The 71,769-nt window shown below is 39.3% G+C and overlaps 4 protein-coding genes and 1 gene segment (V, D, J or C); 2 read left to right on the top strand and 3 right to left on the bottom strand.

Annotated features, from left to right (window-relative positions):
- LOC102907313 (serine protease 1-like) overlaps positions 1 to 7,480 on the bottom strand; it is an 8,146-nt gene extending 666 nt beyond the window's left edge. Inside the window, exons 1-6 of the mRNA XM_006997102.4 lie at positions 7,345 to 7,480; positions 6,965 to 7,108; positions 4,190 to 4,345; positions 2,582 to 2,744; positions 1,205 to 1,458; positions 516 to 652 (exon numbers count right to left, since the gene is read on the bottom strand). Coding sequence (XP_006997164.1) covers positions 516 to 652; positions 1,205 to 1,458; positions 2,582 to 2,744; positions 4,190 to 4,229 — 594 coding nt within the window. The 5' untranslated portion in view covers positions 4,230 to 4,345; positions 6,965 to 7,108; positions 7,345 to 7,480. The remainder of the gene's footprint in view (positions 1 to 515; positions 653 to 1,204; positions 1,459 to 2,581; positions 2,745 to 4,189; positions 4,346 to 6,964; positions 7,109 to 7,344) is intronic.
- An 11,600-nt stretch (positions 7,481 to 19,080) lies between these two features.
- On the bottom strand, positions 19,081 to 23,076 carry LOC102907011 (trypsin-4-like). Its single transcript, XM_042273129.2, has 5 exons — positions 23,037 to 23,076; positions 21,133 to 21,304; positions 20,415 to 20,668; positions 19,763 to 19,899; positions 19,081 to 19,230 (listed from the first exon to the last, which is right to left on the bottom strand). The coding sequence occupies exons 1-5, from the start codon at positions 23,074 to 23,076 to the stop codon at positions 19,081 to 19,083; spliced, it is 753 nt and encodes a 250-aa protein (XP_042129063.1).
- A 7,755-nt stretch (positions 23,077 to 30,831) lies between these two features.
- Positions 30,832 to 33,227, top strand: LOC102906701 (trypsin-4). Its single transcript, XM_006997100.4, has 4 exons — positions 30,832 to 31,282; positions 31,569 to 31,819; positions 32,330 to 32,466; positions 32,997 to 33,227. Exons 1-4 carry the CDS (start codon positions 31,089 to 31,091, stop codon positions 33,144 to 33,146), a joined length of 732 nt encoding a protein of 243 aa, XP_006997162.3. The 5' UTR covers positions 30,832 to 31,088; the 3' UTR covers positions 33,147 to 33,227.
- Positions 33,228 to 45,031: 11,804 nt separating this feature from the next.
- On the bottom strand, positions 45,032 to 46,557 carry LOC102906392 (cationic trypsin-3). Its single transcript, XM_006997099.2, has 3 exons — positions 46,310 to 46,557; positions 45,791 to 45,927; positions 45,032 to 45,260 (listed from the first exon to the last, which is right to left on the bottom strand). Exons 1-3 carry the CDS (start codon positions 46,437 to 46,439, stop codon positions 45,111 to 45,113), a joined length of 417 nt encoding a protein of 138 aa, XP_006997161.2. The 5' UTR covers positions 46,440 to 46,557; the 3' UTR covers positions 45,032 to 45,110.
- A 17,101-nt stretch (positions 46,558 to 63,658) lies between these two features.
- Positions 63,659 to 64,691, top strand: LOC143272148 (T cell receptor beta variable 3-1-like). The segment is given in 2 exon segments: positions 63,659 to 64,177; positions 64,276 to 64,691. Coding segments are annotated over 2 exon segments (525 nt in total).
- Positions 64,692 to 71,769: the final 7,078 nt, after the last annotated feature.

Raw genomic sequence — 71,769 nt, 5'->3', positions numbered from 1 at the left:
TTTTAATTTTAATTTTGTATGTATATGTGGGATGTGTGTGTGTGTGTGTGTGTGTGTGTGTGTGTGTGTGTTTGTGTTTTTGTGGGGAAGGGCAAGCATATGTTGTGAGTGTCTGATGGAGGTCTGAAGTTGATACTGAACATCTTCCTTCACTGTGCTCCATTTTTGTTTCTCTAGACAGAGTCTCTCGTTGCACTTAAACTTGTGGATTCCTGGTACTCTATTCATCTTGCACTATTCATCTTGTTCCAGAGATCCCCTGTCTTTACCTCCCAAGTGTCAGCATCACAGATGGCTGCTATGCCTGTCAGCTTTTATGTGGATTCTGAGGATCCAAATTTCAGCCCTGGTCCCTGTGAAGCAAGTGCTTTATCTACTGAGCCATATGCCCGCTTCCCCCTCCCCCCCCCACCTCCGCTCTCAGATACAGAGTTATGGCCTTCTGCATTTCATCTGGAGAAATACGTTGGCGGGGCTGAGACTGACAGACTGGGAAGGGGGGGAAAGGGACGCACCTGGCAGGTGTCCTTTCCCTCTTCCACAACGCCAACACAGAACATGTTTCTTGTGATCTGATGTGGGTAGTCACTGTGGCAAACAGAGTCTGACAGGATCGGGGCATTCAGACACTGAAGATCGGAAGAGAAGCTGTCTGTGGAGTGAAGAGCAGACACAGAAAAGTATTCACGTGTTCCGTGATGTTTCTCTCCCACCCTCTCTCCTCTCTCACAACACCAATACTTTCTGCGTCTTTCGATTTGACTAGGCCTTAGAATTTTGGAGGATTCTTTTTTTTTCCTGGAAGATTTTCCAAATAGTTCTAACCAACAAGTTCTTCTTTCTTGACATAACTGTTAGTGGTGACAGATCTGAAGTCCAGAGACATTCCTTTAAGCTGTGTTCTCCAGGCTGAACTGAATCTTGTAATGTTCTATATACCATCCCAGTATCTAATGCTATGATTATCACCAATCATACTTAAATTCATTGACTTCTTTCTAATAATTAAATTTTGTTTTATCTTTATATGATCTCAGCAAAATAAACTCTTAAATTTTAAATTGCATGTTCCAAGACTGCATGTGTCCAAAATTATCTTTAGGGAAACAAGCTTTGAATGAGAATTTGGACCAGGTAATCTCTTTCATGCCTTCCATGTCTGGGGGTTCTCACATTTGGGACTTACGCTCTAGGTAACACTTACTTCCCACATTCACTGTGTCATCCCAGCCTGACACAAGGCACTCAGTATCAAAAGTTGGACAGGAGTTTGGCAGAGAGACAGTGGACACGCGAGAGTTGATGGTGGCTGGCGAGTTCAGTTTAATCAGCATGATGTCATTATCAGTGGTGTCATTGTCGTATTTGGGGTGGGGGATGATCTTGGATGCATAAACGATTTGCTCACTACCCTCAACTTTACGAATGTTTGATTCTCCCAGACGAACCTGTAGTTGGCTGTATTTATAAGGATGAAAAGTTTTCTAAGTATCCATCTTGGAGTTCTTCCCCCTCCTCCAAACTTTAACCATGAACATAAACACAAACACCTCTTATTCAAGAATCTAGTTCATTGCACTTTAGGTAGCACTGGTTACTCCTATCCTAGTCACAGAGTTCCTTATGCGTCTCTGCTAGTGCAGACTCAGAACCCACCATCTCACTAGAATTCAAGGCAGGAGATCGAGACACGTGTCCCCTACAGAACAGTCATGGGTGAAAGTGGGATTGGAGAAGATTGAATGGCACTTAATATTTTTCTTCTGGTTGCGATCACAAAATTTAAGAGAGAAGTAAGGAAGGACTCAAAGATGGAAAGTATTTAGAGCACAGAACAAATTCTCCTTTTCCATGTTATAATAAAAAATGGTATATTTTATTACTTCATATGACATTTTTATAATCACAGTTGAGATACAATTATTGAGATTATGTATATGGTCTCAGGTTTTTGAACTATGGGGGCAGCAGGAGAGGGGAGAACAAAGGAATCCATGGCTGATATGTAAAATTAAATTAAATTATAAAATAAAATTTAAAAAAAGAAGAAAAATACCTGTAAAATCCAAGGGCAATATATGTCATCACTCATAAAATTCCTATGACTACTAAGACATCTAGCTTTTGATCTTTTGTCTTTTAATCCATCAAGTGGACTGGCAAATGGCTCAGTAGGTAAAGGTGTTTGCTGTTAAGCCTGATGACATAAGTTTAATTCCTGGGACTCATATGGTGGAAGAATAAAAAACTCATGAACTTTTCGACTTACCTCCACACGTGTCTCCCATAAAGTAAGTGATAAATATAAAAATTATTTTACTCATTTAAGGATAACTCTGCCACTGGGCAGTGGTGGTGCACGACTTTCATCCCAGGACTTGAGAGGCAGTGGCAGGCAAGATCCAGGACGGGTACCAAAGCTACACAGAGAAACCCTGTCTCGAAAAACCAAAAAAAAAAAATAAAAAAATAAAAATAAAAATAAAAAAAAAGGATAACTCTACCTTTTTCTTATTTATTCTTTTGTAGGGCTAAGGGAAAAGTGACCTTAGATTTAGAAGTGTGAATATTGGATACTTACGGCTTATAACAGTGAGCAGCAGTCAGTACCCATTGGTCACTGACAAGAGAGCCCCCACACAAGTGGTAGCCAGCATTCAGGGATACCTGGTAGGGGACAGAGTTGTTCCCACATGCATAGCCTCTAATAATCTTGTCATCACTATCATTACTGGGGACAGTAGCTGTTAGGGAAGAGGCAGAAACTCTGTTACACAAATCTGTCATGGAATTCCATTCATGAAATTTATGCAGACTACACCAGGTACCAGTGTTCTCTACCATTATCAAATCAGAAAATGTTGGACTTCAGGTAGGCAGTTGTTTGTTTTCTTTTTTACATTTTATTTATTTCAATGTAGATATTTTTGTAACTTATTATGTCTTTTATATCAGCCTCCTTATATAAGAAAACATTCACCTTTAGATACTGCTTTAGGTTTGATAAACCTTGTATTCTTACATATATATTTTAACACACACACATGATGGCATTCACACACAGCAGAGACTCAGAAAATAAATGTCTTACAGCCACTTTTGTGGATATAAATGTCGTTTTAAGGTATCAGACTCAGCATCCACGCAAATACGTTAAAACCCTATACAGTAACTTGCTTGTTGTGTATGTTTATTAGTGATTGCAGAAGTGCTGATGTGGACTAGCTGTTTCTAGGAGGGAATAGAAATGGAGTTTGCAGAAACCACTTGAGAATATTCTTGCTCTTTCAGGAAGCAACTGTTTTGAATTTTTATTTCGTCAACATTTTCTTTGGATTTAGCCTAAAGTGTTTATTGAACATTTTACAGAATATCACAGTGCCCTCCCTGATCTTTCCTGTTATCCTGGTTACTTCTCTACTGTTTATCACCACATTCAACATTGGGAATTATGACCTGCACATTTGTTGAGATTTCTTGTAGCTATGAAATATTGGTTTTGCTTTTTAATATCTAAATTTTTAATTTTGGGAAAGGAGTCTTTAAGTTTGTAGATAGTTGTAGTAAATTGTACCAGTTCAATGTGGAAGAAGTTAATATAAATGTTTAGTAATACAATTTAGTAGTACTAACACTGAAATAGACAATTCCCTCTTTTTTTTCACAGTTGAATGATATGAGACTTTATACCAATGAGAATTCATTAACAGTTTTCTCAAAATTGGTTAAGGTTTTATCTATGACACATAAGATGTCTTTGCCATGTCAGATCTCTTGTTCCTAGTAAATGACCAGCCTTTTAGTCTATAGGAAACTCAGGCTCACATGGTCACAAACTCTTCAGTGAACACAGGTTAATTTTAACAATTAACTCATGAGAGATAAGGTCCAACACTTCTTTTATGTGGACTACTGTTTCCTTTTCTTCTCTAACTTAGAGAGCCTACCTGGAAGTTCAGAACACATTCTGCATCTCTTTGCCCCATATACTGGACACTTAGTTTCGATGAACTCTCTCTGATAAAAATTTAGTCTTTTATAAACACAAATGCTACACACTAATTTCTCTACATTTCTACCATCTTGCTTTCAGACCTTATATTCAACAACCATTGTTGATTTCTAAACACAAAGCCCACATTTATGTGCAATGTATATCTCCGCTGATGAATTCTTTTGAAGGACTCACCAGTAGCTTTGATGAGAACTAGGAAGAGGAAGATCTTCATGGCTGTTCACTAGTTCTCCACAGGCCAATAGGATAAAGGCTTTTTTTCCACAGCTATTTATGCCTCCAGATTTGTCATTGACACTCAGGGCCATAGGTGCCAGAAAAGAGATTTCACTGTAAAGTGAAATAAAAGAAAAGAAGAGAAAAGAAAAGAAAGATACAGAGTTCAGTCCTTGACAGATAAGAGAACGCAGGACCACATGTAAGCATTTCCCAATTTCCTAGAAATCTACAGAATGGAAGTTGCAAACCTGGTGGAAATTGTTTGTCTCCAAAGGAAGTAAGATGTATTCAGCTCACAGTACAAAGCTGCATGTTTCTGGATTCCCAGATAAAAATAAAGATTCTTGTTGTGAACTTTTGCCCACAGGACTGAGTTAAACCTTGTACCTCTGGTGTGTAACTAACAGCTCTTTCACAGTTATATACTTGGTTGATTTTCTAGGCACAGAGCACACAATTAAATGCAATGAGTGTAACCCACTGGTTCATTCATTAGAAAGACATAGGATAATTCTGATTCTTTATATTCACACTTACTTTTCGTTGTTAGGGGGACTGCATTTGAGATCATCCTGGAACTTGATAGCAAGTTCAGGGCCAGTCTGTGCAATTGTCCTGTTTTTGGTTCCTGAGTGCTGGGATTGCAGCTGTATGCCACCATGGGTCGTGTGTTATCACTTTATGGCAACATCCCCCCTTCCTCTGAACAGTTTTTTCTGAAGACATCACTGATAAAACATCCTGTGGTTTGGTTTTAATTGTCACTTATCACTGGATGGCGAAACACTTAGAGCAGCCTTGGTTCAAATTTTGAAGGAATTTTTTGCACTTGACAAAACAATACTGTTGTTTCTGCATGCAGCATTGAGGATAACAATTATGATAAAAATATTATGTCAAGACCATCAAGTTGTTCTTATTATACCTTTATAAATGCATTTAAATTTTTGCTTCAGCTTAAAAAGGGACATAATTTGTCAATAATAGGAATTTAAAACACAAACCTCGATTTCATTTTGCATTTTAAGAGATTAAAAATTATAAATAAAGTAGAATGAGCTCTATTTGTTTACAGTTATACTCTCTCAGTAACCAACTCTTTTAATTATTAGATAGTACTGCTTATAGTACACAGTGCCTGGTCATTCAGAGTTATTTTGAAGCAGTTCAGAGCACAAGAATGCAAGCCTAAACAAGGCTAGCACGACTCCCAAGTTTAGTTTGGAGTACAAAAATTTGGTAAAGTATTCTTCAAAGCTTTGCAGTTTTGAAGGCACATATACACAGAACACATAATTTCATCTAATAAGCAAGAAATCAGCAACTATCAGCGTTGCAGCTACATAGAGATACTCCATATATATTAACTTTCCTATATTTGTAGTGAAATTTAGAATCACGGGCTGTAAAAAGTTGGAGGTTGCCCACATTGACAAAAATCAAGGCCTGAAGCCTGGTTGCTGTTTGAATGTGAAATATTCCCCATAGGCTTATGTGTTTGAATGCTTGGTACCCAGGAGGTGGCGTTATTTGTAAAGGTTGTGCAACCTTCAGGAGGTGGGAGCTTGCCAGAGGAAGCACACCACTCGGGTTGGGCTTGGAGGTTTTCTCGCCTCACTCCACTTGCTCTTCTCTCTCTGCTTCCATACTCCTGCTGCCCGGGGATCAACTACCCCTGGGCTTGCATTCCTTCCCTACCAGGGTGGACTGTATCCACTCTAGAACTGTGAGCCAAAGTGAACTCATTCTGCCTTGAGCTGGCTTTGTCGGGTGTTTTTATCACAGTATCAGGAAAGTCGCTAGGACAGGCTGCTTACGAGTGTAGGCAGCGGTGTTAGTGACTGCAGAGAGGTGACTCCCTGATGTGCAGCTGTATTTCCGATTGCTATGACAGTGACAAGAGTGTCTTAGTCAAGGCACATAGTTGTAGACCAGGCTTAAATATTTTAAAAATAGGGTTTACAAAAGTCAGAATGTCAAAAACAACTTAATGGCCATTTTGTTGTACTTTGAAGGCCCACATGCAGTATGTATTGTACAAAACAGAACACACATTGCTCACTTTGCATGTTTTAAACCCATATTCCCTAAACCCTCTCCATTTTTGCAAAATATTTTAATAAAAATAAAAACATAATAGAGATTTCAGATCTGCATACATATGCTCATAGATATGTAGAAGAACTCTGCAATATTATAGTTGTTTATAAATTTATTATTTAAAAGACTTCACAGGAAAAGATGTTTTGATGAGCACTCTGTTGAGTCATTTCCTGGGCCTGAAAAGATGGCTCAGTACTTCAGAGCATTTTTGTTCTTGCAGACCACCCAGATTTGCTTCCCCGGCACACAAAGGCCTTGTCAAAGCTCCGAGGGCATCAAACATGCAGATGGTGCACAGGCATACATGCAGGCAAGTATTTACATGTGTAAAATAAAAATAAAAGATCTTCTAAAGTAAGAATTTATTTCCTAAGTAGCTACAGGCCTAGAAATTTTTCGGAAATCTTGATAAAACACAAAACCAATAATGTTATTCATACAGGGTATAAATAGCCCTAAGTGACTTAAATAACAGCCTATAAATTGGAAATGTAAAAAGTGCTTTTCAAAGTTTGTATAACTTGGGCAAACTTATATAGGGTGCATTCTCTAATAAAAATGTAGCTAGTTAGATCACCATATTTAACGTTATAGGGCTCTTATTTAAAGAGATGGCCTTGAAAATACCTGCATAGCATGATGGCTTCAGCAAAAGAGACAGGTATGAAGGGAAGATCATCTCCCTAGCAGACTTTCTGGTTGAGGAGGGCGGACTGGTAGAAGAGAGCCTACGTCCCCACACTAGTCAGCTGGGCTGATGAAAGAGACAACCTAGAAGGAGATGTGTCAACAATATAATGACGGCAGTGTATATTAGGCACCGCCCAAAGACCATTTCATCCTTCCCGGCGCTCCATGAAGCTGCTCCGGAACCCAGTGTCAGCTGGCGCCATCTTCCCAAAGTGCCACCCTACACACGGCTTGCCTGGGGAACCTGCCCTCTGATGTGACAGAAAACTCCATTAAGGAATTCTGTAGATTACTGGATATCAGTGCAGTGCGCTTACCACGTGAATCCAGCAATCCAGACCGGTTGAAAATGTTTGGTTAGGGTGAGTTTGAGGACCGGGATTCCCTGCCCCGTGCCCTGAGTCTCAGTGAAGCGTCTCTAGGTAACAGGGGAATTCCAGCAGACGTTGCAAATCAAACGCCTGGAATTGACAGTGGTGATTGTTCTTTTGGCTAAGCCAGAAATCTAGAGTCCACCAGACACAGGCTGGAGTGCCTTCCTCGTCTCGCCACACACACACACACACAGCTTTGATGATGCCCTGCCCATGAGAGGTGATTACTTTGGAGACCAGCAAGTATTGAAATCCTTGAGATTCACGGTGGGTATGGACGGGTATCGGGACTGCCCATGCCTAAACATAGATCCTTATGATGACAGAGGGCAGCAGAGATTACCACAGAGGTAGCCATGATACAGAGAAATTACTTTCTTTCAAGGATTACTTCCCCCCCGCCCTCCTCTGTCTTCTGTTTGAAATCTATTTGCAGGCTGACTCCAGGATAGGAAATGGCAGGCATTTGGTAGCAGTCGGGGTGCTGTTGGGATGATGATTGGAGAGAGATGTGAGTAGTCACCTCTGATGATGGTTGTGACGACAGGAGATTCGTCTGGAGTTCCAGAAATAGTCTCTCGTGGATTATAGGCATAATGACAGAAAACTGACAAAATTATATCTGTGTTTACCTCTGGGTTGAAACAATTTCTATATCATAAAGCAAACTTCAGGGCCTAGAACATTAGGTAAAGATGGAAAAATGGAAATAAAACAATCACTTATGACCTTGCAGGTAGGTTTTTTTTTTTAAAAAAAGATTTATTTAATAAACAGTAGAACCAGAAAAACAAACAAAATACCTAGATAATGACCACCTAGATTTATTTAATGCCTCAGATTTTCCATGAACAGTTCAGAATTGCTGAGAAGAGATAAATTTAATGAATATACACAGAAATAATATTCACAAATAAAATCCTCTACGTTTCAAATTTTTTAGTAACTTGAAGATACGGAATTACGTTAAGTAATTATATGATTTGATTCTTCTCAGAAAGTTACATTAACTGTGATCCCATAACAGGAAAGCAAAAATGGAATATAAAATAGGAGTTCAAACAAGCTATGAAAGATGAAAGCACATGAAAGAATATGTATGTTTATTATTATTATTAATATCATCATCATTATTTTAGGTGTATGTATATGTTTTTCTCTGTGTAAAGTCACACATGCATGGGTGCCCATGGAGGTCAGAAGAGTGTGTTACATGTCCTGGGGCTGGAGTTGTGAGTGCAGGGACTCCACTGAGTTCCCTGCAAGAGCAGCAAGTGCCCTTCACCACTGAGCAGTATGTCTAGCTCTATGAGTATGTTTTTGAGAATATTAAAACTTGAAGATTTTGTGTGACTGGTTGGTGAAAATTATAATTTGTAGGAACTGAACAGATTTAAAAAAAATACTTTTAAACTTTTTGTTTTCTTGTTCATTTTGGAAACAGAATCTTGAATTTGGCCCAGAGTGGCTTTGAAGTGGTACTTTCCAGTCTTATCCTCCTCAGTGCCATGATTTCTTGTGTGTACAATGATGCTGGTTCTGAAGTTAAACTTTTATCTTCTGTATTGAAATGAGAAGGTTTGCCTGATTTACTTTAATTATATTACTTTTTGTGTTTAGTTAAATTGATTAACAGTCAGAATCCTGTCACTTCTTGTGTGTCTGTCTTATGAAGAGAAATGAGTATGTTTTATGACCATTGTTCTATTTTACAGTGATCCTATTTAAATTTGTATTTCAAACCATTCATATACTTGATAAATGTGAAATTATATGTTTGGTCTAGAAGAAACTTTAGGATTTCTAGGGTGACCCAGACATTTAAAAAACACAGATCTATGTTTATAGATGCATTATTAATATATTCTCATAGATTGTTTGATATTCATATGAATCTGACATATTTTTGTGTATATTCAGCATGTTTACGTACTGTCTAGTGGTATCTACACCCATTTTCTTTGCAGTTTTCTGATAGAACTAAAGAATTTTACAAACAGGGTTTTCTTTGAGTATCTGGATATTTTTTTGTGAAAAAGTTTTACAAAATGTTTACTGATTCAAATCTAAGATAACTGAATCCTTTTTTTGATCCCGTAAGTTTAGGTTTTATTTTTCATGTAGTGCATAGTTGCAAGTCATATAAAAATATCTGTAGGATGTTAGCGTTGGGCTACAGAACAGATGAGATCAAACATAACAGTGAACTCCCCATAGTCTGAACCCAACTCCTTTTACATCTCTTGGTTGCCCAAACACAGCAGCAGAAAGGATTACAGTTTTGACTCCCAGTCTTTCATAATGCCTGGTGATGAGGGGTCAACAATAAGAACAGGTCTATCTAAGTAGCCAAGGACAAGAAAAACCCAACTACAGGATTGTTGTGCAGTGATGTCTTCATATAAATCATGCAGAGACAAAGCTAGAAAATTGTCTCCATCAAAATGGATTCACTTTTCTCATCTATATCCATATAAGATTATGGATATAGTAGAAAACCAGGAAGCCAGCCTTCCTTTGAAATTATGCTTATGGATACCTTGATCTAGGACTTAACAGCATCCATAAATATGAAACAAAGCTCTGTGTTGTTGAATACCTCCAGCCCATGGGAATTTTGTCACAGCAGTCTGAGCCGATTAATTAGTTATGTTTGCTGCACCTTACTGTACAGCCTTGTTTTTCTACTTTAAACCTGACACAGCCATTCATGGTTTTTTTGCTCAGGTGCCATTGCATCTTTTCCTTTATCTTGTGCCTGATATTCCTGGGAATATTGTGTTTAGCCTCTTCTACAAACCTTTTTCATAGTGATCTATGGAAAAAATGACACTTTGGAGGAGAGCTGCCAAGGAACCAAATCAAAGACTGTGTGCATCCCAGTAAGGGCTGAAAAGTCCAGACAACCCCTCTATAACCCAAGAACTTTTTGCCTCCCAGTATTACACCTGCATTGTGCAGACTTCTCTGCTGTGGTAGACTCACTTCCCAGGGCTTATGTTTTTGTCCTAGGCTGGGTTTGTATAGATGGCTTTGTTAACAGGTTACAGAGTCTCTCCAGAGGGCACTGAAATACAGGAGACCCTAGAAACAGATTAGGTGAGATTGGCAAATGCAAGAATCTTGTTAATCCAAACATTTCTAAATGCTGAGCTTTGATTTCCAGTATCTCCACAAAACATTGGGTGGGTAAGGACAGCCTGGACTTACCGTGTTTTTCCTAGTAACATTATAAATGAGTTTTAGCAACTGATTTTAATTCTCTGTGCTTTCTGGAAAGTCATGAGCACATGATATACTATATATATTATGACCCAATGTGTATGGTCAGAATTTTATTGCATGGCTAATCTAATATATTAATTTTATTAAAGGCAACTTTATTTTAGCCTTGCTGCTTCCTCACAGAGTCTGGAATACATCAGGTGATAATGAAATTGTTTGTCTAGGTTGCACAAATGACTGAATAACACCTAAACTTGAATTGCTCAACTTTGCTAAACTTCTCACTTTGGCATCAAGATTAAAAAGATTTAGAGCAGAGAAAAAAGTTTTTATTTTCATATGGACTGTAGAGATAGAAGGAAGGCCATCAGAGGGTGACTCCTGAAGAGCTAAAGACACTTAGTTCTCAGCAATGATCTGATGAATCCAGTCCAGGTAGTTGCAGACCTTGGTGTAGACACCACGTTTCCCTTCCCAAGCACAGCCATCACCCCAGGAAACAATACCCTGGACTTGTCCATTGCAGACCAGGGCTACCAGAGAGAGTCAAATGGAACAACAAAGATAAGATATTTAGACTTGGTTATCCTTTGAGGAATAAAGGGATTCAAGATGTTCTTCCATGTTCCCAGAATATGTGTGCAGGCCATTGACCCTCCACAAAGCACTGACTATCCTTTAAAGTCCAGTTTTCGATTCGTTCAGTATCCCTATCTGTATTACTTTGTTCGTTTTTTGTGTCCACCTCTTTCTTCTGCAGTTGTTGTATGGGAGGGTGCAGAAAAGAGTGAGGACCGCAGAGATCTAATATGACTCACAAGCTCTGTCTCTTACATATGGACTCCACCCCACAGCACAAGGCCGCTGGGGTTTACAGTTTACCCAGCATCAGCTCTTTGGCCCTTTACCCATAATATTCAGCATCACATCGAAAGAGAAAGCCAGTGTACATTTTTCTCAAAGCCCTTCTTCACCTTCCAGATTGAGACCCAGGTACAGATTTACCTTTTTCTGTTTCAGACCTAATAAAACCATGGGATGACTAAGGAGTCTCATAGGATCAGAACACTTTATCTATCAAGCATAACTCTGCCTTTGGCCAAACTGAAATTTAAGCCTAGAGGATAAAGTGATTTTAGAGCTTAAAAATGTGAATATTGGCTACTTACACATGGTGACAGTGAGCAGCAGACAATACCCATTGGTCAGCAATGAGCGATTCCCTTACATATGTGAGATCCAGCAATCAGTGACACTTGGTAGGGGACAGAATGCTTCTGACAAGTGTAGCCCCCAATGATCTTATCATCATTCTCCTCAGTGAGGAAGGAAGCTGTGAGAGAAAAGTGAGGAGCTCTCTGTTACATTGTTCTATCATATTATTTCATGCACCATGAAGTTATATTTCAAGCTAAGGACAAAAGAGATGATAATGCTCTCCTGTATCACACAGTCAAGACCTATCAATGTGATGGTTAACTTTTATTGATGACTTGTTTGTGAGGTTATTTTTATGGGGGTTTAACTGCAGAAGGAAGATTCACTCTAACCACAAGTGGTGTCATTTCATGGGGTAGGGATCCAGACTGAACAAAAGGGGGAGAGGCGAAAGCCTGATGAGCATCAGCTCTAGCACTCTGCATCCTGACTGTCGGCATCATAGAGCCCTTGGCCTTACCCTCCTACCACTATTATGAGCTATCCCAAGCACAGCTTCCCTGCCAAGGCTGGCCATACCCTCTTCAACATGAGCCAAAAGAATATTTCTTTAAGTGGCTCCTGTCTGGTTTTGTCTCAATAGTGAGAAAAGTAGCTAATATAACTGGCTTTAGGTAATCTTTTTGATTATTCATTATTCTGCACCTTGAACACAGATGATGATTCTTCTTCTTCTTCTTCTTCTTCTTCTTCTTCTTCTTCTTCTTCTTCTTCTTCTTCTTCTTCTTCTTCTTCTTTTCTTCTCCTTCTCCTCCTCCTCCTCCTCCTCCTCCTTCTTCTTCTCCTTCTTCCTCTTCTCCTCCTTCTTCTTCTCCTTCTTCTTCTTCTTCTTCTTCTTCTTCTTCTTCTTCTTCTTCTTCTTCTTCTTCTTCTTCTTCTTCTTCTTCTTCTTCTTCTTCGCCAGCCTGGTCTCCAAAGTGCCAAAGTGAGTTCCAGGAAAGGTGAAAAGCTACACAGATACACAGAGAAACCCTATCTCGAAAAACCAAAACAAAACAAAAAAAAATGTAAGGTACAAAATGACAGAAAAAGATATACAAAGTTGACCTCTGGTCATCACATCCACAGGTGAGTACTCCAGCACACACACACACACACACACACACACACATACACACACACACACACACAAAACCTTCCAGGAGTTTTCCTGGTGTATGTTTGTAATAGTTGATAAAAATGTTAAAATGGAAAAGGTACCTCCATATGTTAATAAAAAGGAAACTTTTAAAAGCCATAAGAGATTATTCTGTTCTATAAAGAAATCATAGTTTTGATTTTTTTATTTAATCAACTTCTTTCTTGGAGTCTGGAATAAGTAGCCATATCATTTGGCAATTTATGAATTCTAGAATATGAGTTCTAGACTAACAGGTCTATAGTGAGTTTCAGGATAATCTGAACAAACTATAGGTGAAATTCTTGTCTCAGTGAAACAATACCCTTTTGTCCACAAACACAAATGAGAGATAAAATCTACTTGATTTTTTAAAATTATTATCTGACTATCCTTCTAACATCAAACAAGTCACTTAGCATTTTCATGTTTCCCACTATCTTTTAAGATTTCTTACAGCCCACATACATTTAATTTAAAAATGTTAGTTCTATTATTCAACACTGATGGTTTTAGCAGTGCTCTTACCCTGCAAGGAAAAGTCCTAAAACATAACAGAATCCACTAACGAGTTTAATTAAGACAAGCAGAAAGGGATAGATGTGATCAGGCCTGCTGAAAGAACATGTGTGTGAAGGGGGAGGGGGAACATGGGGCCCATCTTTTAAGGGCCAGTTCGAGGCTGTGCACACAGGCCCACATGGCTATTCCACACATGTGCATTGATCACGTGGTCGTGCTGCATGATTATGCGACCATGCAGCTGCAGGGCCTGGGTTATGTAGGATGTATGACCCAGAAATGACTAGGCAGAAATGATTAAGTGTCCTGCAGGGCATGTGTGGCCATGGGGGCGTGGTTGGATTTCCTATCAAATACTTCAAATAATTTTCGGAAAGAAATTTCTAGACCAGGATACAAATTCATTACATTTTTACTGGTTTTACATAGGAAAGGTAAGTATTAAATTTTAGTAATAAAATTTTAGTAGCATTAAAAATTAATTCAGTAGTATTAAAAATATACTCATCTCTGTTTATCACAACTGTATGACTTGTGAGTTTATATTATAGAGATTTCACTTAAAAAGTTATCTGAAAGCACAGACCAAGATTTTTATCAATGAGAAATAAAATATTTTCATCTGTTGGGATTTCTTGGATAAATAACTGCCCCTTCAGTGTTCAGGGCACTTAGGCTTTGATGATCACAGGCCCATCCTAGAAGTCAGTGGAAGTGTGTGTGTGTGTGTACTATTCTTCCTCTTTGTTATAAATTCCTGGAATCAACATGGACGTTTAAAACACCTTTTGATTCTTTATAAGGCCTCCTTTCTGAATCAATTCTTGATGCCATGAATTTCCACCATTGTGAAGGTCTAGACTTTACAGGCTCCATCTTAGGGAAAGGGCCACCATCTTAGACCACCTGCTGTACTCAGTTCCAGGAAGGACCTCAGGAATGTGCCATGACAACTCGAACAGACACAGAGCAGTATGCTCCTGCAGACATCCTGTCTGCAGTTTATGGCCCTTGAAGATATCTAGGTAATCCTGCTGAGCAGTCCAGATAATCCTGTTCAGCAGGTTGTGGTTCCCCACCAAAAGTCTAACCCAATGGTTTCAAATGTGGTTCCTTGCCTAAAGTCTAGACCAATAGTTTCAAAAAGTCACCTTGTCTCATATCCCTTCTACTCAATCCCAAGTTGCCAACTCCCAGCTTGCAGTTTTTCACTATAAAACCTCTTTACACCTGGGCTCATGGCTGCTGCCACATTTCCTTACATCTGCTGTGTGGTGGCCCAGGTTGAACCTGAATAAAAGAACCCTTATGTGCTTGTATCAGAAACCGGCTCCTTGATGGTCTCTGGGGGTTTTGAGAAATGGGTACAACACTATCAAGTGATTTAATCTCTAATAAGCATGGGGACTGCCGGGTGGTGGTGGCACACGCCTTTAATCCCAGCACTCGGGAGGCAGAGGCAGGTGGATCTCTGTGAGTTCGAGGCCAGCCTGGGCTACCAAGTGAGTTCCAGGAAAGGCGCAAAGCTACACAGCGAAACCCTGTCTTGTAAAACCGAAAAACCGAAAACAAAACAAAACAAACAAACAAACAAAAAAAAAAAAAAAAAAAGCATGGGGCATGGGTACTATACACTCCCATCTCTGCCTTTTAAGCTTCTTGCTTTCAGCCCTTACATGCAGTGAGCATTGTTGATTTTTCCAGCACAAAATACAAACTTACAATTCTGACACTTGCAGATTAATTTGAAAGGCTCACCAATAGTTCTCAGGAGAACAAAGAGGAATATCCTCATGGTTGCTCACTGGGTCAGGACCAGGCAATAAGACTGTTTTTTTTTTTTTTTCTCCACAGCTGTTGCTGTTTGTCATGGCACAGGTGTGTGGGTTCACACGTATCTGGTGGAAAGAAGACTCAGAGGCATCTTAACAATGAATCTAGCCTTTCATGGCTGCAGGGGTGTCCAGTCTGGAAGGACTGAAGCACCTTCCCTTCACCTCAGGCATTTTTAGTTCTCTCCATTATGGTTTAGCTAGTTAATTTCCATATGCTCAAAACAACCTGAAAGGAGCTTCTTAAAATACAATGCCAATTACAAGTTCCTCAATTTCTCAGGTAGCAAGATTTCCTGGGTTTCCCCCAAACCAAGTTTTTCATAGGCTTTGTATCCTTAGGAGACTCTCAGACAAGAATCACATAGGGTGGCTAGAGAAACAAAAGGGATCTATTAAACGAAGGATGGATTAGGGCTAGGTGTAACTCTCTGGAGCCAGGCCAGGTGCAGCTCAGCAGAAATGCAGCCACACACAGCCATCAATGACACCCATGGTCTCAGGTGCCAAAAACCCGATTTCACTGGAAAGTCACAAACTAAATTTAGATTCCTATTCTATGCTGGCTGTTTGGAGCCCAATACCTATGGCGAGATACCTCACACATCCTGGAGGCAGGGGGAGAGGCTTGCACCTGCCTCTACTGAATGTACCAGGCTTTACTGACTCCCCATGGGAGACCTTACCTTCTTGTAGGAGAGAATGGGGTTTGTGCTAGGGGGGAAGGCTGGAGGGCTGGGAGGAGGGAAGAGGGAGATCTGTGATTGGTATGCAAAATGAATAAAAAGTTTCTTAATAAAAAAGAAACATTATAAGAGCAACATTGAGAGAATAAAGAAGGAATCCTTACAAAAAAAAACTATTCCATGACAAGTGGAGCATAATTCAAGACTTAATTAACATTATCCCAGAAAGTTATGGCAATGGAAATTGCAAAGCCACCTGGTGGGAACTAGTCCTCCTAAAACATATTGGTATGAGCTCACAGATAACAGCTAAAAGTTCCCAGATTCTCAGCAAATATCTTGATAGTTGTTTTACTGACATGTGAACTATTTTACAAGTGATTATCATAAGGACAGAACTCTTGGTATATCAGCTGCTTTGTCTTAGAGTAATTCTGATATGTCATGGTAATTGTCATTATTAATGGGACAGATTGTTCTCCTGGTGCAAGTTATCATTTTATTATTTAAAATATAGTAGATTAAGAGGAAAAGCAAAGTAATGATACTAAGTTTCAATTATCTAAACCTTGTCAAGTTTAAGGGATGTAGAAATCCCACTTAGATGGAGTTTCAGTGTCCCTGAAAACAGTGATCCGTTTATCTGTGGATAAGAAGGAAAATTAATGGATGTAAAATTCTAGAAAAAAAATAATTCTTAAGTTTGAAATAACTTTGGCCACTCACAGTGGCACATGTTTTTAGTCTCTGAATCTGAGAGGAGTCAGGGAGATTAAAAATTTCAGTCTGAGGAAGGAATGGGGGGTGAATTGAGGGGGGAGACTGGAAGGGCAGGAGGAGGGAGGAAAGGGGATCTGGTTGGTATGTAAAATGGATAAAAAATTTCTTAATAAAAATAATTGTTCAAAAAAAGGATTTGAGTCATCACCAGTTCAAGGCCAATTTCAGCTTTATAGAGTGACCTTGTGGCAAAACAACATGGTTACAATACATTATAGTGTTGTTCTCATTTTATCAACAGTTAGTCATGTTGCTTTTTTACTTTTAATAGCTATAAACTAAACTTTTATTTTATATATAAAAAATTAAATTCTTTGTGATATTTTTACAATTTAACTTGTCATGTATTTAGTGGAGGTCCTGAAATGCATTCTCCATGGGTAAGGCTATGAGTGCATTCTATTTCTCTGTATAAGTTTATTTTCCTGACAGCTATGTGAGAGGCTGATTAAACTCGTTAAAGAGGTGAATATGAGGGACCAAAGTAGTAGGGTGATGTACTTGCAGCACATAACAAGTACTGGTGGAATCAGTCTGTGTTCTTGTCAGATCGGTTCAGAATTGTTTCTTTATCAATGATAATAGTTATAGAGTTTCTACCATAGAAGAAATCCAATGCACCTAATGCAGCCTGAGAGACCAGCTCCCAGAATGGCTCCAGGGTTATAAAAAGAATGCGTCAGAGTAGTGAGGGCTTAGGAACAGTTCTTATCTATCTGAGGGAATAAGACTCACACATGTACTGATGGTCATCCTATTTATTTCTCCTAAGTTCTCTCCTTTCTTTGTTCTACACAGCTTATATATCCAACAGAAAGCTTTAGATAATCTAAAAGATACATTTGAGGGCCACATTACATTTCTTGAGAAAATGATAAGAAGCAGAGCTACATGAAATTAACCTGTCAGCTTTCTGATTAGTGGGGCAACTGTGGCTGTGAAGGAGGATCCAGCTGTTTTGCTATCTCCTAAGAAGAGAGCCCATAAAGGGACTTCAAATTTTAACTATTGATGAGCCTAGAAAATAGAGGATTGGGCATTGTATTTTATATTTTTTTCTTTTTCTTTTTCTTTCTTCTTCTTTTTTTGTTTTTAAAGACAGGGTTTCTCTGTGTAGCTTTGTGCCATACCTGGAACTCACTTTGCAGAGCAGGGTAGCCTCAAACTCACAGAGATCTGCCTGGCTCTGCCTCCCGAGTGCTGGGATTAAAGGCATGCGCCACCACTGCCTGGCTGTATTTTATATTTCTAAGTGTGATAAACATTCTAGGAAGGGATGGTGGATGGGAACAGGAGGGACTGAGATGGCTGAGTGGAGGGAGGGACAGAGACAGAGAACAATGAAAGAGATATCTTGGTAGAGGGACCCATTAGGGGGCTAGGGAGAAACCTGGTGTTAGGTAAATCCCCAGGAATCCATAAGGATGACACCAACTAAGACTCCTAGCAACATTCTAAAATAGCATTAAAGGTGTCAGTATCTCTCAGACTTAGATTGCTATGCTGGCTGGGACATGTGGTCTCTTTGGTTCCCAGAATCATGTCAGTCAGCTCTCAAATACCAGTACATGCAGAACAAAGATGGCTAACACCTCTTTCCTCTATAGGCACCTGGCTTATATGCATGCACATCCACATAGGCAAACACATTTTTGCAACTGGGAAAAAAAATCTTAGAATTTCTTCATCTTGAGTTTTCAATCACTAAGCACCATAGAGATTCTCAGCTTTTAAAAATTAAGAAAAAAGTAAGTAAGACACAGCACTGTGTCTTAGGGCATAAAAGACACAAGGCATCAGGACTGTTCATGCTGAATTTCAGTTTGTCAAAGAAAATACTTGGATAACTTGATAATGTGTAATAACTGCAGTTTTAGGTATCTGTCTTAAGTTATAAATATACAATCTACCATGAATCAAGTCTGAACAGGTGTGTATGGTAGCTATGTCTTAAAACAAATTGTATCTTAAATATTAATAAGGCATTAATAGTTATTTTGGAAAAAATACTGATAATTATAAGACATTCAAGACGGTATCCCCTATATTTCACACACTATAGAAGGAAGGACATAAGTAAATCCTTATTGTCAATAGAATATTTATTTACACTATTCTCAACTCTCTGACCTTGTTCTAATTTAGCAATAAGTTTTCAGAGAGCATCAAAAAATAGAATGCAAGAATAAAACATTCACAGGGACAGAGCAGGAGAAAATGTATTTATTCTAACGTCATTTCAGGAGGGGGAGGAAAGAGAAATGGATAAGGAACTGGTGATTCACATAAGGGAAGAAGCTCAGTTGGCAGCCATGGTCTCCCGAATCCAGCTCAGGTAGTTGCAGACCTTGGTATAGACACCAGGTTTGCCTCTCAGTGCACAGCCTGTACCCCAGGAGACAATGCCCTGGATCTCTCCATCGCAGATGACAGGGCCACCAGAGTCACCCTGGTCAGAAAGAAAAAACCATTATCACATGCTTATGCTGATGTGAACAAATGGACTTCAAGAGGGTTTCCCCTTATCAAGACGCTATTGTGTGGCAGGTATTGACACCCTGAGGAGCAATGCAGACTCCATGTCTATCGACTTGTCCATTTCCTTTCCTTGTTCACCATTTCTCCATAACTGTGTGCTTCCTAATTGACACACAAGGTCAGGAGAACCTGAGGGCTTTGGGTACTACTTTCTGTAATCCTTGCTGTCCTGCCAGAGTGGTCACATCCCATAAGACAGCTTCTCAGAAATTTGTTTTTATGTGATATTTACACCACACCATCTTCTGTACATATTTTACCATTGAGCTTAACCATCAATATCACAATGAGAAAACCTGTTTGATCTCTTGTTTTTCATCACAGGCTTTTGTAATCCAGCATGAAATCTTCCAGACATATGAATAGGCTTCTCAGCCAGGAAAAATATACAGAAGAGAACAGAGGGACTGCAAGTTTTGGGGAAGGACTGAAAGAACACTCACATCACAGGAGTCCTTTCCACCCTCCAGGAAGCCGAGGCAGAACATGTTGTTGGTGATCATGCCTGGGTAGGAATTTCTGCACGAACTGGCAGAAAGAACAGGGGCTTCCAGACACTGAAGGATTGATGGGTATTTGCCTGTTGTGAGCAAAAATGGAAAAACATTCTGTATCTTCCATGAAATCTATAATTCTTTCAATTTGCTAAACATTTGTCATTTAAAAGTACTTTTGATTTGTTTAGAAGGTGTTTGATTTTATTAATTTTAACTAACATGCTGTTCTTTTCATGACAATATCATCAATGGCTTAGACTTCTAATACTGAAACACGGTTTCCTCCAAGTGGTAGATACCTCAGGGAAAAACAAAAACTTGGGCATCTCTTCTACTTCTCACTTGAACTTTCACTTCCTTCACATCACTGATTACACCCACTAAATACCTCAGCATCTTGCTAATAGCTTATTCTTGTTGTGTTTTCCACATTGTCTCAGAAAAGCAGTCTTCTGGACTTTAGAGAGTATATTTCAATGTCACCCATATTGAAAACTTTTGGGAGTATGGCTCCCAGTGAGTATTTGGGCAAGTGGCCACCAGTATACCTTTCATCTTTCACATTGTGCACATGGAACTTAGAGTCATTGACACTTACCTCCAAGGTTCACAGTGTTTCCCCAGCCAGACACAAGGCACTGAGCACCTGTAGATGGGCAGGATGTAGGCAGAGAGATTGTGGACACTTGAGAGTTGAGGGTGGCAGGTGACTTCAGTTTAATCAGCAGGATGTCATTGTCTGCAGTGGTCTTGTTGTACTTTGGATGGCGGATTATCTTTTCTGGATCAATGAATTGCTCACCACCCTCAAGCACATGAATATTGTGTTCTCCGAGGCGAACCTGAAGGCTCCTGCATGAAAAGGTTAAGGATTTCTGAGTATCCCTGTTGAGCTGTTTCTCTTCCATGCTCAAAGTTCAGAGTATAAGAACACAAACACCATCTTCTTTTTTTTTTTTTTTTTTTGGTTTTTCAAGACAGGGTTTCTCTGTGTAGCTTTGCGCCTTTCCTGGAACTCACTTGGTAGCCCAGGGTGGCCTCGAACTCACAGAGATCCACCTGGCTCTGTCTCCCGAATGCTGGGTTAAAGGCATGCGCCACCACCGCCCGGCTACAAACACTATCTTCTTAAACCATTTAGTCCAACAAGGACTATGCAGTTAAGGTAGTATTATGCCCTACCACCAATGTACAGCATAGAGGATTCCCTAGGGTGTGTCCTGTAAGTACAGATTTATAAAGGGCCATCCCCTTGGAGCTGGTAAGAGAGGACTGATGGGCCTTAGGTTACAGGAATTTGAGTATTGTTCCCTTACCATCCCTTATAGCAGTGAGCTGCAGACAGTACCCATTGGTCACTGATGAGGGAGCCACCACACTGATGGCCATCGCCGTCATTCAAAGACACTTGGTAAGGAATGGAATGTTTTGGACAGGCATAGCCTCCAATGATCTTGTCATCATCATCACCACCAGCAGGGAAAGCAACTGAGGAAGGAGTTTGGATCATTAGCACAAGACTTGTCTCAAACTTAGTCTTCTACATGATGTTTGTACAGAAAAGACATGTACCTTCTTGTTGAGTAACATATGCTTGTAGTATTTTAAAGGTATCATTTCCTAACTTTAGCAGTACTCTTTTGATATCACTGCTTATAGAATCTAAACTTGAAAAGGTTATCTTCACACCATTGCAATATGTGTGTCTATATGTGTATCTCTCTCTGTTTCTCTGTCCCTCTCTGTCTCTGTCTCTCTCTGTCTCTCTCTCTGTTTCTCTCTCTGTTTCTCTCTCTCTCTCTCTGTTTCTCTCTCTGTTTCTCTCTCTCTCTCTCTCTCTCTCTCTCTCTCTCTCTCTCTCTCTCTCTCTCTCTCTCTCTCTCTCTGTAGCATAGTGCCCTTCTGGAGGATAAAAACAACTTCCAAGTGACCACTCCATCTGTTGATTGCATGGCTCCCAGTGTTTTTTCTGAGTCCTAAGACTTAGGGGCAAACACCTGTATAAGGATCAATTTTCCAGGCCAGATAATGTACTTTAATTTATTTTTTAGTCTTCTTTATACCTAACTGTAGTGGGTAACCATTCCAGCTTTGATCTGGAAATTCCAACCCTCATTGAGGCTTTAGCAACTGTCACATCTACAAGGCAGGGCCAAGGTAGGCATGGAGAGACCTGAGATCTGAATGGGCCAGCATGCTCTCCCTGTTCCTGGACCCTAGATGGTGGAGATTGAATGAGCAGACCTCCAGAGAACACTGCTGGACTTCGATACACCTTCCTCAGACCCCATGACCTACCTTTCCCTTTTTTGTAAGTTACCCACTAAATAAATCTTCATTTTAACTACGTGGAGTGGCCATAATAATTTCACCAATACCTAACACAGATGAAGATTGAATGAGTTAATTTTTTGGATACAATTTTTATACATCATTTAATCACCATCCTATGATTTTCTTCCTAGAACTTCCTTTTATTCTAATTATCTACTGGACATATATCAATACATTTAGCATTTTTAATGAAGACTGGTTTCCTAGTTTTGGAAAATAATATTTTATTATTCATACTGAATTCCATAATTTTATGTGCTTTATATTGATGATACCTGCCCCCAAATTTTGTTATAAAGACTGTAATGAATCGCTCTGGGCCATACATTCCAAGAGTTAAAATTAATGGTGAAGTTTCCAAATATAAGAAAATTTACTAAACCAAAAACCATTTGAATCCTAAGAATTTAGTTTTAAATTTAGAGATTTTGATAAAAAAAAAGAAATTTTTGTTCTTCATTATTGAATGACAGTATAATAAAAGACTGATTTCATTAGTAACAATTTTGAGAGACAGGGTCTAATGTTTTTAATCTGTGGGTAATAGCATATCTCTTGTAGTTATAATAACTCTGTGTAAATCAGCAGACCTTAATCTTCCGTGGACTCTGGATTTAATTTTCTCACCATCTTCTTGGAGCAGACAGTTATTCCAGTTATTTACACTACCCTATAGAGAGGGAAGGCACACACTTGGGTCATGTGTCCTTTCTTTTCCTGACTAAGCCATAGAACACATAAGTGTAGGAAATAGTGTTGGTGGGTCACTTGAAGGTCCTTGCACATGGAGTATGTACTCAAAATGGCCTTTACTGTTTTCCCACCCACAAATCACAAACTTGCATGTATGATAGAATCCTTGTGAAACATTCCTTTAAAGACTCACCAGCAGCTCCCAGGAAAGCAAAGAAGATGAAGATCTTCATGGCTTCTCAGTGTGTCTGGAGTAGGTACTAGGATGAAGGCTTTTCCTTCACAGCTATTTATACCTCTAGTTTTGGCTTCAACATCCAGGACCACAGTGCCAAAAAGGGTGATATCATTGAACACACAAAAACACAAATTTAGAGTTCTGTTCTATGATTGATGGAAGGTGATTCAGCATCAAGTTTCCACATCCCCTTTCCTCCCAGTTTTCCATAAAGGTAATGGGAATGGAAGTAACAACTCCAGCTGGTGGCTATGCATTCTTCTAGTAGGAAAGCACACTGTAGAAAGACCAAAGGTCAGGTTCAAGGTTTCCAGAAATCTAGACACAATTCACAGGAACCCTTTTCCCCTGGGAACTTAGAAATGTGTCTTCTTTATAAGTACAGCCTTGTGCATTTCACCTGCTTTTTTAAAGTAATATTGTGTCTTTTACAATTAAATACTTTTCCCTAAGACTTGTCTGAGATTTCAATTTGCTGTTTTCTTTCTATTGTGAGAAACAACATATTTCCTATGGATAGAGATGTTATTATTTGTTTAAATTGTGTTGGTTATAAAATAGAAACATAAAGCATGGAAAAAGCATTATCTCCTGGTATTTTATTAGCGATTATGGATACATAAACTGAGGAGTAATGATTTTACTCATGATCTTGGTTTGAGGGTATAGTCATCATAGGCCTTGGAAGCAGTTTATGGATGTTGGTTTAGGATTGTGTGTGTTCTTGTTCACATTTGGGCAGGTCAGGAATTAGTGATACAAAAGAAGTGAAACTGTGTTCATCACCTTTCTCTCACTCATCCAGGTCTTCTAGTAGTGAAGGATATGGAGCCTGGACCCAATAATTTTCTGTAACCAGGCTAGCTTCCCTGTGGTGGGAGATAGACAGCAATCCAGCTGTTGATCTAGGACCCACAACCTTGTTATGGTTCACTGCATAAAACTTAAACATTTTAAATGTCATATGCAGCAGATCTCAAAGAGGATAAAGGACCACAATTTGTTATGTACATCTAGAGTACACCTACTTGATTTCTAGTTACTTTATAGAGACTCAAGCCTGAAATCATGTACAGGAAGCTAGATGAATCCTTTTCTAGAATTAGTATTCTATATGACCATTATTATCACAACAGAAGATTTAAACATATATATATATATATATATGTATATATATACACATATATATTTGAGATAATATTTATACCTTAAAAAAGTTTTAAAGATCAAAATAAATCCAAAGTTATGATATTATTGTCATTAGAATAGACCCTGAGTTTTGTTTTTTTTTTCTGTCCCATATCAGGTGGCTGTTTTGACAGGAGACAGAGATTTTGGATTCTCTTTTAACAAGCATGGTTCTGTTGAGAAGGAGAGAGCCTTGTACCATTTCTAAAACCAGCTTTAATTTTTAATTGAGCTGGGACCACAAAAAGACCATTTGCCTTGTATGTCTGTAGAAAAGAGCAGAAGCAAACATTTGAAAGTTTTATGAAATTTTATTCTGTTAGAAATGATCCATATTATTACTCTTTTTCTTCAGAGATATTCTCAGGATGATTTGTCCTTTTTCCTCATATGTCTCATTTGTTCAGTAGTCTTTAGATTCCTTAGTTTAATATTTTTTTCTCCTGGGAAAAGGGAAACAAAACCTTGCCCCTACCCTAACTTTATGGAGTTTCCCTTTTGTCAAGTTATAGTTGATCAAGTGAAAGGTATTTGTTAGTCTTATAAGTTAGTTTAGACTGAATGGTCATGCTGTTTGATGAACTGTCATCTCTTCTAATCAAGAGGTCTCTCTTGTTCATATCTAATCTTTAGCAGTGTTGATGGTATCCATAGATTTTCTATTCCTGTGGAAACAAAAGCAAAATCTCTTTCCCAATGTAACACATATCCTGGTTTTTACTCTGATGTCAATACATCTTAAAGTATACAGGCTGATTTAATTCAGTAGTTTTTTTTTCTACTCTCCACTGTTTCTCTGCAGGTGTTGTTCCTTAACTGTTGTTCTCATTTACATTTAAAAGATTTAAAGTTAATAAAGCATTGTGCAATCTATATCTGGGGGTCTTTATTACTTCACTTTGTTTATTAAGCATATCTTCTAAGGTACAATTAGATATTTCTATAATTGCTTGACATATAGGGTTGTATGGTATATCTGTAATATGTCTTATGTTGTAATATGCAAAACTCTGTTTCATTTTACTAGAGACTTAGGCTGGAGCAATGTCAGTCTTAGTTTGTACAGGTATCCCCATGATGGTCATAACTACTAATAAATGTGTAATTACAAAAATCAGCCTTTTCAGAATTCAAAGAAGTTGCATATTGAAATACTGACTATGTATCTATGGTATGGTGTATATATTTTAATTTTCCAAACTCTGAAAAATGAAACACGCCCATCAGCCAAATTTTGTTTCTTTGAGTACCCTTTGTGTTACTTCCTGCAGGTAGTGTAGTTTGGTTACACCAAGAACAAGTAGCTCATTTCCTTATAGTTTCCTTGGCTTAATGTCATGTGATGGAAAAATCTTTTTTTCAAATCTTTGCTATTAACATAGTGTTTCTTATGAAATTCTGAGGTTTTAGCACATTATTAGCTATTCCTACCAATAGCTATCAATTTTATCATTACCTTGTGCTACAGGGCCTGGTAGACCTGTATGGGATCTGATATTTGCATTTTAATCAGCTAGTGAGATCTGATCCTTATAATGCTAAATTATAGATTGGGGAAACTGTTTACCAATTATTTCTAATGGCTGTTCTACAAAATATTGACACAAGATGGGGCTGTTTAACACCCCTGAGGAAGAACTTTCCACTGATATCTTTTAACAGGCTGGGAATTGTTACAAGTAGGCCCTGTGAAGACAAATTGTTCTCTATCTTGTTCTTGAAAAGGCATAGTAAAAAATCAGTCTTTTAAATCAATTACTGTACTAGATCATTCTTTTAGGTAATAGAAGGCAAGTGAATTTCAGACTGTAAAGAGTCCATTGGCTGAATCACCTTATTAATAGCTCTTAGGTCTATTATCATTCTCCATTTTCCAGATTTCTATTTAATGACAATGTATGAGAGTTCCTAGGACTTGTTGATTCTTCAATATTTTGAGCATTTAGCTGCTCCTGTACTAGCTATTCTAATGTCTGTAATTTTTCTGGTATCAAAGGCCATTATTCACCTTGATAGGTTTGTCAGTTAATCATTTTAATGGTAGAGCTGTTGGTACCTTTGAAAGTTCAGCATCTGTTGTGTCCTGCGTAAGTACATCCTTAATGGTTGGTGACTATTCTTGATAATACCTTTTAATAATTTTTAGGAGCATATGTTAGTTTATGGTTTGCTTCTGAGATTGGAGGAATGTTAATCTGTGTTTTCAATTGCTGTAACAAATCATGTCCCTATAAATTCATTTCTATGTAAGCCACATAGGGCTTTACTTTTCCTTTCTGTCCTTCTGACCCTATACCCATATACAATCTTGCACTCTGTTTTACTTGAGATAAAATCCCAATCCCTAGAAGCTGAATATTTACCTCCTAAAAAGGCCAATTTGGATACCAAGATTTTGGTGCAATTATTGATACATCTGAACCTGTGTCTACCAAACCCTCAATTTTAAAGAAATTTATTTCTATTTTTAACATTGGTCTGTGATCAATTATAGAAGTTTGCCAAAATACTTGTTTCATGACCTCTCCTGAAAATTGTGTTTTACGAAATGAAGCTGTTCTGTCATCCAAAGCAGTATGGTTTTTTTATGTCAGGCATTAAGTCTTTTAATTGCTCCATGGGGGAGTTTCCCCAATTCTGAAAGGGCATGATTAAAGCAAATTTGACAAAAGGGCCTGCAAGAGGCTGCTAAAATGTTTCCTGATAGCAAAGGGTTACCTTGCCTAGCCCATATTGATCTGCAGTCATTCATCCAACTTTGGCTTTTGCTATACCTTTGCATATTCCAGAAGGCTGGGACCTCTGTTCAGGTTATCTCTAGAAAAACCATTTTTTTTCTAGGAACGACTCACCTACAATTTCTTTTCAGATGACCTGGTTTACCACAATTAAAACATCTAACCTTTTGATTTTTCTTAAAATAAAAAAAATCACTTCACCTATTCAAATATCATCATAGGCATGAGATCCAATATCAGCTGTATTTCTAATCCATTCATCGATTGGTGCCCATCATCCCTTTAATGATCTAATCACCCTTTTACATTCTGAATTAGTGTTTTCAAAAGCCAAAGATTCAATTAATATTTGTCTAACTTCTTGATATGATATCAGCTTATTTATATCTGAAGTCAATCTTTGTAAAAAAAAATCAGTGAAGCCTTCTTTTTTGGCCTTGTATAATTTTAATAAATGACTCAATCATTTTTCCTGATCCTTCATCCCTGTCCAAAGAATTTAACACTGCAATATGGCATAGAGTCAAGTGGATCCTGTGGGAGTCTGTTCTTGGGTTCCTTGTGCCTTTACCCAGCAGGTCCACATAGAGGATGATTAGGACCATGGGCCTGAGTGCAGGTGTCTGAGATGGTCTGCACTTGGGTGTGCTTGGGGATGGTCTGTATGTCAAGTTGCTCTGATTGGTCAATAAATAAAACCTGATTGGCCGTGGCTAGGCAGGAAGTATAGGCGGGACTAACAGAGAGGAGAAATAAAAGAACAGGAAGTCAGAAGGAGACTGCCTGGAGCCGCCGCCAGGACAAGGAAGATGTAAAGTACCAGTAAGCCATGAGCCATGTGGCAAGGTATAGATTTATGGAAATGGGTTAATTTAAGATAAAAGAATTAGATAGCAAGAAGCCTGCCACGGCCATACAGTTTGAAGCAAAATAAGTCTCTGTGTTCACTTGGTTGGTTCTGAGCGGCTGTAGGACTGGCGGGTGAGAGAGATTTGTCCTGAATGTAAGCCAGGCAGGAAAACTCAAGCTACAGTCAAGATGTGATCATCAAATGTAATCTGTCTTTGAAAATCAGCAAACTGGGCCCAACTGAGGATCTCTTATTGGGAAATTTCCCTATCTTTAGCCCTACTTCATTGTTCTATGACCCTATCTTCTTCTTCTCTACCATGTTTTCCATTGTAACCAAAGACTAGCTTCCAATACAGCTGTACCTAAATCTTTCCAGTCTTGTGGAATAATCCTCTTCCAAATGGCCCATGAATTTAAATGTAACATCTGCTTTACAAAGGTTGAATGAATATCACAGGAATCTACTGCTTCCTTAAATCTCTTCATATCTAACATTTCTATATGATCCCAATTAATTTACAAATTGCTTTAGGGATGGCTATCATCTAGTGGTTGTTCTTGAAAGGTACATAAATTAAGGTTGCTTTTCTAATAACCTTGGGCCATCCTTCTTCAGTTTCATAATGTAATAGTGCAGTGGTTCTGCACTAAAATGCCTCTGTGTTTGAATATTTTTCTTAGTTTAATTAGTAGGTCTTTCTAAGGATTGTATCTTATCAGTGAATTTTTTGTATTTGGCACTGATATCAAACAACTTTTGTATCTCTGTAAACATCATGTTATGTGACAACTTAAGAGAAGACAACCTTATCAGGGCTTGGTGTTTGATAAGTTTGAGTCTAATGTTACTTGGCTTCATGTAGGTGGGTAGTAAACTATGGTGGTAGAAATTGCTGGCAGGGGAGATCCATGACTTTGTAACAGGGAGAAAACAAAGAATGAGAACATATTAGGACTAGATATAGAAAGTTATGGTCCTATATGCTACATCCTCCAATTGTACACCACCTCCCAAAGTAGTCCTATAAACTGTGGAAGAGTTATTTAACACACAAGACTGTGAGGTACATTTCATAGTTGACCAAAAATTTTTGAAACTGACACCCAAAAGCTCATGGATGTTTCATAGTGAGAAATGAATTTAAATCATTTCCAAAATAGCTAACAGAATACTTACAGGTGAAGCTTTTCTCAGGCTTTAAGTTTCTATTTCCTAACTAGCATAATTTACTAATAACAACACCCCTATCTATAAGAAATGTGTGGTTTCTCAAATTTTTTTCTATTTAGTAAGAAAATAAGGAATAGCTTACAATTGTTTTCAAATTTGTTCTTTTTTTTCTATTTAGTACAGGTTGTTTTTTAACAATAGGAAGATAATATCAAATTGAAATCTAAAACAAACCTTACAAAATGTATATAATCATAAAAGACATAATATTAGTTAAACACAGCAGGTGAAATGCACAAGGCTGTACTTATAAAGAAGACACATTTCTAAGTTCCCAGGGGAAAAGGGTTCCTGTGAATTGTGTCTAGATTTCTGGAAACCTTGAACCTGACCTTTGGTCTTTCTACAGTGTGCTTTCCTACTAGAAGAATGCATAGCCACCAGCTGGAGTTGTTACTTCCATTCCCATTACCTTTATGGAAAACTGGGAGGAAAGGGGATGTGGAAACTTGATGCTGAATCACCTTCCATCAATCATAGAACAGAACTCTAAATTTGTGTTTTTGTGTGTTCAATGATATCACCCTTTTTGGCACTGTGGTCCTGGATGTTGAAGCCAAAACTAGAGGTATAAATAGCTGTGAAGGAAAAGCCTTCATCCTAGTACCTACTCCAGACACACTGAGAAGCCATGAAGATCTTCATCTTCTTTGCTTTCCTGGGAGCTGCTGGTGAGTCTTTAAAGGAATGTTTCACAAGGATTCTATCATACATGCAAGTTTGTGATTTGTGGGTGGGAAAACAGTAAAGGCCATTTTGAGTACATACTCCATGTGCAAGGACCTTCAAGTGACCCACCAACACTATTTCCTACACTTATGTGTTCTATGGCTTAGTCAGGAAAAGAAAGGACACATGACCCAAGTGTGTGCCTTCCCTCTCTATAGGGTAGTGTAAATAACTGGAATAACTGTCTGCTCCAAGAAGATGGTGAGAAAATTAAATCCAGAGTCCACGGAAGATTAAGGTCTGCTGATTTACACAGAGTTATTATAACTACAAGAGATATGCTATTACCCACAGATTAAAAACATTAGACCCTGTCTCTCAAAATTGTTACTAATGAAATCAGTCTTTTATTATACTGTCATTCAATAATGAAGAACAAAAATTTCTTTTTTTTTATCAAAATCTCTAAATTTAAAACTAAATTCTTAGGATTCAAATGGCTTTTGGTTTAGTAAATTTTCTTATATTTGGAAACATCACCATTAAATTTAACTATTGGGATGTATCCCAGAGAGATTGATTACAGTCTTCATAAGAAAACTTAGGGGAAGATATCATCTATATAAAGCATATAAAATTATGGAATTCAGTATGAATAATAAAATATTATTTTCCAAAACTAGGAAACCAGTCTTCATTAAAAATGCTAAATGTATTGATATATGTCCAGTAGATAATTAGAATAAAAGTGAAGTTCTGGGAAGCAAATCAAAGGATGGTGATTAAATGGTGTATACAAATTGTATCCAAAAAATTAACTCATTCAATCTCTGTATGTATTAGGTATAAAGAAGACTAAAAAATAGATTAAAGTACATTATCTGGCCTGGAAAATTTATCCTTATATAAAGGTGCTTGCCCCTAAGTCTTAGGACCCAGGAAAGATGCTGGGAGACATGCAGTGAACAGATGGAGTGGTCACTTGGAAGTTGTTTTTGTCCTCCACAAAGGCACTATGCTACACACACAAACACACACGAACGCGCGCGCGCACACACACACACACACACACACACACACACACACACACACACACAGGAGAAAGGGAGGGAGAGAGAGAGGTACACATATAGACACACATATTGCAAATGTGTGAAGATATCCTTTTCATGTTTAGATTCTATAAGCAGTGATATCAAAAGAGTATTGCTAAAGTTAGGAAATGATACCTTTAAAATACTACAAGTATATGTTACTCAACAGGAAGATACATGTCATTTCTGTACAAACATCATGTAGAAGACTAAGTTTGAGGCAAGTCTTGTGCTAATGATCCAAACTCCTTCCTCAGTTGCTTTCCCTGCTGGTGGTGATGATGATGACAAGATCATTGGAGGCTATGCCTGTCCAAAACATTCCATTCCTTACCAAGTGTCCTTGAATGATGGCTATGGCCATCAGTGTGGTGGCTCCCTCATCAGTGACCAATGGGTACTGTCTGCAGCTCACTGCTATAAGGGAAGGTAAGGGAACAATACTCAAATTCCTGTAATCTAAGGCCCATCAGTCCTCTCTTACCAGCTCCAAGGGGATGGCCCTTTATAAATCTGTACTTACAGGACACACCCTAGGGAATCCTCTATGCTGTACATTGGTGGTAGGGCATAATACTACCTTAACTGCATAGTCCTTGTTGGACTAAATGGTTTAAGAAGATGGTGTTTGTGTTCTTCCACTCTGAACTTTGAGCATGGAAGAGAAACAGCTCAACAGGGATACTCAGAAATCCTTAACCTTTTCATGCAGGAGCCTTCAGGTTCGCCTCGGAGAACACAATATTCATGTGCTTGAGGGTGGTGAGCAATTCATTGATCCAGAAAAGATAATCCGCCATCCAAAGTACAACAAGACCACTGTTGACAATGACATCCTGCTGATTAAACTGAAGTCACCTGCCACCCTCAACTCTCAAGTGTCCACAATCTCTCTGCCTACATCCTGCCCATCTACAGGTGCTCAGTGCCTTGTGTCTGGCTGGGGAAACACTGTGAACCTTGGAGGTAAGTGTCAATGACTCTGAGTTCCATGTGCACAGTATGAAAGATGAAAGGTATATTGGTGGCCACTTGCCCAAATACTCACTGGGAGCCATACTCCCAAAAGTTTTCAATATGGGTGACATTGAAATATACTCTCTAAAGTCCAGAAAATTGCTTTTCTGAGACAATGTGGAAAACACAAGAATGAGCTATTAGCAAGATGCTGAGGTATTTTGTGGGTGTAATCAGTGATGTGAAGGAAGTGAAAGTTCAAGTGAGAAGTAGAAGTGATGCCCAAGTATTTGTTTTTCCCTGAGGTATCTACCACTTGGAGGAAACCGTGTTTCAGTATTTGAAGTCTAAGCCATTGATGATATTGTCATGAAAAGAACAGCATGTTAGTTAAAATTAATAAAATCAAACACCTTCTAAACAAAACAAAAGTATCTTTAAATGACAAATGTTTGGCAAATTGAAAATTAGAGATTTCATGGAAGATACAGAATGTTCTTCCATTTTTGCTCACAACAGGCAAATACCCAGAAATCCTTCAGTGTCTGGAAGCCCCTGTTCTTTCTGCCAGTTCGTGCAGAAATTCCTACCCAGGCAAGATCACCAACAACATGTTCTGCCTCGGCTTCCTGGAGGGTGGAAAGGACTCCTGTGATGTGAGTGTTCTTTCAGTCCTTCCCCAAAACTTGCAGTCCCTCTGTTCTCTTCTGTATATTTTTCCTGGCTGAGAAGCCTATTCATATGTCTGGAAGATTTCATGCTGGATTACAAAAGCCTGTGATGAAAAACAAGAGATCAAACAGGTTTTCTCATTGTGATATTGATGGTTAAGCTCAATGGTAAAATATGTACAGAAGATGGTGTGGTGTAAATATCACATAAAAACAAATTTCTGAGAAGCTGTCTTATGGGATGTGACCACTCTGGCAGGACAGCAAGGATTACAGAAAGTAGTACCCAAAGCCCTCAGGTTCTCCTGACCTTGTGTGTCAATTAGGAAGCATACAGTTATGGAGAAATGGTGAACAAGGAAAGGAAATGGACAAGTTGATAGACATGGAGTCTGCATTGCTTCTCAGGGTGTCAATACCTGCCACACTAGCGCCATGATAAGGGGAAACCCTCTTGAAGTCCATTTGTTCACATCAGCATAAGCATGTGATAATGGTCTTTTCTTTCTGACCAGGGTGACTCTGGTGGCCCTGTCATCTGCGATGGAGAGATCCAGGGCATTGTCTCCTGGGGTGCAGGCTGTGCCCTGAGAGGCAAACCTGGTGTCTATACCAAGGTCTGCAACTACCTGAGCTGGATTCGGGAGACCATGGCTGCCAACTGAGCTTCTTCCCTTATGTGAATCACCAGTTCCTTATCCATTTCTCTTTCCTCCCCCTCCTGAAATGAGGCCAAAATAAATACATTTTCTCCTGCTCTGTACCTGTGAGTGTTTTATTCTTGCATCCTATATTGGTGAAATTATTAAGGCTACTCCATGTAGTTAAAAGGAAGTTTATTTTGTGGGGTAACTTAAATATGAATGGATAGTTTACAGAGTCTGGGAAAGGCCTGGCACAGTCTGCCGGTGTTCTCTAGAGAACTCTGCTTGGTCTACCTCCAGCGTCCAGGGTCCAGGAACCAAGAGTGCCAATGCATCCGGATCTCAGGTCTTCGGGGTCCTCCCTTGTCCCTGCCTTATAGACGTGACAGTTACCAAAGCCTCAATGCGGGTTGGAACTTCCAGATCAAAGCTGGAATGGGTACCCACTACAATCATATTATTTGGTGCTCTCTGAGAACTTGTTGCTAAATGAGAATATGGTCAGAGAGTTGAGAACAGTGTAAACAAACAAACATTCAACTGACAATAAGGATTTACTTATGTCCTTCTATAGTGTGTGAAGTATATGGGATACAGTGTTGAATGTGCTTACAATTATCACTATTTTTTCCAAAAAAAAATGTTAATGCTTTATTAGTAGGTAGGATACAATTTATTTTAAGACATAGCTACCACACACACCTGTTCAGACTTGCTTCATGGCAGATTGTATATTTATAACTTAAGATAGATAACCTAAAACTGCAATTATTACACATTATCAAGTTATCCAAGTATTTTCTTTGACATACTGAATTTCAGCATGAACAGTCCTGATGCCTTGTGTCTTGTATGCTCTAAGACACAGTGCTGTGTCTTCCTTACTTTTTTCTTAATTTTCTAAAAGCTGAGAATCTCTATGGTACCTAATGACTGCAAACTCAAGATGAAGAAATTTTAAGATTTTTTTTTCCCAATTACAAATATATATGTGCCGGCATGGAGGTGCATACATATAAGCCAGGTGCCTGTAGAGGAAAGAGGTGTTATAGTCCATTGTTCTGCATATACTGGGATTTGAGCGCTGGCTGACATGTTTACTGGGAGCCAAACTCTGGGGTTATATAAGAATAGTATATGCTCTTTACCTCTGAGCATCTCTAAAACCATTGAAGAATTCTTTTTAAATATATTTTTCCTCTAAATTTTGGCTTGAGTCACCTCAATTCACCCAAACATTCACTCAAATACAGACTGCATATGAATTACATCCATGTCCAACAACAATTATACATTAAAAAGTTTTTCAGTATGTGTATTAACTCCACTACTGTCATGTGGCCTTTAGTATAGAGTGGTCAATTGCATTTTTAGATCAGTTATGTTTTCTCACTTGCTTTCCTCTAATCATCATTTGTTCATGGATTACCAAACTACATAATCGTTATAAAAGAGCCTACAAATGCTTTGTGGGATAATTTTAAATGATGCATGGAAATGAAGAACAAAATGGACTTGAGTAAAAACACAGTGGAATAAATGGAAGGGTTTAGAAAAGAATAACTATATTCTCAGAGGTAAGGAAAGGAAGCATATTGACTTAGGAAGCTCAGGATGCTACAAAAAATTTCTCAGGGCCCAGCTTCAAAACAGAAGTAAATATCTCATTAGTCTTCACTCTCAAAACAGTTCCAAGTGATCAAAAGCCCAAGCCCAGAATCCCCTTTGAGACACAAAGCATGTACACACTAGGCTCCTACAAATACACAAAGCTTTACATGTTTCCAAAATCAATGATCCAAGAAAGACATTTCCATGCCAAAAAGGAGGCATTGAAATAGGAAGGAAAGAATGAACCAATCAAAAAATTTGACTCTGAAGAATGAGCACTGACTCATGATACTTTTTGTGAACTACCTGGAGCACATCCTGGCATCATATATATGCTTTCCAAGAGTCTTGGACCGCCCACCTCTCTTGTCTTACCACACACGGTACACATTATCTCCCAGGCAGGCGAAACCCAAAACTACTAGCATTTTTCAGCAGATGAGCCATACTCCTGGCCCATCTAAGACTGTAGTTATTCACATCCACTTGAGCTTCAACCATAGCTTCATGCAGAGCCCACTCACAAGCTACCTTAATGCAATCTGACCCTTCTACACAGTGGCTCAAAGGCCAGGTTTTCCTACTGATATAGATACAAGCTTGCATAACTCTGTAACACTTGGATCCTTTATGCCCACAATGCCACTACCTCTTAGACAGCAAGCTCTTCTTCTACTTCAAAAAGGAAAGTTATCCTTTGGTCTATGACCTCAGTAGTTTCTAAGCAATTGAACTCATAAATGCTCATTTCTTACACTAGTCTAGTCTCCCTTTTGCTCACAATTCTCTATAAGCTGTGAGTAATAACCAGGCTGAACAGCCTTTTATACCTGAATTTCTTCTCAAGTGTCTTTCCACAAAAACTCAAGTTATTTGAGAACTATTAGTACTCTTTCTTCCCTGAGACATTAGTGTAGTCATGTGTCCATTAGATACTAATTATAGAATGAATTGAAAGCTTGCATATAAAAATTATCCTCCATAGTTTTCTAATCTTGCATTATAAACTTCTACTCTTAAATATCTGCCAAGTAGCCATATGGTACAGAGGAAGAATAAATATTTGTGGGTGATTCCATGTTAGCTTGCAACATTGTCCCAAGAACTTGAGAAACCATAAATAAGTGGTGGTTGAATTTTGTAGTTCTATGACAATTACATGCAAAGTCAAGTTAAGGAAGGAAAGAATGACCTGGGCTCTTGCTTTGAGAGGATTGAGTCTTACATTACTTGGCTTCATACACTTGTGCAGCAAATCATGGTGGCAGAAGCTGTTGGCAAAGAAGACTCAGCAGTTCATGGCAACCAGAACATAGAGTGAGAAGCTATTAGGACTTGAGATAACACACAAAGACATGGCCCTGTTAACCACTTTTCCTGACTCAACCTCGCCTCCCAAAATTGGACCATGAACTGAGGATCCAATTCAACTCATGAAACTATGGACTGTATTTCATAGTTTAGCCCACATGAACAGGGTGTTCTCTTGATCTTGGTCTACTCAAGGCTTCAAATTTCCTCTATACACACCATGTTTCTGGCATTTCCATGTTTGTTTTTTAAATTTACTTTTCTCTCATATATTCCATTCAGATTGCAGTTTACAGAGCAGGTAAACTGGAACGAGAGGAGGGCAGCCTCTCTTTCCACTCCCCTCCCTGCCCCCTGCCCCAGCCAAATACCCTCTCCCATAGTTTCACTCCTCCTTTTCCCATTGAAATGGGAAAACCTCCCGTGGATATCAACCAAACATGGCATGTCAAGTTATCATAAACTTAGGCCCCTCCCCTCATATTGTTTGGTCAAAGCAACCAGTAGGAGGAAAGGGTCCCCAGTGCAGGCAAAATAGTCAGAGACAGCCCCTTCTTCCACTATTAGGAGTCCCACAGCAACATCAAGCTACACAACTATAACAAATAAGCCAAAGATGTAGGTCAGACCCATATAGGCTTCCTGATTGTTGGTTGAGTATCTGTGAGTCCCTATGAGGCCTGCTTAGTTGATTCAGTGCACTGTTTTGTTGTAGTGTCTTGACCCCTCTGGCTCCTACAATCCTTCCTCATCCTCTCTGTGTTGTGAAATATTCCTTTACACTGTGATTGGTTTAATAAAGAGCTGAATGGCCATTAGTTAGGCAGGAAGAGGTTAGGTAGGACTTCTGGGGACAGAGAGCTCTGGAGAGAAGAAGAAAGGGGGAGTCATAGCTGGACACAGAGGAATCAAGACATGCAGGAGGAAAGGTAAAAGCTGCAAGCCATGCAACACCATGTAGATTAACAGAAATGGGTCAATTTAAGTTATAAGAGCTAGAAACAAGCCCAAGCTAAGGCCAAGCTTTCATAATTAATAATAAGTCTCCTTGTTTTTTTTTTTTTTTTTTTTGTGAGCTGGTGGCCCAAGGAAAAATCCACCTACACTTGTGCAGGATTCTGAGCTCCACCTAATGTTTGGATGTGGGTCTCTATATCTGCCCCCTTCAGGTTGCTGGATAAAACCTCTCTGATGATGACTGTGCTAGGCTCTGGTCTATGAGTATAGCAGTATCTTTAGGAATCATTTCATTGACTTTTTTTTTTAGACTTGTTTGGTTCTATCCTGGCCTTTGGACTATCCAGCCTGTTCCCTGGCTCTCTAGACAGTGTCAGGGATGGGCTACCTCTCTTGGCATGGGTCTCATTGGGACAGTCATTGTGACCACAGTGTTTTTTGCCACCTTTACTCCATCTTGCACTCCACCTTTACCACATCTTTCAGGTAGGAGAAATTGTAGGTCTAAAGTTTTGTGTCTGGGTTGGTGTCCCAGTCCCTACACTGAAATTCTTGCCTAGTTACAGAATATAGCCTGTTCAGATTCTTAATCTCCCATTACTAGGAGTTTTCTCGAGGGACACCCTTGTAAATCCCTGAGAGTTTCTGTTACACTAGGTTTTTACATATGCCAGAAAATTTCCCCAATTGCAGTCATCTCTCCCAGTACTCTCCTCCCCACCCCCAGACCTGTTCCCTTATGTTCCTATCCCCACCCTCCAGTAGTCCACCCTCAAAATCTATTCCATGCATCCCCACTTGAGCCTTCCTTGTTATACCTGGGTCTGTGGACTGTAGCATTGTTATCCTCTACTTTACAGCTAATATCCACCTATAAGTGAATAAATACCATGTTTGTCTTTCTGGGGCTGGGTTGCCCACACAGGATGACTTTTTTTTTCTAATTCCATCCATTTGCCTGCAAATTTCATGATGACATTGCTTTAACAGCTGTGTAATTCACCACTGTATAAATGCACCACATTTTCTTTATCCATTCTTCAGTCAAGGGACATCTAGGTTTCTTTCAGTTTCTAGCTGCTATGAATTAAGCTGCTATAAACACAGTTGAGCAAGTGTCCATGTGGTAAGGATGGAACATCCATTGAGTGTATACACAGGAGTGGTATAGCTGGGTCTTAAGGTAGATTGATTCTCAATTTTCTGAGAAACTGCCACATGGATTTCCAAAGTCTCTGTACAAGTTCGCAATTCCACAGAGATAGGGGGGTATTAGTCCTTAGTCCATGTTCTCACCAGCATGAGCTGTTGCTTGTGTTTTTATTCTTAGCCATTCTGACAGGCGTAAGATGCAGCCTCAGAGTTATTTTGATTTGCATTTCCCTGATGGCTAAGGATGTTGAACATTTTTAAAAGTGTTTCTCTACCATTTGAAATTCCTCTGTTGAGAATTCTGTTTAGATTTATTTTTAAACTGAATTATTTGGTTTGTTGATTCTAGTTTCTTGAATTCTTTATATATTTTTGATATTAGCACTCTGTCAGATGTGGGGTTGGTGAAAATCTTTTTCCAGTCTTTAGGCTGTCATTTTGTTCTATTGACAGTATCCTTGCCTTACAGAAGCTTTGCAGTTTTATGAGTTCCTATTTATTAATTGTTGGTCTTAATACCTGTTCTATAAATGTTTTGTTTAAGAAATTGTCCCCTGTGTCAATGCTTTCCAGGAAATTCTCCAATTTCTTTTCTATCAGGTTCAGTGTATTTGGTTCTACATTGAGGTCTTTGATGCACTTGGACTTGAGTTTTGTACAGGGTTATAGATAAGGATCTATTTGCACTCTGCTAAATGCTGACATCCAGTTAGACCAGCACTATTTGTTCAAGAAACTTCCTTTTTTCATTGTATATTTCTGATTTATTTATCAAAAATCAGGTCCATAGGTGTGTGTATTTATGTCTGGGTCTTCAATTTGATTCTGTTGGTCAATATGTGTGTTTTTATGCCAATACCATGCGGATTTCATTCTACAGCTCTATAGTGCAGCTTGGAATCAGGGATGGTTCTGCTCTTGTATAGTATCGCTTTAGCTATTCTGGATTTTTTTATTTTTCCATATGAATTTGAATATTGTTGTTTAAAGGTCTGTAAAGAATTATGTTTGAATTTTGATGTACTGAATTTGTAAACTGCTTTTGATAAAATGGCCATTTTTACTATGTTAATCCTACAGATCCATGACCATTGGAGATCATTTCCATATTCTGATATCTTCTTCAATTTCCTTCTTCAATGACTGGAAGTTCTTGTCATACATGTCTTTCATTTACTTGGTTAGAGTTACCCCAAGGTATTTTATATTATTTATGGCTATTGTGAAGGGTATTTTCCCCTGATTTCTTTCTCAGCCTGTTTGTAGTGTATATATAGGAGAGGTACTGATTTTTTTTCAGTTAATCTTATATTTAGTCACTTTGCTGAAGGTATTTATCCATTGTAGGAGTTCCCCCAGTAGAATTTCTAGGTGGATTATGTATATTATCATATCAGCTGCACATAGTGATACTTTACTTCTACTTTTTAAATTTGTATTCATGTGATCTCCTTTCTCTTATTACTCTAGTTAGAACTTCAAGTCCTATATTGAACAGATATGGAGATTGTGTAGAGCCTTATCTTGTTCCTGATTTCAGTGGAATTGCTTTGAGTTTCTGTTGTGATATTTTGTTTGTGTTCTGACAAATAAAGCTTGCCTAAAGATCAGAAGGTGGAGCTAGCCACTAGTTAACCATAGAGATTTGAAGGTCTGTACAGACAGGAGACAGGAAGTGATATGGCTGGTCAGAGAGAGGAATTGGTAAGGTGGGCAGAAAAGGAGCTCAGTCCTTTTTGGTCTGAGTAGTCTGAGAGGTAAGAGGTGACTGTGGCTGCTCCTTTACTTCTCTGATCTGATCGTTCAGAGTTTACCCCGATATCTGACTCTGGGTTTTTATTAGTAAGACTAATTAAGATTGCACATCAAGTTTCTCGCCATTTAATTTGATGTTGGCTATAGGCTTGCTGTAAATTGCCTTTATTATGTTTAAGTGTGTTTTATTTCCCTGATCTCTCCAAGAATTTTTATCACAAGGGGGTATGGGATTTTGTTAAAGGTTTTTCCAGCATGTTTCACATGAACATGTTCTTTTTTTCCTCTCAGTTTGTTTATATGGTTGATTACATTGACTTATTATCATATGATGAAGCAGCCGTGCATCTCTCGGATGAAGCCTACTTTCTCATGGTAGATGACCATTAAATGTATGACTTAGGCCCAACCACCTAGGAACTTGTTTCCTTAAGTGTGCATATTTATCAAACCAAATTTATAGAGTTTGCAAAAATGATTCATTTGAACCTAGACAGTTGTGTTTTTGGCAAAATTTGATGTCATTCACTTGATGATGGTTTTGAAGCGTGCAGAATGCAACTGGTGCAATGTTGTGGAAGCTTCTACCCAGATTTCAAAGGAAAACTAGAGAGCCTAGATAAACACATATTACCTGTAGGAATTCCCTTAGAGTCTGCCTTGTCCAACTGTGATGGTGAAACTTATAACACAGAAGATATAAAACCTTAGAATTTCCAGGAACATAGAATATAGAGAGAGGAAATTTGAAGGCTGTGAATATACCCAGACCAAGAGAGGTTCATGAAGGGTAAAGGCGGCAAAACTACAGGTCTACTTATTCATATTAAAGTACCATATGCCATGGCTACTGGACTTGATGCTGCAGGATATAATATTTTTCATGTTAAATGCCGGTCTACTTTTCTCTTTCTTGCTTTGTTCTAATTCATTTTGTTTGTTATACAATTCATGTATTGGTTGTTGGAAGTGTATAATGTGATGTTCATTTTTCACGAACTCATAGTAAAGGAGCTTCATTGAGTCTCTGCAAACATTTTACTTTGTTTGTAATTGAGTCAAGTGGCCCAGGTAGCTTCATGTCTGTGTTTCTGAGGCTATCCTTGAACTGTTGATAATCTTGCCTTCATCTCACCTCCCAAGTACAAAGATTACAAATGTGGTGCTTCGAAAGAAAGTGCCACATAAAAATTCCACAAATTTATTCATTCACTATCAAAATGTCTAGAGGGGGCAAACAGTTCAGTGGGAAGCTTTACTTAAGTCATCGTAAAAATGACCTCATTTTACATGAAGGACCTGAATCAGTCCGGAAGTTTGTCATCAAACTTGGTGTAATAATTTGACCAGTAGAAATAAGGTAACCACAGGGCCATGCCTCCTCGAATAGGAAAAAACATTAACTGACAACATAATGCCCTCTTTTTCATGTGTCATCCATTTGTGTTCATGCTATTTTAGTATCAAAATTTTCTTTTTGTTTTATATATATAAATTATTATTAAACATCTATCATTTATTTATTTATGTACATTTAATCTTGATATGTTGTAACTTGTATCTTATTGGAAAAGGCTTTTAAGGCTGTCATTTTTTGAAAACCTAGCATACACTATTTTATCTACTGCTTTTCAAATCTCTAACATATATACTTTCCATTTCACTCTTTATCTCTTCTTGTCCCATTTTGCATTCAGATCCCTATTTAAATATTGATACCTTTGGACCTTTCCCTAACCCTGGAAAAAATCAAAACCAGTAATCAGAATAAAACAAAAAATTATAAACGTTTTTCTCCAAACAGTAATTTAGTGTCCCAGTCTCCAAACATTTTAGGGGACACCAGTGAACTGTTGAAATATCTTCTCCCATACCTGACAATGGGACTACTGTATAACTATTATAATTTGAAGTGTCCAGGAATATAGAAATACAAAATTTTAAGCTTAAGAGATGAAAACTGACAGTCATGAGCTTTAAAGGTTAACTGCTAACAATGGTTCTCTGCTTTACAGCCAGCTCCGCTGTCAACAGTCAGGGGTTAACTTTTAACCCGATTGCCCCTTATAGCCAACAACTACCTGGACCAAAGTTAACTTTTAATAGTTGTTTCTATGTGACTTCTAACATGCATCCCATGCCTGATATTTCTATGTGACTCCAAGCATACACCTCATGCCTGATACTATAAAAGGAGGCCAGTACCCACCTCTATAACCACAGCCTCAGAATTCCAACATTGGCTATGGTCTCAGCTAGCCAATAAGCTTTTGTGCCCCACGGTGTTTTATAACTACTTTTTATTTTTCTAGAATAAAGTTTGTTTCTGGTTTAATAGACTTTGGTAGTTTGTTTCCCATTATTGCGAGACCCCGGACCCAACAAATTTTTCTATAGTCAGCTTTCCATGAACATAAATCCAAGGACAGAGAACTTGCATGAAATAAAATAAGCAAAAAAAGAAAGAAAGAAAGAAAGAAAGAAAGAAAGAAAGAAAGAAAGAAAGAAAGAAAGGAAGAAAGAAAGAAAGAAAGAAAGAAAGGAAGAAAGAAAAAAGAAAGAAGGAAGGCAAAGTGCAAAGTGTAGGACACATACACTCTAACAGATATCTAAAATTTAGCAAAGAAGATGTGAGGTGGCATTCAACAGGGACACTGTCACAAACTGATACATTCTCAGTACTGGAAAACCGAGTGGATGAGGTCGTTGAAATGCCAGAAGAAGCTTTCAGAAGATAAGGAATTTACTTTAGTACCTACACAAGGAATTACACACAGTTCAAGACCTAGACAAGAAAGTTACCAAAGTGGATGAAAATAAGAGCCTTGGAGGGAAAATTTAAAACCATGATGGAAAAGTTTAGTAAGGATCTTGGGACACTGAAAAACAGAAGCAAACAGGAATTCTGGAAATGAAGGAATTAATAAATATAATTAAAAGGAGGAAGGGTGGGGTGGAGAGATGGGGAGATGCCATAAGGAAGCTTGTTACTTTGCATGCTAATTTAAAAAATAAAACCAAGTTTTACAGGGAGAACTTCACGAACAAGACTGAAAAGGTTTGTTGTGATGGAATAGTTAAGTCTTGCATGCAAGGCTAAGGACCTTTGGCTTCACTCAAGGTGTAGTGAAATGCACTACTAAGAACTTAAAGCATCTCTCTTTGAAGGCCATTAATTAAGAGATATAAAAATTGAAAATTGATGACTCCAAGGAGCTTTTTCTCTCTTTTCCTGATATATTTCATATGGACAATATAGTTATGTTTCCCTGGGATTTCTATATCAAAGTATTAACCCTAGGCTCTATGACACCAAAAATGTGGATCCTTGAGAGGTAATCTGGTTTAGATGAACTTGAGAGCTTGTGCTTCTAGGCTGATGGTCAGCTTATTTACCAAGAAAGAGGACATCAGAGACAGCTCCCAGGGCCACAAGGAAGACACTGATACACAATAAGAGAGTACATTAGGAAACCAGGAAACTATGTCTCCCCAGAACTGCTAGTGTCCCGGTCTTAGTGTCTCTTGGACTATGAGATAGAAGTGTGTGCTGTAGAATCTATTCTGTTTCTGAAATTTTTGTTACAGATTTCCTGTTCAAAATTATTCTGTGTTGTGGTAATATATTGTGTATACCCAATAAAGCTTGCCTAGGGATCAGAGGTCAAAGCCAGCCACTATATTAAACATAGAGGTCAGGTAGTGCTAGCATACACCTATAATCCTAACATTTAGGAGGCAGAGATCAATCTGGATCTCTGAGTTCAAGGCTACACTGGGAACAGAGCCAGGTGTGATGGCACATGCCTTTAATCCCAGCACTAGGAAGTAAGTAAGATGGCAGGACACAGAACGGTATATAAGGCATGAGTAAACAGGAAGTCTTTTACTTTAGACTGAGGATGTTGTAGAGGTAAGAACTTGTGGCTGGCTTGCTCTGCTTCTCTCATCTTTCATCTTTCACCCCAATGTCTGACTCTGGGTTTTCTATTAATAAGATCCTTTAGCAATTCGTGTTACACTGTGTATCCAAGGATGCTATGCTTTTTTTTCTCATGGCCATACTGTAAGTATTCTGTCCCTAATTATGTCACCAGCCTGTGACAGAGTCCCAGCCTAAAAAGCATGTGGGCCCTCTGTGCGTCCCTTTCTCTTTCCACGTTCTCTCCTTCTGTTCTCTCTCTCTCTCTCTCTCTCTCTCTCTCTCTCTCTCTCTCTCTCTCTCTCTCTCTCTCTCTCTCTCTCTCCCTCTCTCTCTCCCTCTCTCCCTCTCTCCCTCTCTCCCTCTCTCTCCCAATAAAGCTCTAAAAAGGTAACTATGGCTTGTGATTCTTCTGATCAGCACTCTCCTCTTCCAGCATGCCACGAGTGCCACCGCTTGACCAACACATACCAGATAATCACAGGAATTATTGTAGGGGCTTCTCGTTCACACACTTCTATCAGATATCTGTGCATTGGTGTTTTTTGGGGAGAGTTGATGAGAAACTAAGAGTGTGGTCCTCTGTCTGGCAGGACTGAAGAATAACAGCAAGACCTCTGAGACTTATGACCTCAGGTTAATATGCCTATTTTATCTGAAATGATTTCATTTAATTGCGGGAAGGTTTCGAGTGCAGCATTTAAGTTGAAGTTTGAGATGTGGCTGAGAAGGATCTCTGAACACTGCATTTGCTGCAGAAGTACTAGCCTGGTTAAAAACAAGATATTTGGCAGACCACACTACAGGTGGGTGAATCCTTGCAAAAGTGAAGTATATAGAGTTTTGGATTGACTGAAGAATAGCAAGGAAGAAATATTCCAATATTAACCATTCCTATGATTTTAGCCATTGCTTTTATCTCTGCATCTTTAACATAATCTATTATAAATAATTAACATTAGATCTACCACTTTGGGTCATAAGAAAGAATATATTATAGCCAAATATTCAAATAAAATCTATTAAATATATTAATAAATTACCAAATGATATTTGGATGAGATACTATATAACGTTCCCAATTGTCTTTATAAAATAATCCAAATCTCCGTGCTTTTTCTCCTTTAGCAGTAAATTTTAAAAGAAAGTTCATCATTATCAAGCAATAACCATACATAGACAGATATAGTAAGAAGAAAATGTTTTTATTGAGATGGGGGCATAGAAGGACGGTGAATTTGACTACAAAGAAATGGTTTATGAAGAGATCAAGGTGTTTAGTTGGCAGCAATAGTCTTCTGAATCCAGCTCACATAGTTGCAGACCTTGGTGTAGACACCAGGTTTTCCCTTCAACGCACAGCCATAGCCCCAGGAAACCACACCCTGGAGCTTTCCATTGCAGACCACAGGGCCGCCGGAGTCACCCTGAATAACAGAAAATATAATAAGCACTCTCACATATGTCTAATTGAGAGGATGGGCTTCAAGCTTTTACTCCATTATCTTGGGCCATTTTCGTAGATTCTCCATAAAATAACTCCTCTGCACCCAGAAACTCAAGCTTCAGTCTTCTTAGAATGCTAATATTCTATAGCTTCCTTTCTTATAGACCCACTTCTTTCCTTGTCAGCTTATCAATCCATGACAATGTGAGAACCAGGGAGACCAAATGCTATCTCAAAAGCTTTGTTCTTTTTCAAAGGTAAAATCTACAATAAAGCTTTTGAGGTACATGGTCAGATGGAATGTTTATAGTAATTTCTGTGTATCATTTTTACATTTAGTCCTAATCATCAATATCATAGACAGAGTTTATAATTTATTCAAAATCTACACTTTTCCCTCATCAACAGTCTCCGAGATGCTGTTAAGGTTCTTCTCCCTTTTTCCAGAAAAGCAGAAGTAAATGAAGAGAGAGAATGAGTAAGAAGGAGAATAACCACAAATAAACTCACCTGGCAGGAGTCCTTTCCACCCTCCAGGAAGCCCAGGCAGAACATGTTGCTGGTGATCTTGCCTGGGTAGGCACTTTTGCAAGAACTATCAGAGAGGACGGGGGCATCAAGACACTGAAGCAGAGATGGGTAGTTGGCTGTCAATCACAAGAATGAAAATGGAAGATTATCCAGTGATCTTGGAAGCATCGTTCCCAACCTTCTTCCTCTTTCTTAACCCTTCCTCTGTCTTTTAATTCCCCTTGACTTATAATTTGGGAGAACATTTTTGGAGATGTCTACTTACATCCCCCATTTCAATTGACCACTTTGAGTTTTTCTAATAGTTCATTTTTTGTTGTGTCTACTGTATGGTCTCAGCACAAGTATTTTCTTCCCTCTGATTTGTGCATTTTAAGACTGCCCGTATCTAAATCTATCCTGAGAACCTTCCCTTGAGTGAGAATTTGGACCACCTTGCTCCCAGCATGCCTTTCCCATCTAGTCTTCTCACATTTTGGAATCAAGTCCCAGTGATACTGCCACTGCTCAGGGTGTTGCCCCAGCCAGACACCAGACACTTAGTACCAGATGATGGACAGGAACTTGGCAGAGAGTCAGTGGACACTCGAGAGTTGAGGGTGGCAGGTGAATTCAGCTTAATCAACATGATGTCATTATCATATGTGCTTTTGTTATAGTTGGGGTGGCGGATGATTTTAGCCGCATTAATGAATTGCTCACTACCCTCAAGGACATCAATGTTGTGTTCTCCCAGACGCACCTGAATTTGGCTGGATGTAAAGATCAGCATTTAAAATAGTATCCTTCAATTTTTTCCACTTCCCAATTGTCAGTCATGAGAATAAACCCAAATAGCAGCATGTTTGAGCATTTATTCACACAGGTGATTTTATACCCTGGGTAGCATTGTGCACCACCTTGCAGCTTACAGTTCAGAGAATTTCTTGCAAAAGTGTCCCTGCTAGTTAATACAGACTCACAGTTCTTTATACATTAAAATACAAAATATAAGATGAGAAGAAACACCCCTACTAAAGAGTTGGAGATGAAGAGTTAATTGGGAGAAATTGATTGGATTTTGCCATTTTCCCTCTGGTTGTAATTCTCAAGGATTTCAGATATACAAGATATACAAGGATTTGAGATATTGAGATAAATACAAATACATAGTGTGATGAAATAGGACTCAGAGAAGGAGTGCTGGGATTAAAGGTGTGAGCCACCAAGCCTGACTCAAAAGGAGTACAATGTTATAGGAACAGAATTATGTATGCTTGCTTTTAACAATGTGCTTAAAATACAGTGGGTTTTTATCTCTGCATGGCCTTTCCCCTTTGTTAGAGCTATGTAGTGATTCATAATCTGAAGACATACTTTGTTAACTACTGCTCCCCTTTTGGTCTCGAGTATCATCAGCTAGGAAGATAGCAGTGAGTTCTGGAGCAAAGCTCCACATAAATGTTCCTCAACAGATCATAAAATTGTTGAGACAGAATCAAGCTCTTAGTATTTAATTTTTTTAAAAAAAATACTTTTATTTTTAATTATACATATATGTGTATATCTCTGTGTGGATATGTGTATGTGTGATTGCAGGTGCCCACAGAGTTCAGAAGAAGGCATAAGATCCCCTGACACTGGAGATACATGTGGCTGTGAACCATCCGATGTGGGTGCTGAGAACTCAACATAGGCCTCTGGAAGAACAGCACATGTTCCTAACCACTGAGCCATTTCTACAGTCCATTGTCTGCATGTTTTAACTATACTGTATAACTGTGCATGTTGCTTAATTATACTCTGACAAAACTAAAGGCAAACATGGCTTTAGAGCATGGAAATGTGAATATTGGTCACTTACGACTTGTAGCAGTGAGCTGCTGAAACAACCCACTGGGAGTTGATGAGGGAACCACCACATGAGTGGTAGCCAACATTCAGGGACACCTGGTAGGGCAGAGAATTCTTCTGACAGGTGTAACCGCCAACAATTTTGTCATCATCGTCATTCAGGGGGAAAGCAACTGAGAAGAGAGTTGGATGTTCTTGTAAATATAGCCATCATAAAGTGTCTGCTTTACAATTGTTTTGTTTTCTGGTGCCAGGGAAATTTTCTGGTCCCAGGAATCCACAAGGATGACCCCAGCTAAGACCTCTAGGAATAATGGAAAGGGTACCTGAACTGGCCATCTACTGTAATCAGATTGGTGAATACCCTAACTCATCAGAGAGCCTTTATCCAGTAACTGACAGAAGGAGATGCAGAGATCCACAGACAAGCACTGGGCCATGCTCTGGGAGTCCTCCTGAAGAAAGGGAGGAGGGAATTACGAGCCAGGGGTTCAAGGTCATGACGGAGGAACCCACAGAGATGGCTGACCTGAGCTCATGGGAACACAAGGACTCTGAACCAACAGTTAGGGAGCCTGCATGGGACTGACCTAGACCCTCTGCATGTATGACAGTTATGTAGTTTGGTATGTTTCTAAGATTCCTAGCAGTGAGATCAGGACCTGTCCCTGGTGCTTAGCTGGCTTTTGGGAACCTGTTCTTCATGCTGGATTACCTTGCCCAGCCTTGATACAGGGAGAGGAGCTCAGTCCTACCTGAACTTGATGTGCCATGCTATATTCAAGCCCATGGGATACCTGCCCATTTCTGAATGGAGACAGAGGAGCAGTGGGTAGATGGGGAAGTCAGGGAGGGGTTGGGAATGGGAGGAGAGGAGGGAAGGGAAACTGTGGTCAGTATGTAAAATAAAGGGAAGAATGTTAATAATAAAAAAAAACCCAATTGTTTCATTTTTCTATCTCATATAATCAAGAAATGGTGGTTCTATTTGAGGAACATTTTAAAGCAGAACCCTGCTGGGAAGTCATGCAAATGGATAGCTTTGCATGATGGTGAGTTGTTGGCATGGCATGCCTGTCTCCATAAAGAAACAAGGAAAACTTAAGGAGCAATCTGAGAGTATTCTTGCTTAGAACAAAGGCTTATTTAATGTTTCTATTCTCCTTATCTCTTGTATTGATTGTCACCTAAATTTTTATAAACAATTTCACCAAACGTTACAGGATTCCCTCCCCTACCAACAACCTATGCTTCTGTATTGTGTAATAGGACCCACTGCTACCAAGGTTGCTTACAGTTCCAGAGTCTTCCATTATTTTTATGAGATGAGTAATTTTATTAGATAAGGTATTTCCAGGAGTATAAGCAGACACATCTAATTTATACCACTGAGTTTTGGAAACTCTAGTATTACATCTCAACACTAAAATTTTAGTGAAATCCTTGCATTTTGGCCCAGGGCTGTAATTCCCACAGCCTTGGAGGCTGAGGCAGAACAGTGGCAAGCTTAAAGCCTGCCTAGGATGCAGAATATGCTTTAAGGTAGCCTGGATAATTTAGCAAGATTCTGTATGAAAGCTGAGAATAAAATGGAGGGTCATATAGATGTTGTAGCAGGGGAATATTTTCCTGGTATGTACTAAGCCTTTTGTTCAGTCCAAAATACCATCCTTGCCCCGTGGAAAATTAATAAATAACTAACACTAACATAGAAGTGTTCATGTCCCTATGTTTAATCATTTGAATGACATATGGATTCACATTAGGGAGAATTTATTAGTAAATATGAGAGCACGATAGCTCACATGTTTCTTTCCATGAGAAATAAAACATTCTTTCCTGTCTTAATCCCCAGATCAAATAATTAGCTTTTCAGTGTTCAGGAAACTCAGGTTTGATATTTATACCATTTTCAAGGAACAAAGATTACTGTCATTTTTTAAAAAAAATTTATTTTTAATTATGAGGGTGGGGTGTGCACATGAGTGCAAGTGCTCGAGGTAACCAGAAGTCTCCCCTCCCCTTCCTGGAGATGGTGTTATGGATGGTTGTGAGCTACCTGACATGGATAAAGAAAACCAAAGTCAGGTTCTCTGGAAGAGCAGTACATGCTCCTAAACAGTGAGCCATCTCTCCAGTCCCAGATTACTGTTATTAAAGTTAGTATTCCAGAGGGGTCAATACCAATACTTTCTTTGTTATGGAGTATCCTTACTCTTTACCCCCTAATTCATAGACTCTACCTAGAAGTTCAAGACACTCTGCTTACTTACGTTATCTATGCTGAAAGATGATCTTTCACTGCAAGCAATCTTTAACTATCCATAAATACACCACTATATAATGTTGTTCCAACATTTTATGCCTCCTATATACAAACCCTACATTCCAGGGCACAAAGTACTAATTTAGTTGTATGATTAATTCTTACTGATTTGTTCGTTAAAGGGACTCACCAGCAGCTCCAAGGAATGCAAGAAAGATTAAGGTCTTCATGGTTGCTCACTGTGTCTGGAGCAGAAAATAGGATGAAGGCTTTCCTCCGTGGCTATTTATAAGCCCAGGGCTTTTGTTAACTCCCATGGCCATAGGTTCCAGGAGAGATTTTTCATTGGAAACTCAGAGATCTAAATTTAGAATTCAATTATCCAAACACCAACCCTTTCTTTTCAAAGGTTGTGGGAATGGAAGAAACAAACTCACCTGGTAGGAGCTATCCCCATAGAGGGAAAACAAGCTGGAGTAAGGTCACAAGACAGAGTTTCAGGTTTTCACGTTCTCAGATAAAAATATTAGGTACTCTACATTTCAGGTGTGAACGTGTTTCTTAAGGACTCACCAGAACCCTGATCCTTGACATGCTATTGTCTATCTTGCAATCACTCATAATGTACACCTTGTCCTAGGGTCATTTTAATCTTCTACATCCTCTTACATTTCCATTACTAGTGGGAAGGATTCCCCCACCCCAGAAAAGAAAATTTCCTCTTATTTGAAATTCTGATAAATAAAATTCATAAAGTTAAAGATGAGGACTGGTGTCCATCTAGAGCTTGTTCTGTGTCCTTGGTATGGTGGTCTCCTTATCTGTCCTTCCACTGCTCATGGTTTCAGTTGATTGTAGCCAACCATGAACCAAAAATATTAAAAGTAACATTTAGAAATGAATAATTAATTACTTTGCTATAACTATGTCACAGCATATTGCTGTATTTCTTCTATTTTATTGCTGTTGTTCTACTTCTTACTTGTTTTCAATCTCTTAATGTTCCTTATTTGTGATCCTAACTTTATTATAAAAATGTATAAGAAAAATTATATATATATATATATATATATATATATATATATATATATATATATGGCTTGGGATTATCTATAATTTCAGGTATCCTCTGGGTATCTTAAAATATATTTCTCATAGATAAAAGAGGGGCATACTGTATTCTAAGTACTTTGCCTATATTAACTTAGTAATCCTAAGAAGAATGATATGGCATACCCATTTTAATTCCCAATTTTCAGATGGGAAGGAACCTAAGGAACCAAATCTACAAACTGCAAGGCAGGCTCTTGGCAGAATCAGGCAACACTATACATTAAAAACGATGGACACAGAATAAGCTATCAAGTTAAGTGATTATTAAGGAATTCATGATTTTTTCTCAATAATTGCATTTCTGAAACAGGAATTATCAGAATTAATGGAAGAGTCAACTCTCAAGAGCTAGGCAAAAAAATTTTTCCCATGGCGTATTGGGAATTGAACCCAGGGCCTCACTCACGCTAAGCCAGAAAACATATGTTCTACCACTAAGCTAACCTACAAACCCCTCTCCACCTTTGTTTAGGGACAGGTCTCACGATGTAACCCTGGAACTGGTCTTTATATAGACCAGCTGTCCTTAAACTCACAGAGATCTACCTGCCTTTGTCTCCTGAGCGCTGGGATTAAAGGCATGTGCCATCATGCCTATCCCTTCAATGCTTAAAAAAAAAGTTTATTTTGAGACAGTTTTGTTAAACTGTCCAGGTTAGATTCAAACTCACAGTCCATTAGCTTGCTTCTCCATGGAGGATGGGATTAGAGGTATGTACTACTATGTCTGGTTAGAGGAAATCTTCATACAAAGTAACTCACTAGCTAAAGACAATGGTGAGGTTCTCTACCTATCCAAATCACAACACATGCACCAGTATGTTATTTCTGTTTAGGAAAATTATCTTTCTTGGGTGAGCTGCTTTAAAACTTTGGTGCTAGAAAGACTTAGTCGGGATGACTAATCTTTATTATCATTGTGATAGGATTTAGAATTATCTAGGAACTTGAAGGGGTCTACTTCTTGCTCCATGTATAGGGACATTTCCAGAGGCAATTAACTGAGGGTTAATTCTCCCCTTGAATGTAGGTTGCTTCATTGCTGGGCTGGAGGCCCAAGCTAAGTAAAAAGGTGGTTAGGAAGGAGGAAATCAGTAGAGTGCCTGATTCTCTTCTCTGTTTCCTTGCTTACAATGACATAAATGGTCTGCTATGTCATGTCTTTCCCCACGTGATGAAAAGAATCTTTTAAACCTTGAGCCATCAAATCTTCCTCTCTTAATTTATCTATGGTCACTGTGACTAAATGATATATTAGTGAAAGACAGATTCTCAACCTTGACACTATTGACGTTTGGGGCCTCTGAAGTCTTTGTGATGGGAATCTATCTCACACACCATGTAGGGTGTTTACCAGAATCTTAAGATTCAAAGAGCACTCACTTCCTATTTCTTGCAGTTGTGACAACCAAGGCCAAATTCCAGTGTCCCTCCAAGCAAAACTGTCCCCACTTGAGAATTTCAGATGAAGGGGAGGAAAAAAAGGGACCAAAAGGTCTTGCATCCAAGGCTATGGTCAAAGAAGAGCCCTTAAATGTTGGGCCAATACAGACTCTGGATATTCACTGATTAAGTTGAGTCCAAGGTAGGAATTTGCCATTAAATGATTCTCAAGTCAGAAAATATTAAAAAGTAAGAGAAGGAACAGTGGTCAGAATGAGGGGCATCTTTTCACTCTCTTCAGTGATCTGCTGCTGATTCCTATGACAATGCTGGAAGCTGTACCATTCCATATCACCCTCAGAACTTCCCCAGATTCTCATCTGAGACCTCAGTCTATAGGAGATATGCATCCCAGTACAGAACTTCTTACAATAATTAGCTCATGTACCGCTGTGTGCTCCGTCTGGTGATCCCACCTGAGCTTTATCCCATTTACTCCTTCCGAGAGGGAAAGAATGGAGGCTGTCAGGCAGGAGTGTAAGGCTATAGGTAGATCTATGATAATTTTCACAACCTTCTCCCCACTCTCAAAACAAGACAACACAACATGGTTCTGCTTAAATGGTATGAGAATGATTTAGTCATCAAAAAGTGGTATTGGGCATATAGGAAAATATCAAATACTGATCTCAGGTCTCTAGTCATTCTAGTAACATTTCTACTCCTATGTGCACATGGACCACTTAGTTCAGTGGCTAAACACTGTTATACTTTGAGAGTTGAACAGAAGCCTTTTCTTTTTTAATAACAATTTTATTTTTTTAAACTATTTGTATATGTGTGTTTCTGAGTGTGTTTGTAAACTTGAGTGTAGTGCCCACAGAGGGGAGATGGGGATGCTGAGTCTCCTAGAACTGGAGTTAAAAGCATTTGTGAACCACAGGATGTGGGTTCTGGGGACTTCACTTGGGTCCTCTACAAGAACAGTATGTGCTTTAGTATCTGAACCATCTTTCCAGCACCGTAGACTTCTTTATTCTTAACCTCTTCTTAAAAAATAATGTTGACCTTCCATGTGCTGGCAGTGTTTTATCTAATGGACATTAAAATGAATGGTTACTTTAAAAAAATGACCCTGTTCACACGATCTAAATTCAAGTTGAAGATTAATAATGACCAGCATATCATACTTGAAATAGGATGTTAGGTCCAGAAAATAGCAAGCTCAGGATCAATGATGGTGGCTTCTGTGATGGTTGTCTGTGACTGGAAATGGTATGGATGACTCAAGCTAGTCAGGATATTAAGAAGACTGGATAAGAATATGATATGTGAGTGTGTGCATATAATTTGATATGTGTGTATATAGATATGTACAGGGGTTGAACAAATCTGGGGAAAAACACATGCATACATAGTCTATAGATTCTTAGCTCCTATAAGAGCATCACAAGTTTGTCCTGAACTTCTGAACTTCTGTGAAGTATTCTGTAATGTTTGATAATGGATAATGGAGTTGAAAGTTCCCTGACCCATAATAATATATCCTTTTCTACTCTTTGTGCAAAATATCTGTGATCCATCTGACAGAGGACTGATATCCAGGATATATAAGGAACTCAAGAAATTAGACATCAAAATGACCAACAGTCCAATTAAGAAATTGGCTATAGAACTAAACAGAGAATTCTCAACAGAGGAAACTCAAATGGCTGAAAGACATTTAAGGAATTGCTCAACATCCCTAATCATCAGGGAAATGCAAATCAAAACAGCTCTGAGATATGACCTTATGCCTATCAGAATGGCTAAGATCAAAAACACTGAAGACACTTTATGATGGAGAGGATGTGGAACTAGGGGAACTCTCCTCCACTGCTGGTGGGAATGCAAACTTGTACAATCACTTTGGAAATCAATATGGCCCTTTCTTAGAAAATTGGGAATCAATCTCCCCCAAGATCCATCTATACCACTCTTGGGCATATACCCAAGAAATGCTCAATCATACCACAAGAGCACTTGCTCAGCTATGTTCATATCAGCATTGTTTGTAATAGCCAAAACCTGGAAACAACCTAGATGCCCTTCAACTGAAGAATAGATAAATGAATTGTGGCACATATACACAATGGAATACTACTCAGCAGAGAAAAACAATGACATCATGAGGTTTGCAGGCAAATGGATGGATCTAGAAAAAAATCATCCTGAGTGAGATAACCCAGACTCAGAAAAACAAATATGGTATGTACTCACTCATAGGAAGATAACTAGATGTGGAACAAGGATGACTGGACTGCTACTCACATCACCAGTGAGGCTACCTGGAAAACAGGACCCCAAGAAAGACATGAGGATTGCCCAATGATGGAGAAATGGCTGAGATCTACATAAACAACCTGGACATGAGTGGGAGCAATGAAGGGCGAGGGTCGAGGGAAAGAGAGCGGGAGATCCCAGCTGGATCAAGAACACAGAGGGAGAACAAGGAATAGGAGACCATGGCAAATGAAGACCACAAGAGAAAAGGAAGAAACAAAGTGCTAAAGAGACCCACAAAAATCCACAAAGATACCCCTACAAAAGACTGCTGGCAATGGTCGAGAGACAGCCAGGACTGACCTACTCTGGTGATGGGATGACCAAACACCCTAATAGTTGTGCCAGAAACCCCATCCAAGGACTGAGGAATCTGGATGTAGAGATCCATGGCTAGGCCCCAGGTGGAGCGCTGGGAGTCTAATTAGCGAGAAAGAGGAGGGTTTATATGAGCCAGAATTGTTGAAACCAAGGTTGGATAAAGCACAGGGACAAATAGCCAAACGAATGGAAACACATGAACTATTAACCAAAGGCTGAGGGGCCCCCAACTGGATCAGGCCCTCTGAATAGGTGAGATAGTTGATTGGCTTGATCTGTTTGGGAGGCATCTAGGCAGTGGTACCAGGTTCTGGGCTCATTGCATGAGTTAGCTGTTTGAAACCTGGGACTTATGCAGGGACGCTTGGCTCAATCTGGGAGGAGGGACTGGACCTGCCTGGACTGAGTCTGTCAGGTCCATCTCAGTCCTCGGGAGAGGCCTTGCTCTGGAGGAGGTGGGAATGGGGTTGGGCTGGGGGGAAGGGGAGGGAGCAGGAAGGGGGAGAACAAGGGAATCTGTGGCTGTTATGTAGAACTGAATAGTATTGTAAAAGAAAATTAAATAAAAAAAAGAGAAAAAATACCTTTGATCAATGACACCGTGAATTCTCACTTACAACCATAACTGATCCTCCTGCACTTTCTGAGGATGTCCTTCCTCATCCTCTTCATAGCACCAGACATGAGCTATAGGGAATTCAAGCACATGTTGTCTCAAAGGCCTCTGCTTATATTTAATTAGTCTGTGTTTGTTAGCTGTCTTTCCCATGCACATGGCTTAGTGGCCTTGAAAGACTCAACTTGCTGAGTCTAAACTGGAGGCTGTCTGAACTCAAGTAAATATATTGACATTCACATTGGAAGGAACAGGAGGAACCAGCTATGGGAGGCATTTCAAGCTTCTCCTTTCCTCTATTGACTCCCATTGGCTTTTTCTTTAGCTGTTTTCCTGGCTAATATGTCATTCATTACTGGGAAGCAATGCTTCCTCTTAACAACTCTAATGCACATGGGAAATTCCAAATTAAATGAATTTACTTCAAAAATTCTAATAAGACACCTAATACATGATATAAGAAAAGAGGATGACCAAAATGCAAAGGAACAGGTCACAAAGTAAGTGCTTCTGAAAATTCACCTTGATGCTCACCTGTGGGTCCACCCTCAGCTACATTTCTAATCTGTGCCACATACAGGCCATCGCTGGCAGAGTACAGAAGGTTCTTTGATGGGAACCTGATGCCTAATCCATGCATTCTTGAGACTCTATTCAAGGATGGAGTATTTGTTTAGGAGATTTCTATTCTTGTTACTTGGGATTTTCACCATAAAACTATTTACAATGGCTTTTTTGTATAAAGGTCAATTGAAAAACTTTTATTTGTTTCAGGGGATGTCTCTGTCAAAGTCTCTGTGCTATTACACAGATATAGTCATGAGAAATATGTAAATGATTGGGTATACCCATGTTTTAATAAAACTTCATTTTTAACAGTTAGATTGCAAGCCATACACTGTCCACAGGCAGTAACTTGCTTAGTCTGCTCTGGAAGGTAACAGATAAACCATTTAAAGGGCTTTATCTGGATTCAAAATGAAATGAATGCTAGTTTAATTTCAGAGACTGCAATGATTTGAAATAAAGGTAGTAATATCTTAGTGTTCTCTTTATAGCATGTTTATGGAGAGGTGAAGAAGAGGAAGGCTGAGGAGCGTCTATATTTGGGAGGTTGGTGTAAGAAACTAGTGGAGGGTGCAGTTTGACAGAAATAGAATATGAATCAAAATATGAGGAAGAAAATCTTGTAAAAGAACATTTAGATTTGGACATGAGTTCCCATGCTTGCTCCATCACTCGCATTTTGGTATCTGGACTTCAATATCCTCAATAAATGAACTTCTCATAAAGAATAATGGATAAATCAGACAAGTTAGAATAATTTTTGGTCCACATATTACACAGCTTTAAAATACCAATATGATTAGCTCTTCTCTAAGAGTTCACTTCAAAGATGCTTCTCCAGTTTTTTGGTCAGACTCTACTCTATCCCACAAACATACTAAAATAAATTATCAGTTTTGTCACACAGGCTTGAAAGAGGGTGCACCAGAAACCCGTGCCTGTCAGAAAAGGTGCAACTAATAACACGAAACAATTTTGATGGGAGAATGTCTTTCTGTATGCTATGGGTTGATAAATAAAGCCATTTGGCCTGTGGCAAGGCAGCCTAGAGGCAGGTGAAAAATTCAAAGAGAGAGACAGGAAGAAGGCAAGGAGAGATGCCAGTGAGCCACCCAAGGAGCAACATGTGATGGGACACAGATAAAGCCACAGAACATGTGGCAACACATAGATTAATAGTTATAGGCCAATTTAATATATAAGAGTTAGCTAGCAAAAAGCTTGAGCCATGGCCATGCAGTTATAATTAACATAAGCCTCTGTGTGTTTACTTGGGGGATGCAAGCGGGAGAGATTTGTCCCAACTGCCAGCAGGCTGGGACACAGGAAATCTTCAGACTACACAATTTGAAAAGTAGAATATGATAGGGCAGTGAAGATTTTATGAAGTGAACTCACTATATCAGAGGAAATGAGAGTTATAGAAAAATAGAAACAGGGACAGAATCTGAAGTGAAATTGAAAGACAAAAACATACATCAGAAAACAAGACACAGCGGCTGGGCATGGTGCCACACCCCTTTAATACTAGCACCCTGGAAGCAGAGATAGGAAGATTTCTGTGAGTTTGAGGCCAGCTTTGGTCTACAAAGCAAGTTCCATGACAGAAGTTCCATGACAGCTGGGGCTACATAGTGAGACCCTGTCCAAAACAAGCAAAACCAAATAAATAAGTGATACGGGGCAAGAACTAATGATGCAGATTTTATATAAATTTTTATAAAAGTTCTGTGTTGAACAAACTTTATTCACAACAAAATGTTGAACACATCAGTAATTCAGAGAAATCTGTTCTTTTCCTGTCACTGTCTTCAAGTATCATCATTCTAACATACGTTAATACACCCACCTTCATTGTAAGGGATGCATTTAAAAATACTATATATGTATGATATTTATATATGGCGTTTATGATATATGTACATGGTTATATATATATATATATATATATGTGTGTGTGTGTGTGTGTGTGTGTGTGTATAATATATGGGTGTTTTACTTGAATAACTGTCTGTGTACTACATGCATGACTGGTACCAGAGGAATTCAGAAGAATGCATAGGAGCTGGGACTCAAACCTGGGTCATTTGGCGGAAGAGCAGACAGCTCTGAACCATTGAGCCATCTCTCTAGCCCCAAAATTTCAAATTTTTTGGATGCTAACATAATGCCATAAACTGGAAGCTGTTCATTTATTTGACTTTTGTTTCACTTGATATAGTATCTCACTGTGTAGCCCTCGCTGGCTTGGAACTTACAAAAATCACCTGCCTTGCTTTGCTGGTGATGGCATGAACCATTACGCCTATCTTTTGCTGGTATTTTGACTATGACCTCTCACACGAACCCAAGTCACATATACATAAAAGTAAAAATGAAATTAAGGTTTTAAAAATATTGGAATCTTGGAGTATTTCAGATTTGAGGCACAAGGCAAAAAAAAAAATAGTAGCAGGACTCGGGGAATGGCTCAGTAGATAAAGTACTTGACAGAGAGGCTGAAGGCTGAAGTTTGGACTCACAGAACCAATATAACACTGGGTAAGCATGGTGACCTCCCATAATCACAGTCCTTGGGAGGCAAAGACAGGATTCCTGGGGCAGCTGGCTAGCTGGCTGAATCAGTGATCTCTGGGTTGAACATGCATGTGACCCTACCTCAAAAAATAACATGGAGAGTGATTGAAGAAGGCACCTGACACCTACCTCTGGCTTCTACACACATGCTTCATACCTGTACACACATGTGTACTTATACACACATGCATGCACAGCACATACACACATGTACAGCAATGCTTCTTGAGCACTTGCTGTCCTAAGTTTATTTAATCCTTAAGATCAAATAGTGAAATAGAAATTACTGTGATTGCTCCTCCTGCTGTAAAGTAACTTTGGAAGAAATAGAATTGAGTGAGTGCCAATATATTCATTCCATACCACTGAGCAACCCACAAGCAGGTAGATTGCCTGCGCAGCCCTCAACTTCAGTTATCAAGTTGTTCACTGTACTTTGACTTTTCTAACGGCCGCTCACTGACAGATAACTGTGTACTTCCTCATACTGAGGTTAGCATTCAAGGCTTCACTTTGGAGCAGAAGCCTGACAGGTGATGGTGCCACACTGGAAGGGTGTAATTAGCTTGATCATGGTGAGGCCATGCCTCTCCATCATTTGTATCAGGGACACTTGATAATCTTCATTGCATTTATGAGCTGCCAGTCTCTCATCTAATCTCACATTGAAGCTTCTGGCAAGGAGGAGAGCACAAGGCCCCCGCTAAGTAGCCAAGTCTTGCTTTCCTAGTGGAAGGCTGATTCTGTTTCACCTCATCAGAACCTGATAAGCAAATGAAATGGTCCAAGGACAAGCCTAGGGCTCTTGATGAGCTGGAAGACAGCTTTGCCAGGTAGGAGACTGATGCAAAAACTGACAAAGTGAGTATAGCACTCCCATTTTGCAAACTCTTAGCATCTAGAAATTTCATGAGAAACTTCGAAAATTATGTCAAGGTAAAGAAAATACTCTGTGTACTGGACTAGAGAGCCAGGTGCATTCAGAGAGGGACAACCTAAAGTTGCTTGAAAGACTGGGTTTTGAGAAAAGTCAAGAAAAAGAATAGGTCTCAAATCATTGGGAAAGGGTCAATCTTGAAGAAGAATGGGGACATTTGTTTCAAAGGGGAGTAGATGCTGAACAAGTTGTTCATGAGGACAGAGTCATAATTCTTCCTGCACCTACCTGCCTGGTCTTCACCAACACTGGAAGTCATCTAGCCTGCAGCCAAGGAGGAAGCCTGCAGGTGGCAGTGGATGCAGCCCATAGGAGCTGAGTGGGCTTGCATTTACAGACTGTAATGGAGGAGTCTTTGGGGAACATAATTCAGGGCAGTTCCTCTAATGCTGAGACAACAGCTTTTTTTTTTTTTTTCCTGTGGTTCTGAGGCCTGGAATATGAGGACAATGAGTGGGTGGTGATTAGAATGTTTTCACACCTGGAGATATTCACCCATCCCAGATTCACTTTCAAGAAAGCAAGTGGTGTGCACGGCTTAAGGCACTTAATCAGGAACAGTTGCTGTTTTCAGCACCATATTTTTTCCCTCCTTTTTTATTATTTCTTTATTTTTGAGATAATATGATTACATCATTTCTCCCTTCTCTTTCCTGCCCCAAACCCTCCCATATATTACTCCTTGTTCTCTTGGAAATGGCCTCTTTTTTCATTAATTATTCATACATGTATATAACCTATTGGTCTGTATAATGTTGTTTGTATGGATGTTTTCAGGGCTGACCATCAAGTCTTGGATAACCAATTAGTGTGCTCTTCTCTGGGGAAGACCATTTCTCCAGCTTTCACCATTCCTTAGTTGCCTGTAGTTCTGTGTACAGGGTTGAAGACTGGGCACTTTCACCCATTCACTTTGCTACTTCTATGGTTATTTAAGGTGATTTCCAAATACTGGTGACTGAGGATGAGGCTGTGACAGGAAGGACAGCAAAGGAAGTGGTTAAGGTAAAAACTGTGACCTGATGAAGGCCAAATGCACATAAGATATTTTTACAAAGAACACAATGGTCAGGATGGAGGGCAAGATTCTGGGGGTTGCAGTGTCAAGGCATCACCAATGCTTCCTAAAGAACTGGGTAAATGAAAAAGAACAGAGAAATACAAAGGGCTCAGAGTGCCTGAGTGATGCAAGCACATGATCAGTGGCTGTCACCACCAGCCTCACCTTTGGAAGATCTGCCTGGAGGAAGTGGATTCAGGCACAGACTCCCTTTCTATCACATTATTGGTGCCTTGAATTAAACAATAAGCACACTTGTGGGATATTTATGTACACTGTGAAGACATGTCTTTGCCAAGGGACCTTCTGACCAGTTTAATAAAGAGCAGAATGGCCAATAGCTAGGCAGGAGAGAATAGGAGGGACTTCCTGTCAAAGAGAGGAACTCAGGATGAATCTAGGGACACAAGAGTCACAAGCCAGACACAGAGAAGAAACTGAAGGTGCTAGGTGGAAGAGAAGTAATGCCACATAGCAGAACGTAGATTAATATAAATGGATTAATTTAAGTTATAAGAGGTGGTTGAGACAAGTCTAAGCTAAAGGACAAGCTTTCATAATTAATAATCAGTGTTTCCATGTCATTACTTGTGAGCTGGCAGCCCAAGGAAAAATCTGACTACACACACTGCCAATCAAAAGATCACTGTGGTCAGAAGACTGAAGACTGAATTCATTTGTGTCTGCAGAAGAGGGTCCCGGGGAAGGAGATGGAGACAGCATAAGGTGAAGAGGATATCCCCAGTTGAGTGTGGGTCACATGAAGCAGCCTCATGTAGGTTGTTGAAGCCTCAGCAGATTGAGATCAGACAGGACATCACAGGCCTTGTATGGGGTGTGGAAACCTGAGCTGAAATGAGGAGACCTTCTACATATTGCTGTTCAGGCATTTGGGGACAAAACATAGATAGGGTGGGGAGGATGTTAACAGGTACGAGAGCAAGAGAGCTGAACTAGTCCACTGGCTGCATGCAGATTGGGGATAGAACATGGATACCTCATAAGGATAACAGACAACAGGTTCCTCAGCACTGCCTAAGAAAGCTGCAGACATGGGAAGGGAGATTGCCAGCACTGGAGTGAACTAGAAACATCAGTAACCTCCCAGCTTCTCAATATGGATAGACAGAATTAGAAATACATGTGCATGTGTACAGCTGTCTGTATACTGTGTATGCTTCCTCCTTTAGTTACTCTTATGCCCTGGGAACAGTGTCATATCCCAAGCACACATACATAGAGCTTATGCCCTATTTCCTAAATATCATCTCCCCACAAAGAGAAGACAGTTCTCTTCAGATAAGTAATAGAGATAAGACTAAGGGAGGATGGAAAATATGAGAGACATTCTGTGTCATAAAGCGATGGAGTCTCCAAAGAATGAGAGGATCCTGACAGGAAGGGTGACTTAAGAAAGGAAACATCCCTCTTCCACTCCCATAGCTCCTTCTAACAACATTTACCACACATTAAAAAGCTACTCTTCCATGACCACCTTTAAAGTACAAATGTTCAACCAACTCATGGCAGATAAATGTATTTAGTCAGTTACATTCTGATCTTGTATCTTGAGATGGCACTTTCAATTTATATAAAACCACCTATATATAAGCCAGTGCCAACAATATCACATGGGAAACACTCTGAAATATTTAGACTTGCTGTTTGCTTGTAATCTTTTATTATTTAACATTATACTCATCTATACAGACACAACTAACCATCCGTACTCTGTAAATCATCATGATAGAGTTGGGGGACACTGGGGTTCCTGGTACAGACGATGAGTGGGCATCTTGGCAGAAGGTTACCCCAACAGTCTGAATGTATGGCAGGGCATTCCAAATAATTATGTTAGCCTTTACCTGCATCCAGCTTTCAGTAGAAAGAGAAATATGGATTACCTAGGCGCCTAAAACAATTACAATCAAATTTTCCTATAATGTGTGCTGTAATCCCCACACTAAGCATTTAAGAAGAACATTGTTATTTGGTGATTTTTAAAAAAACAAAAATGGCCTATTTCATAATAGTCTATTTTACTTCTCTATTCCTAGTGTGTGAGCAGAGCCTGCTAAGTAGGGGTGCATTCAGTATTTTTGACTGATTTGGGGTGTTTTACCAATAAATGTCAAAACATCTTTTCTTAGAGTTATCCCATGGATTCCCTTAGTTCAACACCCCTGGTTAATTAATCTTTCTGTGAATCTCAAGCTCAGGAACAATGGGGTGGGGTTGGCAGATGAGGACTGGGAGGAATGTAATGTGCTTGTTTCTCCTCTAGGCGGAGCTATGACAACACTGAAAAAATATTTCCCAATATATTTATTGATTATTTGGGGATTAATGCATCCTGATTACATTCACATTCCAGCCCTCCCAGGCCTGTACCTAACCCTTGCGACCTCTCTACTTCAAAAAAATAAAAATGAAGAGAGAAAGAAAATAATAAAGGAAACAAGTCCAATTTGTGTGCCCATATACTCACAGAAGCATGGTCCAACTCCCAGTGGCCAGCAGCTTAAAGAAAATAATTGATGGCTTCTTGTCAGGGTGTGAGTTGTGAAGGACACAGTTTTCACTGAAACTCTTGAGGTTATTGATGGAGGTGGATGAGAAGGGAGGATGGGAAGGGAGTTGGGCAGGAAGTAAAGACTCTAGCTTTGTTTCTTGCTCTCGTTGAGCGATGAGATGAATCCAGTTCAAAAGTGCTAGGACTTCCTGAACCTGTAGGGTATTGTTCCTAATGGCCCTCTGCATGTCTCCTGTAGGTGTGCACGCTTAGGCCCCTGGAAGGTCAGGTCTTCCCAGTGGGTGTTGGAGGGAAGCATATCCCCCCCCCTTAGTGCTGATGTGCTTCTTACCTTGTTATTAAATTACTGCATCTTGAAATGATGGACAGCTGGCTTCAGAAAAGGCTCTCATGAGCAATGAGGCTGCCTTTCTTGGGATGAAGGAAAAAAAGGCTGAGTGTGCCTGAGCTGGGTCCATGAGAGGCAGAAGGAAGGGCGTCTATCCAAAGGAGTGAATCTGTGTCAGGGGAGGAGGAGGTATTACAAAGCAGACAGAAGAGTGTGCCATTTGCTGGTACAAGCAGATGTCAGAGGTGCCTTGGGAGGCTGCTGGGTATGGTCTGTGTCTGGCAGTCTATGTATGCATGATCATCCCTGACAAGCACAAAGGGCAGAGAGGAAGTGTGAGCTGAAGCCAATTACAGGAAGAGGGAGCACCCAAGCAAACCCTCTCACATGGTATGTACAAGGCACCTAGACAGCCAGGTCCTAAAGAAGGAGACATAGATCCCATCCTGTGCAACATTATGATTGGGTCCAGACTCTTCAATTGCCTGACCCTTTGTCTCTTGGTGGCAGGTGAGTCTTAGCCTTGGTCCATACACTTCTGTATTTTCCATGAATCATCCTGTTATAATTTTTTTTTGAGAATTAAATTTGTTTTTTTATTCCCACAGGTCCAGTGGATCCTAGAATTATCCAGACACCAAAACATCTGGTGGCAGTCAAGGGGAATGAAAGGACCCTGAAATGTGAACAGCATCTATCTCACAATGCTATGTACTGGTATAGACAAAGTGCTAAGAAGTCCCTACAGCTCATGTTTTCTTATAATTATCAAAAACTCGTTGAAAACCAGACTATCTCAACCCGATTCCAACCTCACAATCCAGGGAAATCCTACCTAGACCTTCAGATCTCAGCCCTGGAGCCTGATGACTCAGCCACATATTTCTGTGCTAGCAGCCAAGACACAGCCCTGCAGAGCTCTCGCCCCCCTGTACACAAACCTCCTCAGTCTATCCAGGAAACGGTTGCTCTAACAGGTCCAGCTGAGCCCCGAGATTCAGTCAGTAGTGCATAGGACTCATGTAGAAACCACAGACCACAACACCACCTGCCAATCAGATATCTTATTGCCAAATTCTATGTCTGCATAACAGCAGTCTTTGACTTGAGTAAGATGGAGTCTAGAGTTGAATATGAGACTGACAAGCTCAATTGAAAGTTGTTTCAAGGGCTTTAGTCCTGAGAAATCTTTTTATGAACCACTTAACTGTTCTCACCAATCCCCTGCCAATATGTGCCCTCATGACTTTTCTTTTCAAGAAGAGCCTGTACCTCAGTCCTCATTCTGGCTCCAAGCATGCTCACACCTTTTCCATGACACTCTACCTCCTCCCACATGGCTCTTCAAGTTCACATATCCCAGGAAAATCACTCATTTGATTTGTATCAATGCTGGATTTATTCTCCTTGTTTATGGTCAGGTTCTCAACTCCTGCTTTTCCTTCTCATTGGAGCTTTTAACACTTTCATGCTTGACTCTTTTTTTTAGATCTCTTTCATCTTCATACTGAGTCATTGTACTCTGTATTGTTAACTGTAGACTCTGATGCCTTTGAATTGTTGCTCACCACAGTATCAAAGAAGAAAACCTTCTGGCATTTCTGAGAAAGACTTATTTCTGGGAACTTCCTATGCTGAATGCCAGAATCCCTCTAACTATTCGTGGTAATGGCCCTCTGTTCTATGCACACCAGCAAATCTCATAGGCACAACAGAATCCTGAACCTTGGGTGTCTGGTGTATGCATTAGTCCTAATATTTGCTTCTTTCACCTGTAGAGGGCACTCTGTTACCACTCACCAGTAACTGTCAGACCTTGCCTCTGGGACCATAGTAGTGTAGTACTTCCTGCCTCTGTTTCTGATGCCTAGTAACTCAAACTAAGAGAAGCTACGTTCCTGCTGTGACCCCACTATGGATATCTGGCTCCTATGTTGGATATTTTTTAGTTTCCTGGAAACAGGTGGATTCTTAAGAATTCTAGACACTTTTCATTTCATATTGAGACAATTTTAAAACATTCTGTTAATCTTCTTTCTGTTTTCACAGGACTCACAGGACCCAAAGTCGCGCAGACCCCAAGTCATGAAGTGGTACATGTGGGGCAGATGGTGACCCTCAGCTGTGACCCTGTCTCTAATCACATATCCTTTTATTGGTATAAACTGATCTTGGGACAGCAGATGGAGTTTCTGGTTTCTTTCTACAGTGGTAAAATCTTGGACAAGTCTAAACTATTCAAGGAGGATCGGTTTTCAGTTGAAAGGAAAAAGGATTCACATTTCACTCTGAAGATACAACCCATAATGTTGGAGGACTCAGCCATGTACTTTTGTGCCAGCAGCTTATCCACAGCCTTGCAAAAACACCTCCTTCCTGTACACAAACACTCATGTGTATGCCTCTGTCCTGGCTTCCCCAGGAGAAGGAAGGCTGTTTATTTATTTTTTAATTGCAGTTGTTTTTAAACAGATACATATCTGAAATCAAATGATCAAATAGGTTATCTCATCCATGGATGATCAGTGGCCATGGGATATACAGACTGTCTGCAGACACCATAGAGTGTGACTGGGAAATAAAGTGGAGTGAATAATCTCTTAGCAAGTAAGTGAGTGACTCATATCTTCCTTGTTTTTTCTTCATTTGATCTGCATTGGAGTTTTTGTTTGTTTTATTAAGAGTTGTTTAGATTTCGGCCCATAATTTAGAAGTACACTCACCGCTCCCCTTATTGTCACTCCTAGTGCCTCAAGGGCCACATTTGAAGTTCCTGCCACTGGATTAATCAGATCTGTCAGATAAGAAATTCTCATTTATGAGATGAGGAGGAAGAAATTGACACTGCAACCATAGATGCAATAAATATCCCATTGATTCTGAACTGGAAATGTCTTGGTCTTTTTGGTTCCTTTAACTTGGAAGCAGGAAGGTTAGGATAAGAAATGGAGTTTATATAAATAGATGTTAAATAAATAGAGTCTATAAAACAGATGATCATGTGGTCACAAATTTGCTACTCCACATGGGAACTAGGTAAAGTTGACCTGGAACTCAATGAATTCACTCAAGTTCCTCTCATTTGTGCTGTGGTGACAGCGACAATTTGGTGAGTGAATTAGTCACAATGTGAGCAAGTAGATCTACTTAAGGGATCAAAGCCATGAGGCAGCAGTTCTCAACTTGTGGGTCTGGATCTCTTTGTGGGGTTGCATGACTCTTTCACAGGGATTGCATAAGACCATCTGCATTTCAGATATTTACATTATGATTGATAACAATAGCAAAATTATGAAGTAGAAACAAAGATAATTTTATGGCTGGGGGTCACTACAACATGAGGAACTGTATTAAACAAACACAGAACAGAGAAGCACTGCCATAAGAAGTAAAGGTTGGCACCATCCCACTGAACAAGGAACAACCCACAGAAGAACAAACAGAACAAGGCTAAAGGAAATCTAGAATTGCTGGTAGAGATGGAAAATGAGGAACATCAGCTATGCCTTGGGTACCACTGGTTGCATCAGCTCTGAAGTTTACTGCTATGAACCTCCTGTGTTTTTAGCTGTTGTGGCTGACCATCACCTCGAAGCCATGATTATTTGGGCCAGATACAAGTGTAAACTGTGTCATTAGATGCCAGTCACAGGTGTGATGAGCAATTCCGTGCAGACCAGCAGACATTGACTCACTCTATAGGAATAGTGTTTAGGTGTGGGTGTTGAGGTATGGTAGTGGCCTGGATAACACTTATGCAGGCATAGTCCAAAAGTGTGCAACAGTGGATCAGAGGATTTCCATTAGTCTGATTCTCTAGAAATCTTAGATTGGCAGTCAGTCACCTTCCTACACCAATGGCCCAATGAACATGCTTTCATTTGTACTTTTCTCTTTTTCTGTGCCTCTGATTTGGTCTGGGCAGTTTCACCTCATCTCTGCATCTTAACTGTTCTTTTAAGCTTTGTTCATTCTCTTTGTAAACAAACATATTGAATGTATATATTAGGCAATCAGTATAACTTAGTTCAGAATTTCCATTTAGACCATAATTACAGTTTCAAGTTGTCTGCTAAAATTCTCCATTACATTTATTTTGTTAGAAACATTATCTATTTAAAAACCAGTGTTTAATAACTGCAATATCTAATCTTATTGGAGACATTTCTCTGTCTGTTGTCATGTCTTGGTTTGTGATGATATCATCTTGTTTCCTCACAGACCAAGTAAGTCATGTGAAAGCTGAAGTATATGAAAAATTAGAGACATTTGAAGCCCTGAATGATTTCATCTTCCTTTTGAAAGGACAGAGATTTTGAAGAAGTTCTAAGAGAGGCAGGTCATTTTCATTAAGTTGATGATTGAGTTAAGCTGAAAGTGGGCTTTGAAGAGTCCATGGTATCATTGTTAACTCTTAGTTTTAAAGGGTCAGTGTTTTAAGTTTTAAAGAATGCATTGGGCACTTAGCAGTTTTATTGACATGAAATTCATATAACATAATATTTATTCAAATGTAAAATTCCATGCATTTTAACAAATCCATGGAGCTGTACTGGTGGTCTGACACCAAAATATTTTCATTCTCCTCAAGTTTCTTTTGTGCTCATCTTCAGCAGTCCCCTGCTCCTGTCAGCATACTCAAGGCATGGGGCTTTCCCAGGGAATTTATGGTCAATATCACTGAACATCATGTTATTCTACACATCCAAGAGCTACTGGTTGCTTTAGGAAGCACCCCACTCTCTCAGCCTTATTTCCATCAGGCACTAGCAGATTGTGCTAAGTTGGCAAATGGTCTTAAAGCAAATGCCTGTCAGTTGTATTTGCTGTGAACTTTTGGCCTTTTGTGTCCTTACTGTCTTTGCACCCACAAATGTCTCCAAACACAAATCATATCTATTTAATAATCTTTTCTAGTTGATTTTTCTAATAATCTGACCCAACACTGAAAGCCAGGGTACATTCTGAGCATGCTCACATTTGGGGTGGAAACACCCTTAAGAAAGTAAGGAGTTCAACCTTCTGCAACTTGTTCTAGCATCACGGCTAGAACCCCAGCATATAAATTCATCTAAAGATATTTGACTTTAGTGACCTGAATGATATCATCTCTTGTTTTCCACATAGGGAATGAGTACTCTTTAGGGTCTTATGAAATACTGATACATGCTAGTTTGTTTTTGATAAGTCTTTATTCTCATTATTTATCAATGGGATCTGAACTGGCATCTAGTTCAGAATATTTGAATGAGTGTTTCCTATGTGTTGCATTAAATTTGGAACCTGATCAATAATTAAGGGCATCAAGACCTCCTTACATGAAAGTACACTACACACACAAAAAAATATGCACCACTCAATGTCTAGTTGAGAACTCAAACATCATTTGCAGAATCTATGAAACAGTAATTTTCTTCAAATTATATCCAGCAAGAGAACAACTATCAAATAGTTACATATTAGTCTCTGCTTCAGGGCTTACCACTCCTAAGTTTTAGAACTTAATCATGCTCTAGTTCTCATAGCTTACCCCTGTGAATGAGCCTGAGACCATGTGCTTTGTGTGACTCAGGCTGAGTGGGAGATGGAGGTAGGGTCAGGCCTCTGTGGACAAAAGCTCTTCTTTTTTTCTGTGTAAGATGCTTCTGAAGTCAAGGGTGCCTAAAGACAATGGCTGCCCTCTTCTAGCAGCACCTCAGGAGTCCTCTTCTCCATAGTGGCCTTAGTTAGCCCCTGCATCACCCTGTTCCTGCCTTCTTGCTTATTCCCTGAGGACCACTTTCTCAGATATTGCCTATTGAGAAATCAGTTTGGATTGGGAAAGCCTTGGACCAATGACAATTCCCCTCCTGTGTGTATCCCTGCTTCTAAGAACTCTGCCACTTGCCGGGCGGTGGTGGCGCACGCCTTTAATCCCAGCACTCGGGAGGCAGAGCCAGGCGGATCTCTGTGAGTTCGAGGCCAGCCTGGGCTACCAAGTGAGTACCAGGAAAGGCACAAAGCTACGCAGAGAAACCCTGTCTCGAAAAACCAAAAAAAAAAAAAAAAAAAAAAAAGAACTCTGCCACTCACCTATAGTAGTACACAGCAGAAATGCTAAATTCTAAAACATTTTTAGTCTTATTTGTTTGCTTTGTTTCCCTTTTGTATTTTGTTGGAATAATGAAAAGCAGGAAAGGAAGAAGATTTATACAATGTGCTCACAATGCAAAGAAGGTCAGAAAGACCCAGTGAATCCCCAAAGTCCATTTTCAGGCTTCCACCGATAAAAAGTTTCATTTCAGTTTTAAACAGAGGGCCAGAGATGTGCATATCTAAGCAATTTCTACTGGTCACAGTGTGGTTCTGTCCAACAGTGTTTCAACTTCATCCTTCTGACAAGTAGACTGACAAATGGCACATTTTTTTCTGGGAGAAAATTTAAATTTCTAATGTCCCAACAAGATTCCCAGGAGTAGTCTGATGTCTTGAAGTCCATTGTTTCAATAGTCTGATAGCCAAAATGAGATATACAGTGTCTCTTCAGAATACCCTCCCCCACTTCAGGTTACATTGTTCTTTATTCAGTTGCTACACCTCAACCTTGCCTTCAAATATGTCTACTGTAACACAAATCTGAACAGAAAGCAAATAGGGAGCAAGTTTAGAATGCTTTTTAATTCACTGGCCACAAGGAGGAGCTGTGACTCTGAGATTAAGCCTTCTAAGGAAGATTTGAGAGAATTCATTGGTTAAGAAAGGGTTAGGAGAAACTTTGACTTATTTATAGCATGGGAAAGTGTGGTCTGCAGAGGCTGTGAGCTGGGATTGTCATGTGAAGGGACTTTCTCTGAACTGAAGTTCCATCAGATGGCCTGGCTGACTTCTTGTATGTGATCCTGCATGGGATTAGAAAGTAGGGTTTGTGGTGAGAAGGCTGGGAACCCACAGGCAGGTGCAGGTGGAGAACCTGCCTGAAAGGAATAAACAAAGCTCTAGGAGGGAGGATTTATGTCTTAGCTCAGTCAAGTCTAGTCTATCCAGCCTTTCATGGTGTGAGCTCCTATACCCAACAACGAATGCTGTAGACCAGAGCCTCCTCAGGACACTTGAGGATATAACAGAAATCTACGGGTGAGGCCAAGAGACCAAGAGTCTCATTTCTTTGTCCTTCATGCCATACTATTAAGGAATTATACCAGAGAGGGCTTTTTGCTGTTCATTTGCTGGGGCCCAGAGTGGTCCTTTCCATCCTTGAAGAATGAAAATTCATCCATTCACACAATAAGCATTTCTTCTGGGATTAAAAATTTTCCATCAAAATAGCAGCAACTACACCAAAAGATAGCAGGAACACACTCTGTGTGGACTCTATTTAAAACTCCTGTCTCTATCTACAAATACCCCTGGAACTAGGGCCAACATTTTGATGCCATCAAGATACCTAGAGATAGAGAAGCTAATGGCATTTACTGGTACCCAGAACACAGGTCTGAGACAATGTGTTTTTACACAAGTCTCTACTCACCTTACAGCATTTGGAAATTCCCTTGCTTCTTGGAAATCCAGGAATGTCATAAAACTACATTTTCTATGGGCAGATGCTAGGTAGCAGAAGGAAGTTCTAGGCCATCTTCCCATACTGCCAAACACATCCCACCATACTGCACCAAGGAGGAATCTAGCCAAAACGTTGAAATGGAAAACAATTTCCTTTTCTGTAAAGGTTAATTTTGTAGCTCATCTTTGAATGAAAACAAAGAAATATACTAAAGATTACCAACTCAATTTTCTAAGTTGAAATCTACATATTTTTCTGTGTTAAAAGCTACTTCCAAATCTGCTGAGAATTATGAACATCAAAAAAGACAAGTACACACAGGACTAGCAACAAAATTAAAATTAAATACTGAGGACTTTAATTTAGGGCATAGAAATCATGATATTTTGGATTTTTCTCACTAGTAGTCACATAAAATATCTCCAACTTCTTCCCAATTGTGAAAATAAGGTAAAATGTTACCACTTTTAAAACTAAAAAGGGTCTATAATTCATATTATTACATTTAATGATATTAATAATTAATATATTACAAGTATTTTTAATTGTTCTTTACAAGAAA

The sequence above is a fragment of the Peromyscus maniculatus genome, chromosome 3, assembly GCF_049852395.1.
Source record: "Peromyscus maniculatus bairdii isolate BWxNUB_F1_BW_parent chromosome 3, HU_Pman_BW_mat_3.1, whole genome shotgun sequence".
In the NCBI taxonomy this organism is placed as follows: domain Eukaryota; kingdom Metazoa; phylum Chordata; class Mammalia; order Rodentia; family Cricetidae; genus Peromyscus; species Peromyscus maniculatus.
This window is presented reverse-complemented; position numbering and strand designations above follow the sequence as displayed.

What these genes read in the sequence shown, in the direction of transcription:
- LOC102906701 (XM_006997100.4), top strand. Translation starts at nt 31,089, where the DNA reads ATGATCCAAACTCCTTCCTCAGTTGCTTTCCCTGCTGGTGGTGATGAT. An exon ending in AAACACTGTGAACCTTGGAG is followed by an intron (nt 31,820 to 32,329) that starts GTAAGTGTCAAT and finishes TGCTCACAACAG; the next exon opens with GCAAATACCCAGAAATCCTT. An exon ending in GTGGAAAGGACTCCTGTGAT is followed by an intron (nt 32,467 to 32,996) that starts GTGAGTGTTCTT and finishes CTTTCTGACCAG; the next exon opens with GGTGACTCTGGTGGCCCTGT.
- LOC102906392 (XM_006997099.2), bottom strand. Translation starts at nt 46,439, where the DNA reads ATGTTGATTAAGCTGAATTCACCTGCCACCCTCAACTCTCGAGTGTCC. An exon ending in CAACACCCTGAGCAGTGGCA is followed by an intron (nt 45,928 to 46,309) that starts GTATCACTGGGA and finishes TGTGATTGACAG; the next exon opens with CCAACTACCCATCTCTGCTT. An exon ending in GTGGAAAGGACTCCTGCCAG is followed by an intron (nt 45,261 to 45,790) that starts GTGAGTTTATTT and finishes TCTGTTATTCAG; the next exon opens with GGTGACTCCGGCGGCCCTGT.
- LOC102907011 (XM_042273129.2), bottom strand. Translation starts at nt 23,076, where the DNA reads ATGAAGATCTTCATCTTCTTTGCTTTCCTGGGAGCTGCTG. An exon ending in TGCTTTCCTGGGAGCTGCTG is followed by an intron (nt 21,305 to 23,036) that starts GTGAGTCTTTAA and finishes CTCCTTCCTCAG; the next exon opens with TTGCTTTCCCTGCTGGTGGT. An exon ending in AAACACTGTGAACCTTGGAG is followed by an intron (nt 19,900 to 20,414) that starts GTAAGTGTCAAT and finishes TGCTCACAACAG; the next exon opens with GCAAATACCCATCAATCCTT.